General features: G+C 33.3%; 2 protein-coding genes across 4 annotated transcripts in view; one reads left to right on the plus strand and one right to left on the minus strand.

Moving 5' to 3' along the window:
- Positions 1-49,266: 49,266 nt before the first annotated feature.
- LOC105766561 (carbon catabolite repressor protein 4 homolog 1) lies at positions 49,267-55,173 on the plus strand. Of its 3 annotated transcripts, none has more exons than XM_052629491.1 (12): positions 49,267-49,845; positions 51,512-52,265; positions 52,712-52,798; positions 52,882-52,965; positions 53,041-53,127; positions 53,231-53,317; positions 53,772-53,825; positions 53,922-54,013; positions 54,126-54,240; positions 54,429-54,573; positions 54,687-54,841; positions 54,916-55,173. In XM_052629491.1, the coding sequence occupies exons 1-11, from the start codon at positions 49,697-49,699 to the stop codon at positions 54,830-54,832; spliced, it is 1,800 nt and encodes a 599-aa protein (XP_052485451.1). In that variant the 5' UTR covers positions 49,267-49,696; the 3' UTR covers positions 54,833-54,841; positions 54,916-55,173. The 3 variants fall into 3 exon arrangements, with proteins under 3 accessions (XP_052485451.1, XP_012441508.1, XP_012441509.1); XM_012586054.2 differs by having other exon boundaries at positions 49,268-49,854; XM_012586055.2 differs by having other exon boundaries at positions 49,268-49,854; positions 54,927-55,173.
- A 13,225-nt stretch (positions 55,174-68,398) lies between these two features.
- The window catches only part of LOC105766560 (F-box protein At3g58530), a 5,047-nt gene continuing 1,356 nt past the window's right edge, over positions 68,399-72,089 (minus strand). The window contains exons 6-12 of the mRNA XM_012586052.2: positions 71,319-71,389; positions 70,916-71,002; positions 70,747-70,819; positions 70,596-70,663; positions 70,442-70,510; positions 69,934-70,039; positions 68,399-68,810 (exon numbers count right to left, since the gene is read on the minus strand). Of these exons, the coding sequence (XP_012441506.1) occupies positions 68,745-68,810; positions 69,934-70,039; positions 70,442-70,510; positions 70,596-70,663; positions 70,747-70,819; positions 70,916-71,002; positions 71,319-71,389 (540 nt within the window). The 3' untranslated portion in view covers positions 68,399-68,744. The remainder of the gene's footprint in view (positions 68,811-69,933; positions 70,040-70,441; positions 70,511-70,595; positions 70,664-70,746; positions 70,820-70,915; positions 71,003-71,318; positions 71,390-72,089) is intronic.

The following is a 72,089-nucleotide window of genomic DNA, read 5'->3' on the forward strand; positions in this document are numbered from 1 at the left end:
AAGTTACCAACCTTATCTGGTCTAAGTCTCGTAACTTAGGCGGTCTTCACCGGCGTAGTCTCCTAATCAATCCAGCTCGCCAAACCAAGGTGTGACAACTCCCCCACCCTTAAAAAAATTTCTTCCTCGAAATTTTGTACCTATGAAGATATACAAATATTGGTCTCTCATAGTGCTTTCTCTCTCTCATATAGTCTCTTCGACTTTGTGGTTCTCCCATAAGACTTTAACCAAAGGAATTTATTTATTCCTAAGCATCTTAATTTCCCTGTTTGGGATATACACAAGCTTTTCCACGTAAGCCAAAATTAGTTTTACCTCCAATGTCTTCAATTGAACCACATGATCTAGATTAGAGTGATATCTCCTCAACATTGACACATGAAATACGTCGTGGATCTTTAATAACTTTGGTGGAAGAGCTAAACGATATGTTATTGGCCCTATACGTCCCAGAATCTCATAGGGTCCGATGAATCTCGGGCCAAGTTTCCCTTTTAGTAAAAAATAAATAATCTTTTTCTAGGGTGAAACTTTTAGAAGCCTAACTTCTTTCTAAACTAGTACAGTCCCTAATTATTCACAATTCATAAAATTTATATGTAAATTTTAATTATTTACACATTGATCATTAAACTCAAAATTAACACAAATTCTTTTACAAAAACATCCTAATCAACATTCAAATATATACAACTACCATTAAAACTCAAGAACACCAAAATTCCATTACTAAGTAATCCCTAAAACTTTAACATTTTTACAATTTCATCCCGAGTTTAATAGTTTAAGCTACAACGAGTTCAAAAACATAAAAATTACTAAAACCGGGTGAGAGAAAAACTTACATGCACCAATTTGCTAACCAAAACTTCAAGCTCCAAAGATAGAGTTTCTTTTTTTCGATGGGAGAGAGTTGGGAAGATGATGATACGATTTTCTTTTTCTTTTGTTTTTTTCTTTAATTAAACTAATTACCAAATTAACTTTTTAATCTTAACAAAATTATTAACATAGCAGGTTCATAATTGTCCATTAACTAATCATAGGGTTTATTTATCAATCAAGTCCAATATTTTTGGTTTTCTTTAACAATCAAACACATTTAACTAATAGAAGCTACTTTAACATCTTTTACAATTTAGTCCTTTTTACTAAATTAACTAACTGGACATTAAAATTTCTTACCCAAATTTTAATACGACTCAAATATAACTATATAAACATTAAATAAACATAAAATACTAACTCACTTGTTAGAATTGTGGTCCCAAAACCACCATTTCTGATACCATTGAAAATTGAGATATTACATACTTCTCAGTTCAATTCATATATGAACATATTCAAAATCTTATGTCACACCCCAAAGGTGGCAGATCCAAAAGAAGGGTGTGTGTCACGCCCTATAATTTATTTATTTATTTGCGCTAGTTCATAACATAAGAGATTACATAGCCTAGTGGTTAAGTGTGTGAATTTATTTTAAGTGGTCCCAAGTTCAAGCCCCCATAATCTCACCATCCAACCCACATCTTGCCATACTTGGGAAGATTCTTTCTTTTATTGCAAGGTTAAAATTCCCCTTTTTATCCCTTTTTTCCCTCATATGATCCCCTTTCTATGCATTTGTCCCCTCAACATACCAAATTTCCTCCATTACCTTCCCTTGGTCGGCCATGCTCCTAGACATATCCATTTCACTTTTTATTTCTTTTCATTTTTCTCTCCTCCATTTTTCTCTTCTTTTTCTTCCATTTCACCTACTAAGTCACCATTTTCTTCTTATTTCTCCTCTAGTCCACACCACAAAAGACCACCGTACCTTCATCTCACCACTATATCTCCTCCGTCGTCCTCGCACCACCGCTACAGTCACCGTCGTCACACCGCCACCTTCGATCACCCCCGAAAATTCCAGATTTTCATCTTTTCTCTTTTTCTTTTCGTAATTGTTTTCTTTAACCTATCAAATTTGATTTTTTTTCATAAAAAGATTATCCCAAATTATATTCTTCTCTCTTTCTTTCTTTCTAACTTTTATTTTTATAATATGATTTTCTCTATTTAGTGATGAATCCTCTTCTCTAATCAATATTTTGTGGGAAGAGTTGAGCCATTTTCCTCCATTACTATGTAAGTATAGTCAAACTTCTGTTCTTGTTACACTCTCGTATATTATATACATACATACTTGATTAAAACAACACTAACCATTTTGATTTATGGGTTTCACTAAAGTGCAAATAAAAAATCCTGGATTCGTACCCCCACTTTTAGAACTGTGCGAATAAGTTAAAGGATTACGTAAGTATCTCAACGAATAAAATAATTAAAGGATTATTTATTTTAGTAACCCATTCTAATACATGTGAATGGTTTTAAACTTAGAGGCTTGGGAATAAAACTCTTCCGCTAGAAGTTGGAATCAGGATTATTGCGAACGAAATTGCAAAGGTGTGGGGATTTATTATTCTTAACAATGGTTGATATCATATTTAATCAAGATAAAGATTTATTTTAAATAAATAATTATTGTTTAAATAATTATCTGAAAAGTGATATTGGGCGAATACTTTAAATGTTCGTATGGATTGGTATAAATCCGTTGAAGGAGGATTTCAAGTAAGTGTTTCCAAAACTTCAGACCTGTGATCAAATATGGGTTTGGCTGGTTTTTCTGTTAAAAATGTTGATGTGTAATTTCCTTACATTCATGAAATGTGATATATGGCGATTTGGATAATACATGTATTGTAAGCATGATATTGCTATATTGATATTCTGATTCGTATATGATTATGAGTATTTTTATTATGATTCACATGTTAACCATGCTACTGTTCCACCTATGATTCGCATGTTAAGCATGTCACTGTGTTAAACAGAAAATAAATATGATTTACATGTAAAGCATGCCTACTGTAAAATCTATTCTGTATGTCATATCACATGTATGAGGTTGGGATAATGTGTACAAAGGAAGTATCTGGCAGTATATTTGCAATTTCTGGTGGCTTGACCATAATATTTTGTATCTGCAATTATCTGGTGGCTCGACCACAATATTCTCTTTTGGCAGCTGGACTGCATTATATAGTGGCTTGTCTACAATATTGGTGTGTTACTGGATGGATGATTTCTAGGGAACTCATTATGGTGTGTAGCGGAGATGGGTAGGATCTAGTTTTCAAAATATTTGCATTGATTTTGAAAAAAAAGTTGCATTGACATCGTCATTATGCATTCTGATAAATGTGATTCTGTAAACTGAATATTGTATGAATATGATTTGCTTAAACTGATGCTTTTATGTGTTAATTTCTGTTATTATGGATTGCAACCCACACTGGGTTTGTAAGCTCACCTATTTTTGTTCTAATCTTTTAGATAATAAGTGAGGTTAAGATGGGCTTGGTTTTTGAAGGTGCTCTCGGACATTTTCAGAAAAACTTATTTATTTGGTACTTGATATACTTTGGGATGTGTTTTTATTTCTGTGGACCTTGGCTTGAAACTTTCTTTTGGACTTTTGATTTTGGTTTTTGGATGGTTTTTTCATGATTTATGTTTTTAAATTATTACTTAAGAGGATTTACAAAAATGATAATTAAAATGGATTTTTCACAATAATGTTAAATTCATCTCAATGATAATGTTTTCAACCACAATACTTCAATTTCAAAACTCGGTGCTACTTACCCAACAACCTAGTAATTTATGAGATACATATATATATTAAACCTATGTTTTCAAAATGTCCAAAACGAGTTTTAGTATGTTAATTTTCTTTGCGATGTTGACATGCCATAAATCGGTGTAGTAGATTAAACTAGTTTTCACATTTAAAAAGCTCGAATACAGTCATTTTCGTTTTATTTTAGTTAAGTTTCTTTAGTTTTACTTAACTTGAATAAAATGTGCAAATTGAGTCTTTTATTGACCCTAAAGGCCGAAGGAGGCCTAAGGAAGAGCTAACGTGCCTTGTAAGTGTGCAGGAGACCATTAGAAGGCATTTTAGACCGATACTGGATGCTATGTCGTAACACAGAAAGCCCGATGTCGCAAAATAGAGAGCATAATTGAGAGAGTACGAAACTGCTTCGAGGTCACACAGAGATTGAGGGTGTCGCGACATACCCCTGAAGACATCTCAAGGAGGAGTATACTGCCACCTATGTCGTGACACAGGTCCTGGTGTGTTGTGTCATCGATTCTGGGATGGAAAATAAACACGAAACAGGGGTATTTTGGTCTGCAAAATCAAACTTAAAGCTCGGGAATGTCAGCTGACCTAGGGTTAAGAATGACAGCCACTTGAAAGCTATAAATAAACTTCTTTGGCACATGTTATAGACATTATTCCATTAGCTTAGAGTCTTTCTTTAGATTGAGTTTGTTTTTCTTGCTTTCTTACATTTTCTAGAGTTTATTTTATTTGTCTTTGTTTTATTTCAAGAGATCTGAATTGTGAATGAGATTAACTTCTATGGATTTGCATTTATTATCAATACCAATCAGACTTTTCTTAAACTCTTTACTTTAATTCATTCATTATGATTATTTCTTCCATTTATTCCATGTTGTTTATGAAAGCCATAAGGAACTAATCCCTCTGTGGGAGATTAACGAGTGGAGGTATGATTTGTCAATTGTTTTGTAGGGTCATTCAACGGATAAGTTGTTTGGGGAAGGAAGAACGTGAAACAAACCCTACACCTGACAACCTCAGGAAATCATCAAGGTGGGAATTAACCCAAACTTGGTATTGCCTATTCGTGAACACCTTCAGCCCAAGCCAGTCTGGATTGTGAAGTCGGAATATAAGTAGTTCTTGCTGACTTGTTATGTTAGTGGAAGATCAGAAGATCCTGCCAGGGTAGTGACTAGTTGATTGACGAGGAACTTGAAGCAAAGGTTGATAGGGCTTATTGAAACAAAATGGCATTTTTAAAAATAAAAACAATTATTAAAGAAATAGTGAAATGATTTTCTGCACTAACAACTTGGCCAATGTGATCTTCAAGATTCAGCCATGACGTTTAGGTTGGGTTTAGGGTAGATGTGAAGGTTATCTATTTTGGCGCGTTTTGGTACTTAGTTTGCCAATATATAAGCTTCGGGTGAACTAATGTTTGTCGCATAGAGTATCTGCCCGCAAGAGTATCTCAGGATTTATTCTCGTAGCATTTTTCAATTGAAGAAAGAGTATGACAAGCGAAGACTACACCTTGGAATGTTGGTTGAGCATGATGCGCCTACTAAGTATACGTTAAAGTTGTAAGGGGCTAAAGTGTTTGTAAGGCCACGCTATATATGAGTTATCATATAGGTAGGGTACGCCACGCTTGCTCAAAATATATACAAGATGGGTTCTGTAAAATGATTAGGTGAGAGTCAGTTAAATGGTTTGACCAGTCAAATAACATCAGCATCAAATTTTCTTTTATATTTTCTCTGATTTTTGTATAACATTAAAGGAAAAAATTTTGTATGCTTTTGAAACTTGTCTAGATCCATTAAGAGGTATTGTGGGATATATATGTGTTGAGAAGGGAACGTTTGGAAGGTTTTTCTTACTTCAATATTACTCTCTAGTTCTTCTTCTTAAACTTAAATGTTCTCTTCTTCTTTTTAAGTTGTAAGCTAAGGTTTTGAGTTAATCAATGGATATTCCACCTTCTGGTAAATCTAATAGCTCGGCATGTTAAGTTTTTGAAAGAGTAAGGATGTTAAGAAGATTATAAACAATAAGTTATGAATGGGAGGCCTTACATGGGATCATCTGTAGTTCAAATGATAATAGAATATTTGTAAATAATTTTTAATTATGGTTCCATGTTCTTTAAGCAATTGTTGCTGCTAGTTCAAAAAGAACGTTCAACTTTGGAAACTCTAAGCTACAATAGGTGGGTTTCAGGTGAGTCTTTACTTTGACTCATGTATGTTAATTTTAATTGTAAAGACACATGTTGATATCATTATGGATAACTGGTAAGTGAGTAAAACATCATAATGTTTTTGCATGTTCACAATTGAGGTAAATGAGTCACTATATGAATAGCATGATATGTGATGTAAATGCATGTTAACTGAGGTATGTGAATGAATCTGAGTAGGTTTATTTTGTGTGGGATGAACAAACATTCATTTGTGATGCCTCTAGGAAGGTAGGTACATTGCTAATCGGAAAGGCAGATCACGTTAACAAGTATACTCATGGTGTAGCCTCCGATGACATGTAAATAGGATTGGCAAAACATGACATGGGGATGTGTAAGTCCATAAGGCTGAGACCCATGGCATTTTATGTAAAAAAAACACTCATAGTGATGCCTCCAGTGAAACATGGACTGGGCTGGCAGATCAGGACATGAAGTTACATATAAGACCATATGGGAAAAACCCCATGGAAACCATTAAGATAGTCTGACGGGACAATAAACACGTAATTCTTTGTCACACCTTCGTGGCGTGTTCTGTAAGGCCTTTATGGCATATCTGATGAAACATGTGTGGCTTATTATATGTTATTTGTGTTACGTATTTTGCAATCCCCTTGTGGAAAATTCTGGTCAAATGCTTCGGTGTCGTGATGATTTGCCATGAAATACACTATTATTTACATCCTTTTTACACATAACATTAGCTTGTTTGATAGTTAAATCAAAGCATCTTAGTATATATTTAGGTTTTCATACATAAATTAGTAATTTATGATTTTTAGTAGTTTTTATTACATTTTATATATCTAAATAAGGTTATATGGTCTTGTAGGTCAAGTCGGGAACTAAAGATGCTTATTCGGGCCAAAACTGATGCCTATGTCGCAACCCCAAGAAACTGATGTCTCAACATCACAGACAGAAGCCAAAAATATGTTCTGGAGCAAAACTGCCCTTGATGTCGTGATATGGCCCTCTTATGTCACGACATACTCTCGAGGTTTGTTGTAACATTGCAAGTCTATGTTGCAACCAACCCCCTGTGCAACTCATAAACTCATGTACATCTTAATTACATTTTTTAGGGAAATTAGGAGTATATGTTCTAGTCAAACTCTAAGGACTTCAAGAATATTTAGGCACTTTAACATTCCAAGTTTACCCTATATAAATTCCATTGTAATAAGCTTAAACGCACAATTTTAAGGAGATAGAAAATATACTTAGGGTTTTTATTTCATTCTTAGTTTTTCCTTAGGGTATTTTATGTTCTTGTAATTGGAAGATCCTATTCCGAAGTGAGACTCTCGCGAGTGAAGATTGTTCCGAAGCTATGCTTTCATCGATAAATCCATGAGCGTCTCTTTTTCTTTATTCTATTCTTTACATCTCTTTCTTTAACATTGTTTAATTGAATACTTGTGTAATGATTAGAGTCAATTTATGTTTTATCCATATCTCACATGATCTCAACTATTCTAATCTTACTAATTGATTAAAGGATTAAGTTTCTTAACGGATCAACTATTTAGGAGAGGAATAATTTAAACCCTAAGCTTGGAAACCCTAAGAAATCATTTAGGTGGTAATTAACCCAAAATTGGTATGGCTTATCCATGAAAACCTTAACCCCGAATCGGTCTGGACTGTGAGGTCGAAAGATAAGGACTCGCTATTCTAGTGGATGTATCAGAATATCCTGCTAGGGTATCGACTAGTTGATTGGTTAGAACCCTACATCAATAATTAATTAGGTAAAATAATTGGATCTAAGCTAAAGGAACTCGAGTAGTCGAAACAAGGGATAGGAGAAGCCGATACATAAACTTAAGAGTATATTGAGATTTAATTCAATTTATTTAGTTTATTTGTATTATCATCATCTTGCTTCTATATTAACACTACTAATTTGTGAGTCAAGGAGATTAGTAATTATTTCCAGTAATTGGTTTGATAGCAGTTTTCCCTAAACTACAATCCCTTGGGTATGATCCTCGGAGTACTTACCTACTTCGCTGTAACTATATTACAACTTGACCCGTATACTTGTGGACACCACCTCAATTCCATATATTTTGTAGTAGTATTCACACTTTGGATGTTAGTACATCCGAAGGCGGTCAAGTTGTTGGCGTTGTTGTCGGGGATTGAGACTGTGATATTTTTTTATTGAAACAATTACTTACAAATAATATTATTCAAAGGATAAATGAGTTAGATACTGTGGTAATTTTATTAATTTATTATTTTAGCTTAATTTTTATTTTTCATCATTTTTATTATTTTATTATTTCCCTTGTTGATTAAGTAAATTTAATCATGAGTGCAATTAATGATGATTATAGTTGGTATGAAGGCAAAACGTGGGATAATTTGTACGATGACATGGAATCAAGTTGGTTAGATGTAGATTCGATGGATCAATGGAGTGTGTATAGCGAATATGGAAAAGAAGGGTATTCATATGATCCTCTGTATCAGTTAGATGATAAAAAGATTGATATGCTCGAATACCCAATAAAGTCTCTTTCTAATCCACCAGAGATATTGTCATGTGGAACAATTAAGTCTAACAAACCTTTAGCCAATAACATGGATGCACACATGGATAAATTTGATGACGACGATAGTGGGTCTGATTCAGATGAGTCATCCTTTTGTTATGATGAATGGCCAATAATGAAGGACAAATTTGGTTGAATGGAGCTTCGACAAACCAATGGAGTGATAACAATGAATATAATATGCCAGAATATCTGGACAAGTTACCTTATGATACGTATAGGAGTCATGACCACAAAGATAAAAGCAAGTATCCGGAGGAACCCATACGTGAGTCGAATAAACATCCATTCAAGTGTGATCAAACCTACCAAGCTAACAACAAAACATCCAACATTTTATCAAGAATGTCAAATAAGATGACACAAATGATGACAATGCTATGAGAGATATCAGAGGCATTATGTCTAAGGGAAGAGGTCATACAGGATGTTCTTAACTCTAACCATGATGACCACTATATTACCAACAATCATCCAGACTTAAATAATGGAAATAAATAAGAGTTTGGAATTAGGGACTATGTTGATGAACTAAACATACTCAAGGTGTCCCCGATCCAATTAATGTAGAAACAAATATAGCAATAGATGTAGCTGCTGACTTAAAAGTAAAAGTAACCACTAACATGGAGCGTAAACCGATTCTGAATGAAAGTGTAAAGTAGCCTATACACTTTCTAGATATAGCAAAGAAGCTACCAGGTGAAGAGATCGATGAGTTTGATTCATTCTCATCTGAAAAGGGCAACAAAATTAGAGTGACCAAAACTTCACACGACTTTGAGGGGAGGAAGCTCGAGGCAATAATACCCCAAAAATGATTTGGGGTTGGCTTGGATTTGGTACCAAATGACTTGTAATGTGGATGTCGCATCAGTCGAAGATAAGGAAACATTGTTGGAATGACCGAAAGGGTTGGTTCATATAAATCGACAAAGGAACAAATAATGAATCAATGTGTCGAGAACCAGCTAGAAGTTCTTCTATGGTGGCGACACAAATCGTCCCAATTTTTAAAGAACTTTTATTTCCTGCTTTAAATTTTGTTAGTTTTTTTTTATTTTATTGTTTGCTTAATTTGTTATTATTAATTTTAGTTGTGTTTGGGATTTTTCCATAACAGATGTAGATATCATGGAGTGACAGAACAAAAAAAATCGAAGAAATCAGAAACTGGGCTTGATGTGGCGACATTGTAGATAGTACACACCTTGCAACATTGAAGGCCCAAGTTCATCTGAATATTTGTAGAAGTTCTGCCATCCATTCTTGACACTTTGTCTTTTTCTTCTTATTTTTATTTTTATTTTCTTTATATTATATTTCATTATTTTTTCATTATTTTTTTTAGGTATTCTCTGTCCGCTTGAAGCACACAAACCCCGAGATTATCATAACAACAAGGATTCAACCTCCCCAGGGAAGTTTTCTTGTTTGCACTTTAATTATTTTACACTAAGGGCAATGTATGTTCCAAAGTGTAGGGGGAAGTACATAAGATTAATTTTTTGTGTGTTTTCGTTTGTGTGTTCACTTTGATTTAAATGATTATTTATTGACCAAAAAAATTTGTTTTTGTTTTTGTTTTTGTTGCATGGTGCTTGGATTATATTAATACTGTGAATAGCGGTTGAAGATAATAAAACATGTAATGGTTCTTGTCAAGCATGAAATTCTTTATTGATATAAGATAAATTGATTATTTTTAAGGGAAATTGATTAGGTTACCTAGTTAAATTGCATAATACATTAGAAGTGCCTAAGTAAGAATGTTTGACAATACCATATGAGATATAAGTCTTATAGATAGTCGTAGGGACATGAATGCTTGAATTGATTATTATTCATTTGTTTTAATTCGAAGCATGAAAGAAATTGTGTATGGTGGGATGTTTAGGGATGACCTAAGGTATTGTTTGAATAGTTAGTTCTCAAATGACTATACCTTAATGATATGAATCCCTGGTCTCCTTATTTGTGCCTGATAACTCCTTTTTGATGAACCTACAAAAGTTGAAACACAAAGACCACACATAAATTGAAAACTTGAATTCTTCCCTATCCTTGGTCCTTTAATACATTACGAAATAGATGTCAGGCCATAGATATTAAGGATTTAGGTAGATACATTATGGTGGACTAAAAAAAAGAGTGAAAAAGGAAGAAAAAATGTGATACCGTGATTATAGGTCGGGAAAAAATGTGTGAAAAAAGAAAAAAATCCATAAAAATTCAAAAGAAGAACGAGAAAAAAAGTAAAAAATAAAGACAAAAGCATTGTGACCGAGAAAAAAAGTAAAAGGTCAAGTGAGAAAAGAAAAAGTCACAAAAGTAGAGAAAACTCAGTTATCAATGCACCAAAACCCGTTAAGCCAACCATAGTTGCCAGTATTAGATTGTATCTTCCTACATGGAGAAATAAGGTAGGTAAGAGATGGAGACAAAAGGCGATGAGCTTGGATAGGACATTAAAGGGGAAGAGAGGGAAAAATGTCATGTGCCTAAGTATTTCTAGTGTTTGAACCGTTTTGAGCCATGTCTTTCTTTGAACTCATAATGTCCTAAGCCTCAGAATGTTACAAGCCTAGAAGACCAATGTGACTTAAGCGTTCTCTGTGCATAATCTTCCAGAATTGCTAACAATTATACTTAATGAATATTTTTTATTCACATGATTGTGTCTGCTACATATCTGTTTGATTTATGTTTATGGTGGTATTGTTAAATATTTGGTCATGAGAATTACTCTTAGTTTGTTTGTAATGTAAATTTGTAAACTAATCCTAATTTCCTTCAAAAAGTTTCAAGGCATCAAACTATCAAGATTAAGTTACATGTGCGATAAGAATTGTTATCCCTTTAACATTTGACAACCATGTTCATGGTAGTAATAAAATCCAAAGGACGTCTTATTATTGCATGTTATGTGTTTAGATTTGGTTTGCTTGAGGACAAGCAAAAAAGTTAAGTGTGGGGGAGTTTAGGTGTGAGATTCTTATTTACATTCATCTTCACTAACTTTCGCTTGTTTGAAGAAAGAAAATAAGTCATTTTCATATTTTTTATTTTTTTATATGTGTTTGGTTGCTTCAGGACAAGAAACAAGTTAAGTGTGGGGGAGTGATTTGCCATGATATACACTATTATTTACATCCTTTTTACACATAACATTAGCTAGTTTAATAGTTAAATCAAAGCATCTTAGTATATATTTAAGTTTTCATATTTAAATTAGTAATTTATGCTTTCTAGTAGTTTTTATTACATTTTATATATCTAAATAAGGTTACATGGTCTTGTAGGTCAAGTCGGGAGCTAAAGATGCTTATTCAAGCCAAAAGTGATGCCTATGTCGCGACACCAAGACACTGATGTCTCAACATCACAGACAGAAGTCAAAAACAAGTTCTGGAGCAAAACTGCCATCGACGTCACGACACAACCCTCCTATGCCGCGACATACTCTCGAGGTTGGTTGCAACATCGTAGGTCTATGTTGCAACCAACCCCCTATGCAACCCAAAAACTCATGCACGTCTTAATTACATTTTTAGGGAAATTAGGAGTATCTGTCCAAGTCGAAATCTAAGGACTTCAAGAATATTTTAGGCACTCTAATATTTCGAGTTTACCCTTTATAAATTCCATTGTAATCAGTTTAAACACAGTTTTAGGGAGACAGAAAATATACTTAGGGTTTTAATTTCATTCTTAGTTTTTCGTTAGGGTATTTTATGTTCTTGTAATCGGAAGATCCTATTCCGAAGTGAGACTCTCATGAGTGGAGATTATTCCGGAGCCATGCTTTCATCGATAAATCGATGAACATCTCTTTTCCTTTATTCTATTATTTTTATCTCTTTCTTTAACATTGTTTAATTGAATGTTTGTGTAACGATTAGAGTCAATTTATGCTTTATCCATATCTCGTATGATTTCAACTGTTCTAATCTTATTAATTGATTGAAGGATTAAGTTTCCTAGCAGTCAGTTATTTGGAGAGGAAAAACTTAAACTCTACGCTTGGAAACCCTAGGAAGTCCTTTAGGTGGCAATTAACCCAAAATTGGCCTAGACTGTGAAGTCTAAAGATAAGGACTTGCTATTCTAGTGGATGTATCAGAATGTCCTACTAGGTTATCGACTAGTTGATTTATTAGACACCTATATTAATAATTAATTAGGTAAAACAATTGGATCTAAGCAAAAGGAACTCGCTTAGTCGAAACAACGGATAGGAGAAGCCGATACATGAACTTAAGAGTGTATTTAGATTTAATTCAATTTATTTAGTTTATCAGTATTATCATCATCTTGCTTCTATGTTAGCACTACTAATTCGTGACTTAAGTAGATTAGAAATTATTTCCAATAATTGGCTTGATATTAGTTTTCCCCAAACTACAATCCCTTAGGTACGATCCTCGAAAAGTACTTACCTACTTTGTTTTAACTATATTACAACCTGAGCTATATACTTGTGGACACCGCCTCAATTCCATATATTTTGTAGCAGTATTCACACTCTAGATGTTAGTACTTCCGAAGGTAGTCACGTGATCTGGGTAAACTTGGAGACTTCTCTACTAACTAATGTGATGATAGATAATTGGTAAGTTTGATGATCTCTCTCTACTTAGTTAGTCTTATGGTAGAATATGAATATGATCTAAGTAAAAATTCTGAAAGAGTCTCCAACAACGTTATCTTAAGGGTGAATTCGTAATATTAGTCTATCAGTTCAAGAAATTTGGTGTATTCATAACTATGAACAAGTAAGTGTTCTACAATCTCATGTTTGTCAACACTATGTATTGAAGATATTAAAATGCTATGGTATCTGCCAATCTGAGGGCTTCATGCTATATAAAGGTTATCTAATGCTTAAGTTTCTCACCAAATTTGGCGTTCTCATGACATGTGATAAGTCATCTCGAATTCTTCTAGATGATTTAGAACGTTTCATCATCAGTGTAGGTTTTGATTTAGGGTTGATGCAAGATGTGATTTGATTGGTAATCTGATAGTTCTCATGATATTCTTCTGAGGAGTAAATTCATTTTCCAAGTAAGGAAATAACTTTTGTATTGAGTGTCAAAGTTTGGAATCACTTTGCGCTGTGAAAAGATTCAATGTAATTATTAATTAATTTCTTTTATGTTAAGTAATAGTACAAAAGAAGAAAGAAGTATATTTTAGAATAGATCACGCCAGATGTATAAACTTCTGTTAAGTGTTTTTGCATTGTAACATCTGATATCCGGATCCAATGATTTGGGTCGGGTAGAGGGTGTTACATCTCAAGCATGATATTAATTCATTTTGGTATAAGTTATCAAGATTATTATTAATAGCCCCTATTAACCTAACTGAAACTCGGACAGATACACAGATCATCCAACCAACATATCAAACTAGCATTTAAGTGCATTAACAGAAAAATCGAGTAAGGTACATATTGGCGCACGAAGCACATCCTGTCGTACAAAGCGCATATTGGCACACGAAGTGCATCCTGGCATGTAAGCGCATATACCAATACATAATCCAATCTTATGGCATGCCAATTATATCTTACATAGCCCAATTACATTATTCAAAATTCATCGTCAATCTATCATGTAACAGAGCGTATTTCATCTCAATTTCTTACCAATTATCATTTATTAATTAAATCATACTACTTTCTATTCTATTCAATTTAGTCTTTATTTCGATATTCAATCTCAACCATAGCAAATTAATCGAAATATTTAATATTACCACAAAAGAATCATCCCACTAACTCATCAGTCAATAAGCATGCATACATAATTGAATATTTCTACCTAAATCATAGAAATACAAATGAAGGTTTTGGGCATCACTCGTCAATGATTTTCGTTTTTTCTTTCCCTTTCGATTTTTCAGTGTTGTCCTTAACTACGAATAATCAAAAAATGTACTACGGTATTATTTTCCAACTAAATCATAATCAAATATCAAATTTCACATATTTTTCAATTTAGTCCCTTCAACTAGGATAAGAGAACTTTCAATTTAGGGTCTCGAATTAGAATCTAATTTCACCATGACTCATTATGGACGTTCTATTTTCTAACCCTGCCAACAATTTGATTGGTTGTTTAACGTCACATCAATAATTTGCAAGCATACACTGTTGATGCAAGTATAGTAGATAGATATGAGTCTGTCGGATATCGATCCCACGAGGATGGTTGCCTTTTTCCTATCAATGTCAGTGCAATAAATAGATAGAAACGAGATAAATTGTGAGAGTAGTTGTCGAAACAATGACTTGAAAATAATAAGATAAAATATGATAATAATAAATGTGATTCCCAACATGAATATTCAACAGAATACTAAGTGCTCACAAGGTATAACAGGATAGGTGATTATCGATGCATTAAATTGTAATGAATATCTTACCAAGCTTAACTTCTATATTTAATCTAAGACTTAAACATGCACATTAGCCACACCTTCCGATGATGGCAATGGAACTCTATTAAGAACAAGTGGATTAAATTCCTCTAATCCTCAAGCAACTTTCGTTGTCATGCTTATTAGCTTGAACTGTCGCTGCGCTTTCTAGTGCCAATGACTGCAATAACACTTCCATGCTAAAAACATTCAAACCCAAAGATTAAACAGTAGAAACAAGATTGAATAAAATAACATTTAACCCAAAAATCCTGTATACTTCCGTACAAACATGAAATAGAAAGTAATCACCAGCGTTTAGAAAAGAAATATAAAAGAAACAAGTGGAGAGTACTATTCCTAGAAAATCTTAGCTTAATCTCTCAACTCCCTCTTGTGTTGCACTTAGGGCTCCTCGTCAAGAACTAATCTGTATCCCTTTCACGTCGGTTTACCAGTAGGATTCTTAAGTCGCCATAGCCGAAAAGCTTCAAAAGATAGGTTGAAAAAGATATACCCCCAAAAAGCCCTTCTTCTTTTTTCATGCGAATATTTATATTCTACTAAATAGCCCAGGTGTCATTTCATCAAAATCATGCTGCCTCTGTACGTACAAGTTGGTTGTATCAAACTGGCTAGCTCACACCTTTGTTTTCTTACTCGGATAGTTGTTAGGTACGGCGACAATTCTGGGCACAATCTGGAAATACTCATGCAGCGACATCAGTACCAAAACATGACAAAATTAAGGATAAATAGGATAAGATCCACTGAGTTATAAAATGCAATTTACTGAACTTAAAATTCTCAAATATGTGCTAAAGATAACTAAATGGGGACAAATTAACCAATAAGTAGGGAGAAAACATATGTTCTTTCTAGTACTATCACACTCCCAAGCTTAAGTTTTTACTTGTCCTCAAGTAAAATAGAAACTAGCGAGGCTACACAAGAATTCACTAAGGCAAATGATCATTCTAGTAACTTGAATCATCTAAAATCCTAATGAATGAGTCACATTCAGATGACAGAATATTGCATCGACAATACATTAGTAAGAATGAATAAGATTGCAACTTCATCAAAGCCAACATCATGCTTTAAATCCTAAATTCTATCTACTAATACATTTATTGGACAATATATGTCTCCCTTTTTTTTGTGAATAAGGGATATCATTACATTACTATACCTTTGTTCCTGAGAAGTAACGATAGAGTACAACAAACCCTCAGGAAGTACGTAATTGCGCCGACACATAGTCATGCAGCGACAGCCTTTGGCCAAATTCATTTTTCTAAAGCTTGCATTGGAGTGTTCCCTCTTTAACAATTCACAATACACCCATTTTGGAATGTCTCTTATTCATAACTATATATATATAAGGAGCTATAAAAGGCATATCCATTAAAGATTCAAGGAATGCTACTAGTCATTCATTACTAATACAACCTAAATCATTAATCAATGAATTGAAGATACATCATTCAGTCAAATTTATCCAACTCATTCATCGATAATTTACATGATTTAAGAATTAAGCATCGAATGTAACAAAAATTTTTAAACACATTTGCATTAACGACAAATAAACCTTGCATACTTTATTAAACTAAAATTATTTTTTTCGAAATGTGGGTGTATTTCCAAACCCCATATGCATTCCTCCAAACTTAAAGTTTGTATTGTCCCCAATGCACTAACATTAAAATGTAATGACAATGAAAATGCAGCAACAATGTGCACTAACAAAATAAAAATTACAGTTACATGCAATGCATGAATACTACAGCTAAAACTCAAAATAAACTAATTTGGTTTTCCTAGGCCATCAATGTGGTTGTACGATGTTTCTTCTTCCTCCTCTTTTTCTCCTCTTTCTTGCGCTTTTTGTCTTTGGAGCTTTCTCTTCTTTTCTTTGGGTTTTGCACGGCCCTTGGAGTGCTCTTCAGTTTTCAGTACTGCCCCGGCATCATCGGCTGCTTCTTGTGTAGGAGAGGGGTCACCTTGAGCGGTCTGGTGTAGACCACTATCGCTAATGAGTTGTGGTGCTTCTCACTGGTTACCTTTGTATCTTCCGCCGGTCTAGCTCCATCTCGCTCCAGATTATAGTAGCTGCACCCAAAAACTCAGATGCATTGACAATGTTCTCAGCAGCTTCTTTCTCAGTAATTTCTTCTTCAGCCTTCTCGTTCACAACTGCAACATGGGCTTCCTTCTCACCAACATCAACTTCCTCCTTAACAACATACGCCTCTTGACCAGCAATGAAGTCACCCTTGACCAAGCTATCAATCATTCACTTACATTCTTCAATGTCCCTTGAGTTTTCTTCTTTCTCATCATCAGTGACGTGCATAATGGGAGGGGATTCCACCAATTTGTCTCGGTCCCCTAAGTCATCTCCCTCGGATGAGGGTTCATAATCTCAGATGATCAGTGGGAACACTGAAAATTCTAGGAGTGGGGTCAGGCTTAACTCACTTAATGAGGTTACAATAGAGTTTTTATAGGCCTTGGTATATGTGTAGAAAAATTTTGTGATCTATCCATATCCTCTATTGTAACGACAAGCCTAATCTACTTATTGCTGAAGGAATTGGCCAACTTCTCGATATCTTGCATTTTGCGCAACAATGATATCTTTCCAGTCAGGTTTGTTTTCTTGGTTTCTGTCTTGGTTTTGCCCTTCCTTGTCTTGCTGGTATTTTCCCCCTTCATTGTCAGTGTATCTTTACCACGAGTCATTCTTTCAATAGAGGCTTCATTTACCGGACCCTTATCCTCTAAGACCTCTTCATGATCACGGGGCACGATCCCTTTCAAGTGGCACAGTAGAATCACCAATGATGGGAAAACTAGAATTCTAGTCTATCTTATAGTTTCAGTCAAAAGCAATTATGTTTTAGAATTCGACAGCAATTGGCAAAAGTATCTGTCGTTAGTCGAATTTGCATATAATAACAGTTATCAGTCAAGCATGAAGATGGCATCGTACGAAGCTCTATATGTTCATAAATGTAGAACTCCATTGTCTTGAATTAAGCTCAGTGAGAAAAAGATACATGGAGTTGATCTGATCCGTGAAACCGAAGAAAAAGTGAAAGTGATCCGAGATAGTTTGAAAGTAGCTTCTGATTGCCCGAAATCCTATGCGAATCTTAAACGTAAAGAAATAGAATTTCAAGTTGGCAACCAGGTATTCTTGAAAGTTTCACCTTAGACAAAAATACTCCGGTTTGGCCGTAAAGGAAAATCGAGTCCATGATTTATTGGGACATATATGATCACTGAAAGAATCGGACCTGTTACGTACTGATTGGCACTACCACCAAAACTAGAAAAGATTCATAATGTCTTTCATGTATCTATGTTACAACGGTATCGATCAGACCATTTACATGTTATTTCTCCGATAGATGTTGAAATTCAGCCTAACATGACTTACAGTGGAGAACCAATCAGAATTCTGGCATGTGAGAAGAAAGATTTGAGAAATAAAAAGGTAGACTTAGTAAAAGTCCTCTGGCAATGACTCGGAATAGAAGAAGCTACCTGGGAACTTGAGGAAATAATGAAAAAACAATACCCGAGCCTCTTTATTAGTAATATTTTTGAGGACGATAATTTCTTAAGGAGGAGAGTTGTAACAGCCCGTTTTTATTGAAATCGGAACAGTGGTTTCGGGATCATAAATCTAATTCTGGGAAAAAAATTATTTTTAAATTATTTCATGGTTTGCATTATGATTGAAATATCGTATGAAAATTTTGTAAAGAAATTTTATCAGTTACATGTCTAAACTGATAAAAAGGACCAAATTGCAAAAAATGCAAAAGTTGAATTCTAGTAGCTAAAGGGATCAAATAGCTATGGTATTCAAAATTAGAGGTCCTTATATTTAAAATAGACCATTAAGAAGAGTTAGTAGATATGTATGGTGATTCATCATTGGAAAATTAAATAAAGAAAAGGATGAAATTGAAAAGATGAAATAATTAAAGATGATAAATAATAAAATAAAATAAAATATCATCATATTATCATCTTTCCCAAATTAAAAGCATGGAAACCCTATCTATGGAGACTTGAAGAATGACAAGCTTATTTGGCTTAATTAGGTGAGTATTCTTGTACCATTTTTAATAATTTTCATATTTTCGAGATCGTAATAGCTTAATGTAACTATCTCGGGGATTAATTTTTAAAGTTATCAAAGTGTTAGGTTTTTTTCCATGGATGAGTATGCATGAATTATGAAGTTTTATGGTAGAAAATGAAAGGTTGTTGATAGATAAACAACTTTTGTAAAGAGAATTTTGATAAAATTATTATTTTGGGACTAAATTTTAAATATGTAAAATTAATGGAAAATTTATTATTTTTATGAAATACATGGGCTGGTAATGTTATATGTAAAAATTGGCTTGGCTTGAAATAAGGATTAAATTGCATGAATTTCATTGTCCTTTAAAGATACGGGGTTACTGTTTTCCGGCTGATTTGATGTTATTACCATTTGATGAATTTGATGTGATTTTGGGTATGGATTGGTTGGCTCAACATGATGTCGTGGTAAATTATAAGCAAAATCATATTGTGTTGAAATGTCAGGATGGTGAAATACTTTTTATTGAATCAGATAAAATGGATGGGTTGTCTAATGTGATATCAGCCATGTCAGAATAGAAATATGTCAGAAAAGGTTATGATGCTTTCATTGCTTATGTGTTGGATACTAAAGCATCAGAATCAAAGATTAAATTAGTACTAGTAGTCTGTGAGTATCCTGATGTGTCTCCAGAAGAGTTACCCGGATTACTACCGGTCAGAGAAGTGGAATTTTCTATAGATCTTATTCCGGGAACAATGCCGATATTAATAGCACCTTACAGAATGGCTCTGACAGAATTAAAAGAGTTGAAAGCATAGTTGCAAGAGTTGACTGATAGAGGTTTTGCTCGACCCAGCTTTTCACCCTAGGGTGCACTGTTTCTGTTTGTTCAAAAGAAGGATGGATTATTGAGATTATGTATCGATTACAGACAACTCAAAAAAGTAACAATTAAGAATAAGTATTCATTGCCTCGTATTGAGTACTTGTTTGATCAGTTGAAAGGTGCTACAGTGTTTTCAAAGATTGATCTTTGTTCTAGCTACTATCAGTTACGAGTGAAAGACTCGGATATAACGAAAACAACATCCAAAACCAGGTACGGGCATTATGAATTTCTTGTAATGCAGTTTGGTTTAACAACTGCATCTGCGGTATCTATGGATTTAATGAATAGAACTTTCAGACCGTATCTAGATAAATTTGTGGTGGTATTTATTCATGATATTCTGGTATATTCTCGAGATGAAACTGTGCGTGCTGATCATTTGAGAATTGTTCAGCAAACTCTACGTGAGAAACAACTGTATGCTAAATTTAGCAAATGTGAATTTTGGCTTTGGGAATTTGGTTTTCTAGGACATATAGTATCGACTGAAGGTATTAGAGCTGACCCGAATAAAATTTCAACAATTTTTAACTGGAAACCACTGAAAAATGTATCTAAAGTTAAAAGTTTTCTGGGATTAGTTGGTTACTATCGGAGATTCGTGAAAAGGTTCTCGATGATAGCTTCTTCGATGACACGACTATTGCAAAAAGATATGAAATTTGAATGGACCGAAAAATGTTAGCAAAGTTTTGACCGGTTGAAAACCCTATTAACTGAAGCACCAGTTCTAGTTCAGCCTGAACCGGGTAAGGAATTTGGGATTTATAGTGATGCATCATTCAACGGTTTAGGTTGTGTTTTGATGCAAGAAGGTAAAGTGATAGCCTATGCTTCCAGACAGCTAAAACCACATGAAAAGAATTACCTGATACATGATTTAGAATTGGCAGCTATTGTTTTTACGCTGAAATTTTGGTGACACTATTTATTCAGTGAAAAGTGTCATATATTCACTGATCAAAAAAGCTTAAAGTATTTGATGTCGCAAAAAGATTTGAACCTGAGACAACGTAGGTGGCTTGAACAGTTGAAAGATTACGATTTGGTTATCGATTATCATCCAGGAAAAGCAAATGTGGTTGCAGATGCTCTGAGTAGAAAGTCTTTGTTTGCTCTACGAGCAATGAATACCCGATTGTCACTGTCTGATGATGGTTCAATCTTAGCTGAGCTAAAACCTAAACCGATGTTTCTATAGCAGATCTCTGAAGCCCAGAAAAATGATGATAAATTATAAGTTAAACGAGTACAATGTGAGTCGACTTCCGATTTAGAATTTCAAATTGGACCCGATGATTGTCTGTTATTCCGAGGTAGAGTTTGTGTACCAAAGAATTCGGAGCTTGTATAGAAAGTTTTGCACGAATGTACAATGACCTGAAACAGATGTACTGGTGGCCGGGAATGAAACGTGATATTTCTAAATTTGTATCTAGATGTTTGATATGTCAGCAAATAGACCATTAAGAAGAGTTAGTAGATAATTATGATGATTCATCATTGGAAAATTAAATAAAAAAAGGATGAAATTGGAACGATGAAATAATTAAAGATGATAAATAATAAAATAAAACAAAATATCATCATATTATCATCTTTCCCAAATTAAAAACATGGAAACCCTAGCTATGAAGACTTAAAGAAAGGCAAGCTTATCTGGCTTAATTAGGTGAGTATCCTTGTCCCGTTTTTAATAATTTTCATGTTTCCAAGATCGTAATAGCTTAATCTAGCTATCTTGGGGATTAATTTGTCAAGTTATCAAAGTGTTAGGGTTTTTCCATGGATGAGTATGCATGAATTATGATGTTTTATGGTAGAAAATGAAAGGTTGTTGATAGATAAACAACTTTTAATAGATAAACAACTTTTATGAAATTAATGGAAAAATTCTAATTTTTATGAAATACATGGGCTAGTAATGTTATATGTAAAAATCGGCTAGGCTTGAAATAAGGATTAAATTGCATGAATTTCATTTTCCCAGCCTAGGGACAAAATTGTAATTTATCAAAAGTATAGGGGCAAAATGGTAATTTTGCCTAAGATGTGAATTTGATTGAATTGAATATGAATTGTATTAAATTGAGCTAAATTCACTCGTATAGATCCAGATAGACCAAATATGAAGTTAGATCATGGAAAAAAAGTGTCGGATTAGTAGATTTTGCGTACACGAATACTTGTCGAGGTAAGTTCATGTAACTAAATTGTATAATTATATGTTTGAATTGAATGTTATGTATGTGTGTTGTGTAATTAACATGTATGAAAATTAGTCACATATCCGATAATGTCCGTCAAATATTAAGTTTCGTTTGAATAAATGAAATTCGATGGATATAGGGTTCCAGAATTGGTTGTGGTCTTGCATGTGTTGCAGACACACCACAGCTCGAAAGAGCATCCTGTTATTAGCTCTCATGAGCATTCCGATATTTGGCTCTCACGAGCTTCCCGTTATATGGTTCTTGTGAGCTTCCTATTAATAGCTCTTTGGAGAATTCTGTTTGGTTGTGATCCTGCATGTGTTGTGAACACACCGTAGCTCTTATGAGCGTCCCGATATATGGCTCTTCGGAGCTTCACAATTAAAGGCTCTTTTATGAGCTTCCCAATTAATGGCTCTCCGAAGCTTTCCAATATTGGCTCGCTTGAACTTTCCGTTATACAGCTCTAATGGGCTTCCCGTTACATGGCTCACATGAGCTTCCCGTTATATGGCTCGAGAGAAAGCTTCCCATGTATTTGCCCGTATGAGTATTCCCGAATATAAATTGACGAATTATAGATTTGTGTACTTCGTGTGTACTACTTGTGAATCCATCGATATTTTAAATAATTCAACGGGCAAAGTTCTGACATGAGATAGCATGAGATCAAAATGAACTATACTAGTATATGTAACGTGTAGGTTTGTGCAAGTATACACAGTCGTTATCAAGTAATAAGTAAGTATCGAGTTATCGTCTCCACAGGGATTGTATTTGTGCTAAGTCACTTAATTTGTAAAATTATATTAACAATTTGGTAAATAAAAACACAATATAGTTGAGAAGTGGTGATTAAAATATATTAAACTAAATGCAATGATCCCTAATGCAAATTTTCTTAAGTATGCAAACTATATGAATGAAATAGATTTTAGTAAAATTAAACACAATTTGCAACAATTATAACATAAATAAACTAGGACAATTACTTTAATTAAACTCACTTTATTATCAACATGCTTAATAACATTGGAAAAACATTCCATGGCAACTCGAAATTTCATGAGTTTGGAAACCACATTAGGTCCTTTCAGAATCCTTTACTTAGTAAATACGCATCTTACTGATCCTTATTTACTAAGGGTTTCTTAGCATTCGTGTGAGGTTTGAAACAATTTAATCACACAAATCTAAAACCTATGCAGATAACAGAGCTTGGTCAGAGTTGTTATGCAACCTTCAATTTAATCGTGTCAGGATCTAAATTGAGCATGCACATTTCAATTATGTGTCCATTAGTCATCGTCTGGTCAGGATCGCTCAGCTAATCCAGGTGCATTTCAATTACGTATGAACAAAATACAGACTTGATTTTAATTGAAAATATGATCGATTGAGGCACAAACATTACAAGCATGAATCAAATAAATATTATTTAATCAAAGCAATCATCCTAGCTTAAATAAAATTAAGCTAACATTGTTGTAAACAAGAACAAAGAACACATAGCAAGATTAAACCCAATTCAGAGTGGCTGTCACCTAAGACTTTGACTGACGAGGCTCCTTCGTTCCTTTGCTTTGCTCCTTTGCTGATGGATCTCCAAGGTGGCCGACCAAGGGTTCTTTAAGAGGCTTAATTGCTAAAATCTCTATGAAGAGATTATGCTAGGCGTGGGAATGGAAAATGCTAAGAGAATTTGGAGAAAAGAGAGAATGATGAATGATGAGAATGAATAAGGAATGATTGAGGGATAATGAATGAAGGAATAGTAGGGTCTTATTTATAGGTGAGGAGAAGGGGATAGTTTGCTAAAAATAGTGGATGTTAACCTCTTCAAATCTCCTCAAATTGTGTTTGGCCATGCTTAGTGGCTTTTGACTTGATTTTTTGCTTTATTTTAAGTAATTTTGGATGCTACACAACTTAGGACTGAGACTCGGTCAATCGTAAATATTCGGGAAAATCTCTAATTTCTTCAACACTGCAAGGACCTTGTGTAATTAAACCAAAGAATGGTTTAAATGGACAGCCATGTGTAATCGAATATTGGGTTGACTTGGTCTCCAATTTGGACGGTTTTGTAATCCAGCAAAGCTATCAGACCTATCCAAAATAAATCAACAAGTTAGAGGACCAAAGAATAAAATGTATCCAATTTAATTGAATAATTAAAACCCAAATTATTAATGAAATATATTAAAATGAATTATTAAATATAATTTTATATTTTATTATTTAATTTAATCATGAATGGCCCACTTTATGTCTTAAAAATATAATATATTCAAATTAATATAAAATAAGCCATTTATGGCATGAAAACTATATAATAAAGCATAAAATCACATTTTAATAATTTCTATGTCCTAATTTTATATTTTCACATATTTCATTAATTTATTAAACAATTACTTAGTTTTAACAACAGATTTAAGTAAAATGTGATAAATTACACAAGATGGGGAAAGTTTATGAACATGAAAATTTGATGTTTGATGAGCTCATACATGTTTCTAGAAATTCATGTGAAATACAAGACTAACATGTTTGATGAGGATATGTGTATAGGCTATTGGCAAAATTGCTTTGGATGTATTTTGTATGCTTACCTTAAATGTAAATGAATGGTAAGTTAAGTTCCCGTTATATGAAATTACTAGGCTTTAAAGCTTACTCTATTTTATTTTCCTCTGTTCTATAGTAATTCGGAAGCTCGTTGGGTTGAAAGATTGGCGGAGATATCATCACACTATCCATCGGCTCATTTTGGTACATATAGAAAACTAATTTTGGTTATAATGGCATGTATAGGGTAAATTGGTCAATGTTGCCTTAATAGCATTTTGTTGTAAATAGCCATTGGAATGGCTTGTGATGAATATGTTTTGATGAGTTTACATATGGATTTAATATGTTTGAAATGGTTAAATGATATTAAATATTTGTATTTGATCTGTAAATTTTGGTAATGCTTCGTAACCTTGTTTCGGTGACGGATATGGGTTACGGGTGTTACATTTCTTGTTATCAGAGCTACTTTAGCCAATTCTTGGACTAACGTAGTGTATACGAGTCTAGCTATACATGCCATTCTATAATCGGTTCTCGATGATAGCTTCACTGATGACATGACTATTGCAAAAAGATGTGAAATTTGAATGGACTGACAAATGTCAGCAAATTTTTGACCGGTTGAAAGCCCTGTTGATTGAAGCACTAGTTCTAGTTCAACCTATATCGGGTAAGGAATTTGGGATTTATAGTGATGCATCATTGAAAGGTTTAGGCTGTGTTTTGATGCAAGAAGGTAAAGTGATAGCCTATGCTTCCAGACAACTAAAACCACATGAAAAGAATTACCCGATACATGATTTAGAATTGGCAGCTATTATTTTTGCGTTGAAAATTTGGCGACACTATTTATTCGGTGAAAAGTGTCATATATTCACTGATCATAAAAGCTTAAATTATTTGATGTCACAAAAATATTTGAATTTGAGACAACATAGGTGGCTTGAACTATTGAAATATTATGATCTGGTTATCGATTATCTTCTAGGAAAAACAAATGTGGTTGCGGATGCTCTGAGTAGAAAGTCTTTGTTTGCTCTACGAGCAAGGAATACCCGATTGTTATTATCTGATGATGGTTCAATCTTAGCTAAGCTAAAACCTAAACTGATGTTTCTACAGCAGATCTCTGAAGCCCAGAAAAATGATGATTCTACAAGCTAAACAAGTACACTATGAGTTGACTTTCGATTCAGAATTTTAGTATGGACTCGATGATTGTATGTTATTCCGAGGTAGAGTATGTGTACCGAAGAATTCAGAGCTTGTATAGAAATTTTTGCAAGAAGCTCATAATGGTACTATGATCGTTCATCCAATGAGTAATAAAATGTACAATGATCTGAAACAGATATACTAGTGGTCGAGAAAGAAACGTGATATTTCTGAATTTATATCTCGATGTTTGATATGTAGCAAGTTAAAGCTAAACATCAGGTACCTTTAGGATTATTACAGCCAGTGACAATACAAGAACGGAAATGGGAAAGAGTTACTATAGACTTTCTATAGGGGTTACCCCTATCTCCGAAAAAGAAAAATGCCATTTGGGTAATCGTCGACCATTTAACGAAGTCTGCACATTTCATTCTGGTACGTATGGATTTCTCCCTGGATAGATTAGCAGAGTTGTATGTTTTAGAAATTGTCAGACTATATGGAGTGCCAGTCTCTATTATTTCAGATAGAGATCCACGGTTCACATCCCAATTCTAAAACAAGTTACAAGAAGCTCTAGGTACGCAATCATATTTCAATACTGCATTCCATCCTCAAACAGATGGTCAATCCGAATGTGTGATACAGATTCTAGAAGATATGTTTCGGTGTTGTATTTTAGAATTCGAAGGCAATTGGGAAAAGTATCTATCGTTACTCGAATTTACATATAATAACAATTATCAGTCAAGCATAAAGATGGCACCGTACGAAGCTCTTTATGGTTGTAAATGTAGAACTCCATTATATTCGACCGAGCTCAGTGAGAAAAAGATACATGGAGTTGATCTGATCCGTGAAACCGAAGAAAAAGTGAAAGTGATCCAAGATAGTTTGAAAGAAGCTTCTGATCACTAGAAATCCTATGCGGATCTTAAATGAAAAGAAATAGAATTTCAAGCTGGCGACAAGATATTCTTGAAAATTTAACCTTGGAAGAAAATACTTCAGTTTGGCCGTAAAGCAAAACTGAGTCCACAATTTATTAGGCGATATAAGATCACTGAAAGAATCGGACCTGTTACGTACCTATTGGCACTACCACCAAAACTAGAAAAGATTCATAATGTCTTTCATGTATCTATGTTACAACAGTATTGGTCAGACCCTTCACATGTTATTTCTCTAATAGATGTTAAAAAGTTTAACAGTTTTACAGATTGATACATGGGCTAGCTAAATCAAGCTTCATGACCTCAAACTTACGAAAATTAAAGAAAAATGGCTACGGACTTACTTGAAATTAAGGGTCGAATATGAAACTAGGTTGAAAGCTTTTTCCTTTCTTATCAAATAGTGGATGGTGGTTCTTAGGTAAGAAGGTGATGACCTTGTCATATTATTTCCATTTAATAAAATTATATAGTTTGATTAATTTTAATTAAACTTAGTTAATTTACATAATCATAATTAATTAAACCATAATCCTTAATTAACATAGGCTAATGATATTAAACATCACATCCCACTATCATCCACTGAAAATTTGTCTATTAGCCATTTTAGTCATTTGGATGATTACTATTTAAGTCCCCAAGCCTTAATCAAATTAAAAATTTATAACAATTAAACTTTTACGATTAAGTCCCTAAGCCAAAATTACTCACAATTTTGGTTGAATCGCTTAACCAAATTTCAATTCATCTATACAATAACTCCATAAATATCATTATTTATGGACTCGATTTACGAAAATAAGGTCCGAAACCATATTTTTTGACAGCACTAGAAATTGGGTCGTTAAACTTAGTGAGAAACCACATTCATTTCTTGATGTATCCCATTTTTACTAACTTTATCATTTCTATCCATTTTTGTTCATTTGATTCTATATGCAATTCATTTTTTGTTTCAACGAGCTAGTGGAGGGACCGATTGGACATAAATTGTTAGGGCTCAAGTCATTTATAATTAAGCTTCATCTTTTCACCTATTAATTATAAATTCATTTAGTCATGAAGTCATTCCATTATAGTATCCGACTAAGCTCTCCCCAATTATATACCATTACGAAATCTACTTGATCAGTGCTTGTCCAATGACCTTATCATAAGTGTGTTACACTCATAGGATATACTTTATCTCTTTTGTATAAATTCATTCTCTCAATATTATCATATTTTATCTCATGGTAACCATTACATCTTCCTTCGTGAAAACTCAATTACTATCAAATATTAATTAAGTCATTCATCACAAAGACAAATGACTCATGTCCATGTTTACTTGTCACCTATCATGTAATGTCAATGAGATGATATCATTTACCTATTTCTTAGGCTATGAATTCCCCTATTGTGAATGATGCTACATATTACAGAAGTTGTATACTTAATGCAATAGCTTTTGGTTCCTTATCTATTTGAACTCAAGTTGTAACTTACATCAAAGTATAAGAGTCACACATACATAGTCCATCATCCACTCAGGATTAAGGTATGTCAGACTATAAACGTCACAAGTGACTAAATCCATAAACAGATTCAAGATTTATTCTACTTGGGTCATCTCTAATGTACTGTCGTTCTAGTCGGTCACATTTATGTCTCTATCTTATGGGAGTCATCCGCTTCGTTGCTCAAGACAAAGCATATCCCCTATCCACTTATTTTTCATTAAGGTCTATAAATTAAGTAAGATTTCGAAGTTAATTAAAATAGAAGGTAAATTCAGTGGGCTCTACTGAAAATTTGGAAATTTTATTGGATTAATGGAAATTAGTTGGGTCTCAATTTTTGGTTCAGTTAAGTTGGAACCGATTGGTTCCTTAGTGGGGAACAAAATGATTAATAATGATAGACTTATTCGGGACTTTTGTTACCATACGTGAAAGGGGTTATATATATGTATAATGAGGATTATTCTGCATGCAGAATTCTTTTCATTTCTTTTTTATTTTCTTCTTTTTTACATCATCTTCTTTAATTACCCCAAAGAAGAGAAAGTTGAAGAAAGCTCGGCATGGGGCAATGATCGGGAGGGTTGAGTCTGGAAAGTAGAGAATTCAATAAGCTAGTAAGCTTTTTAATTTCTTTGTATTTGTGAATTTAAGAAAAAAATAAGTAAGGATTTTTGAAATATTTGAAAAGCTTGTACATGATACTAGATTCTGGGTTTTTTTTTTTAATTTTGAATACCTTCAGTTTAATTGGTGTATGGTTTGTCATGCTTAGCTGCCATGACGAAGGAAGCTTTGGAATTTGGAAAAGCTAAGCTGGAAAGGACGAAGAATAGTAGGTGGGCTTCTATATTCAACCATTTGAATGTTGCTCTAGTTTGTTCTGGTCGCTGTGCTACTTGTATGTTCTATACTGAGTCCTGATCTGTCGTAATTCGATGTAGCAGATTAACTAGTTTGCACACTTTATTAGCCTAAACATAAGCACTTTAGTTCAGTTTTAATTATGTTTTCGTAAGTTTAGTTTAATTTAGTAAAGTGTGTAATTTAGTCTTTTATTGACCTTAGGGGCTAAATGAGGCCTAAGGGTGAGCTAATATACTCTATGTGCGTGTAGGAGACCACTAGAAGGCGTAATAACTCGATATTGGTCGTTGTGTTGTAACATAGAGCAGTGGATGTCGCAATAGAGGCAGTAGAATAGTAGAATTCTAAGACAGACTTTGGTGTCGCAACACAGCCAGAGGATATCGTGACATACCCTTGAATATGAGCATACTGCCCTCGATGTCATGACACAGGACTTGTTGTGCCGCGACATCACTTCTGTACGAGAAAAAATTACGAGCCAGGGGCATTTTGTTTCGCATAATCAAATACTAGGCAAGGACGACCACCACTCTAAAGTCTATAAATAGACTCATTTAACACATTTTATGGATAGCTTTCGTATTGTATATTTTTTTCTTTAGATTTAGTCTTTAGTTTTTCTCTTTTCTTATGCTTTAGTTTTTCTATCAAGTTTATATTGTTTATTAGATCCATGAGAAACTAATCCTCCTATGGGGGATTAGTAAGTGGAGGTATGATTAATTAACTTTTTTGTAAGGTTCTCTTAACGAATCAGCTGTTCAGGAAAGGAAGAACCTAAACCCTAGGCCTAACAACCCTAGGAAGTCACTAAGGTGGGAATTAACACAAATTTGGTATGGCCTATCCGTGAACACCTTAACCATGAAACCAGTTTGGACTGTGAGGTCAAGAGATAATTAGTTCTTGCCGACATATTATTCAAGTAGAAGATCGGAAGATCCTGCTGGGATATCGACTAGTTGGTTGCACGAGAAAACCTGAAGTGACAATTGATTATGACTACCGAAGCGAGCTAGTCACCCATGACCAACTTTGATATATTTTACTCTTTGATTTCTCGTGTTCTATTTATCTCTTTACTTTCTTTTATTATTAGTATAGATCACCAAAACCTTTCTTTTTATTCTTCGTAATATAATCGAATTAAAGTATTAATTAGATCTATTCATGCTTAGGTTAGAATTAGTTTAGTCCTCGCCTCCCTTGTATACTATCCTCATAGTACTTACATACTCCGTTGTAACTATATTACAACCTGACCCGCATACTTGCGGATACTAGCTTTTATACCTTTTGTGTAGGATTCCTACTTAGGAAGTTGGTACGTCTGGAGGAAGTCAAGTTGTTGGCGCTGTTGCTGAGGAGACAACGTTGCTAATTTAAATTTAATTTCTGGATATGGATAGAATAATTAAAATTTTGATTTATTATATAAATGAATTTTAAATCTTAAAATACTAACATTTTTTTAATTCTTTTTTAATATAGGAAGCATGATGCAAGCATTATGAACATTTTTTTATACGAACTGGTTGCGGTCTAATATTACCCATACCATTATTTATAATTCGCATTTTGAGTTAAATCTTTCCTTACTAACATGTATTTCTGATAATGTCACATTTAATGATCCTAAGATAAAAGACCCAGTAGCCTTTCTACGGCAATTTGAATATATATGCAACACTGTTACTTATGTTAGAGTTCCGTCAGACACTATCAAATTATTACTAATCCCTTTTGCATTGAATGGGAAAGCGAAAGCTTGGTTAGATGCACTCCCACCCAATAATATTACTAAATGGACTGATTTTGTGCAGTTATTCCTCCATTAAGTCTTGTCTATGACTCAAGTACTCAGTATTTATGAAAAACTATTTCAATTTAAACAACATATTGCTGAAACATTAGGACAAGCCTGGGAAATATATAAACTGATTATTAGATCAGTATTGGGATAAGGCATACATTTTATGGTTGAAATCCAACACTTTTATGACGGTTTAGATAGCCAAAAGAGGCGAAAGTTTGATATTATGACTAGGGGAAGCATCTAGAAAAAAAGGAAAGGAAGACAGGGAAATCTTAGAAAGATTCAGTGAAAATGAATTTGACTGGGGAAAACGTCAATAATTAGAAGTTGAGGAGTTGGAAAAGAACAAAAAAATGAGTAAAAGTGCAATAAACTGGAAACCATTACAACAAATTTGAAGGATCATGAATATGAATCAGAAGAAGAAAAATGGGATGATACTGAACGGGAAAATGTTTAGATAGCTCTTCAATTAGATTGGTGGCATCAAAATAAGGGGCAACCAGAACAAATTATTCGAAGCACAAAAAATGATGCATTCCATTATTAAGCCTTCTGAGATAGAATTAAAACCTTTATCGGAACACTTAAAATACGAATATTTAGGTAAGTAAAATACATTACCGGTGATTATAGCTACCAGGCTAAGTTCAAAACAAGAAAGGGCTTTATTAAGTGTTTTAAAAACACACAGAAAAGCCATAAGATGGACAATCGCTGACATTAAGGGAATCAATCTTGTGTTAGGTCAAAATAAGATTAGATTAGAAGAAGGAAAAAAACCTACAGTGGATGCACAATGCCAGTTTAATCCAGCTACAAAGGAAGTGGTAAAAAAGGAATTGCTTAAATGGTTAGATGCATATATTTTTTATGCTATTTCTGATAGTGAAATGCTTGTCGTTGTGTTTGCTTGTGAAAAATTCTAGTTCTATTTGATAGCAAATAGAGTTTATGTTTACACTGATCTTTCAGCATTAAAATATGTCATGAAGAAAAAGGATACAAAAGCTAGATTAATGATATGGGTATTACTGCTTCAATAGTTCGATTTATGGATAATGGACAGAAAGGAACAAAAAATCAAATTGCGGACCATCTATCTGAAATAGAGAATGACCCAGAACAACTGAATTTTAAAGAAATAAAAAAGACTTTTGTTGAAGAACAGTTGTTTAGAGTAGCATCCACAAAACAAGGTTCAGAAATAATGGCACTCTGTGGTATGCTGATTATGTAAACTATATCGCTAAGGGCATTTTTCCACCATAAATATCATGACAACAAAAGAAAAGGATCATGCACGAAGCGAAAAATTATATTTGGGAAGACATGTATGTCTTTTGGCAGTGTGCAGATCAATTGGTAAGATGTGTAGTACAGGAGGAAGTAGTCGATTGTCTACAAGGATGTTATACATCCCCATGTAGGGGACATTTTGGTGGAAAAATAATTGCCCAAAAAGAACTACAATCAGGATTTTATTGGCTGACAATGAATAAAGATGCTTATAAATTCCTTCAAAGATGTGACAGATGCCAAAGAACCGAGAGTATATCAAGAAGAGAAGAATTGATGCAAATTGGATACTTGAAGTAGAGGTATTCGGTGTTTGAGGAATTCGCTTTATAGGACAGTTCCCAAGTTCTTTTGGGAACCAATATATTCTGCTAGCTATATTGATTGTCTCTAAACAGTGGTGAGATTTTGAAGGAACAATATTTTTTTTCTAGATTTGGGACACCTCGTGCATTGGTAAGTGATGAAGTATCACATTTTTATGGTAAACAGTTTGAAGATGCCCGGGCCAAATATAGTGTAAGACATCAATAACAATAGTGTATCGTTCTCAGGCTAATGGCTAAGTAGAGGTACCCATAAGAGAAATTAAAAGCATTTTAGAAAAGACCGTAAACTCGAGTTCAAAAGATTAGGCAACAAGATTAGATGATGAATTATGGGTTTATAGAATAGCGTACAAAACTCTGCTAGGTATGTCTCCTTACAAATTAGTTTACGGAAAAAAATGCCTCCTACTGATTGAATTAGAAATGAAAACATACTTGGTAATCAAAGAATTGAATTTAGATCCAGATCTAGTCAAGAAAGAAAGATTATTTCAATTACAGGAACAAGAAGAATTTTGTTTCTTGGCATATGAAAATATGAAATTAACATGTTGATTAAGTGTGTAGGACATCATTTCATGCTAAAAAGTCAGTGGGCTGCCTTCAATGTTGCAACACCAAGCCTGGATGTCGCAATACCCACCCCAATGGGCTCAAAGGACCATTCTACCTTCAGTGTCATAACACCAGCCACACGATGTCGTGAAACCCAACCTAAACATGCAAAAAGAGTATACTGCCTTTGATCTCAGGACACCAACCTGAAGATGTTGCGACACCGTCGCGACAAGGCCACTTAAATTGTCAAAGGTCTTTCTGTTCGTACAGCTACAATCCATTATGATTAGTCACTTGTATTAGGTCTAAATGAGTCACCTAACATTACTTCTATAAATATTATTGCTCAGGAAGTGATTGTTCTTTCCTTAATTTTTAGTTTAGTTTTTAGATTATGGTTTTATTGTTAGGGTTCTAGTTGTTCAAACTTATGTTATTTTCAATTTTAGCTTAATTCTTTTATTCAATTACTTGTGTTTTCTATTCTAGATCACAATTCACTCAACTTCTGTCATGGGATTTTTAGTTCTTATGCACAACTGAAATATCTAGATTTTTAATTCTTATCTTGCAGGTTAAGAAGATTAGAAGCTCCATAACAAGCAATCTTTCTAGAATCATGGAAGCAATCATAATCGAGAAAAAAAGGGTTTGCATAAAGAGATGGATTTACAGAAATATGGTTCGATGTGTTTACAACCAGAAGGTTGGGATTTTCTTCCGGCACCTTGTTACGGCCTTGTGCAAAAAGGAAAAGGTTCATATGACCGCGATAGAGCAATTTATGAAGCTAACAATGATTCTAATTGGAGACACTATCTATACACAGTTCACAAAGCTTCAAAGAAAGCAAATCAATGAGTGGAACCAATGACGCAAACAAAATATAGACGTAGCACAATCCCTAAAAATAAAGGGTAAAGTAAAGGCTCGACAAAGCCAAGATGAAAGTAACATTCCCAACTCAGAATAGATTATACGGTGGTTGCAGCAGATGGGGCCAATTGGCCAAGATTATGCGAGGAGGCAAGATTTGTGAGTACCCAAGCCTCCATTGAATAAACATGCCCCGATGCAATTCAACAACCAATCTGATGAGGAAAAAAGTGAGGAAGATGATGATGATGAGGAGGGGGAGGGGGAGGAGGAGGAGGAGGAAGAAGAAAAAAAGAAGAACAAGAGATGGAGGAAGATTCCCCTACTGCCTATAATTATGATGAGGCATTCCAATCAGAAAGACCCTCTGTAAAAGGTATGCATATCCACAACCTAACCCACCCAGCCTACTTATCAAGCGGAAGAGCATCTAAACAGGTTGCTGGAAGAGATAAGGGGAAGGCACGCATGGAAGAATGGTTAGAAATCGATTCCAAAAATAATTTAACTTTATTTTTATTTTTGGGAGGCTTGTAAATAGTTTTAAACATGGATAATTTTAATTTTTCTTTAGAGTAGGAATTTTTTTTTATTATGAACAAATAGAAAAAAAAATATTTTTTTGTGTAGGAACCGCATACGAGGAGGGACTACAATATTGAGCTAAAATGAAAGAGAGGAGAACGACCTAACATACCTCGTGGCACTTTCACGAAGAAACAGGTAGTATCTTTCTCTTACTTATATGGGACGCACATTGGGGAAAAAGTGTAGGGGGTAACATAGAAAATTTTAATAATTTTCTTTACTATTTTTAGTATTTTTAGTTAGTTTTCACTTAATTTTTTATGTTTTGTGTGTGATTTGTGCTTGAGTTTGTAGAAATACAAGTGATTGGTTAGAAACAACTAAATAGGATTGATTGTATACACTGTAAATTTGGCATGACAGTAACAGATTCTAAAATGTTTAATTTTTAAACTAGTAAGTTCAATATATTACACTGTGAATAAGAAAAAGTAATTGACTATACCACATGATGAATGAACACATAGAGAGGCATGCATGTTTTGTTGAACGGTAGGTAGTTAGCACTTTATAACTTAGTTCATTAAATCCATGAATATTGAGGTGCCTAGGTGCCTACGGATGACCTAAGGCATTATTTGGTAAACCCTAGAGCCAAAAAGCCAACTAGATACATGTATACCCTAGTACCGTGACTTGCACCTAAACCCACTTCTTGTATAAACCTTCATAAGAAACCTTACTGAAAATAATTTTTATTTCTCTCTTTTTTGGTCCCTAAACCCACTTAGACATTGGGCTATTCATATTGAGGGATAGGTAGATACATTAAGGAGGTTTCCAAAATAAAAATCAGAGTGAAAAGTAAGAAACAATATGATATAGTAAGTATAAGATTCTTGCAAGAAAAAGTGCCTAAAATTATAATAGTGAAAGAACAAAAGCATAATGAGGGTTAAAAGCAAAGCGAGTGATATAAAAGCATAAAATGGATTAAAAGCGGTGTGAGTGAAAATGAGCAAAATAAAGTGATTAAATCAAAATCACAAAAAATGTAGGAAAATATCATTCATGTTGCATGAGAAACTCGCTAAGCTGACTGCAGTTGCCTATATCATATCGTGTCTTACATAAGGAAAGAAAAGGAAGGTGAGAGAAGGGGATAAAAAGAAGTGAGCTTAAATCCATATTAAGGGGTGTATAGAATACAATATGATGTGCCAAACTATTTTCATGCTTGAACCATTTTGTAGTGCCTTATCCTTGAAATTTGAGCCAACCTTAAGCCTCAGAATGTTACAAGCCGAAAAGTCCTATGTGACTTAGGCGACTCTGTTTATGAATGAAAATTAAACTAAGCATGTAAAATGATAGTTACTTGTATTCCCCAAAAATAAATGTGATACTTGTGTAGTTATTTTGATGGAGTAATGTATTTAACGGTCTTTTCACTTGCTCACCTTGTAATTTAATGAACTAACCTGCTTGAAGTTCAAAATTGAGAGTTAGTTATATATCATGTTGAAGTTGCATGTTAACAAAATTTCATATTAACTATGTTTCGAACTAACAGCTTATATGATACATTCTCAAGTGCCGTCTCTTTAATTGTCTTTGCTTTTGACATGTTTTGTTTTCTTAAAGACAAACAATGAGTTAAGTACGAGGGTGTTTGATATGCCACAATTCGTTGTGGTGAATCAATATCTTTTTGAAAATTAATGAGCTTATTTTTAAGCATTTTAGTATTATGTTAGTTAGATTTTTGTTTTAGTAAAAAGTTAATAAAATGAGAAATTTAGAGTGTTTTATGACCTTTTAGGCCAATCCGAGCCTAAAGGAAGACTAACATACTGATTAAATGTGCAAAACATCACTTCAGGCCGAAAAGTCAGTGAATTGCCTTCGATGTTGCAACACAAATCCTAGATGTCGGAACACCCACTCCAATGGACTCAAAAGATCATTCTGTCTTCGATGTCACAACACCAACCACACAATATCGTGACACCCAACCTTAATGTGCAAAAAGAGTATACTGCCTTCAATGTCGCGACACCACTACGATGATGTAACAGCCCACCCGGTGAAGTCTTTTTATCTGATTATTGTTTGGCTTATAATTGGTAAAATAAGGGTAGATAAGAGTAAGTGTTTGTTATGGTTAAGTATAGAGTGGTGATTGTTACACCGATTGGCGAACTTTTAGCTTTGGCGAGATCTGTGGTTTAATGGACTCTTCTATTAAGTATACGCCACCCCAGATGCTTTGGTGAACTAGTCAAGTTCCCATTTGATTAGATTTTTTATTATTTTAGTAAGGTAATCAATTAGTTAACTTGAGATTTAGTTAGAATGGAACTAAGCTACTGTAGATGAAAAGACTTAAATTATTATAAGCGCACTTAATCACGAGAATCAAAAGTGTTAGTGGAATTATCTGATCTTCCACTAAACCTTGTCTCCGTGCTTAAGTATATAAGAATAGCGGTGGCTTCTCTAAAAATCTTTACGTGTTCTTTATTTTCTTTTTTCTTTTTGATTTTATTTGGACTCTTTAAAAACTTAAGTCCAGAAAACCTCTCCAAAGTTGAGTTCATTGTATTCAGCTAACTTATACGTTTGTAACAGCTCAATAGTAATTATTGATGAATCCTAGGTTATCCTCAAAGTTATTTACATTTTTTTAGTTCTGCAAGCATAAGTATTAGAATGGTGTGTAAGGAAGGAAATTTCCTGATTCTAGATTAAGTGTTAATGATTCTTGCATGCATGTTTAGATTTGATAGATTGGTGATCTGATATGCTTAATTATCCTCATTTTTAGCTCAAAAAGCTACTGAAGGTCTAAGTGATAAAGGCAAAAGACCTACTTTATAGACTTTACTATAATTTATGGTGAGTTCCTTCTTATTTCCATGTGTTGTAGCCTTCTTTATTTTATAGTTGTATAAGGTAAGTATTCTTTCTTTGTAAAGGATGAAAAGTGTATGCGTGTGAATAATTGTTATTCAGAGTCATTAGTCTAAGTTTAATATGTCTGTGATATGAAGTACGGGTTGTTTTTCATGTTTAAGCCACTACCAACTACTTTTGATATGAACTGATATGTGAAGATAGAGATGAAAAGATATGTTTGTGTAGCCTCTGATAGGGCAAGTATATTGCAAACTGGATTTGCAGTACATAATAAAACATTCTATACTGAGTGAAAATGATATGAAAAGATATGCTAAAGAATGTATATGAATGAGACCGTATGTTATGTATCTGGCTTTGAAATTTAGGTACGCGATTGGCATAAAAATGGATTCTCTGAGTTATGTTGAGTTGGCGTACAGTATTCGTCTATGTGATACGCCATTGACGTACTGAATCTATCTGAGTTCTATATGCACCATTGGACGTACTCTATGTTAATGTGTGAAATATTTTTTAAAGGTTCAGTTGTACAGTTGGCATGCTTAAGACCTCTTTGGAACTCACCCCGTTACCTTTTCCTTCTCAAGCTTGTTGATTGAAGGAAGACTTTTCTGAAGGACTACGCCAGAGCGTTGTTGTTTCTGTCAGATAATTGTTTTGCTAGTACTATGTATGACACATGGGGGTGACATCTAAGTGTATTTTGAGCAAAAAATGTACAAATAACTTATCTCTATTAAGACTTTGTTTTTATGAAATCTTAATGATATTTCATGCTTTGGATATTAAGTATTATATGTTGTTTAATAAAGTTATTATACTTAAGTTTATACACTATAAGATTTAAACATTATATTTAATCCAACAATGGTTTAATTTAAACATTGAATTTTTACAAAGTTTTCTTCAGAACTGGTTTTGAATTTAAGATGATTTCTAAGTAGTGACACGTCATACTTGGATCTTTCTAAAGGATTGGGTTTGGCGTCTTATAGATGAGGCAACTTAAAATGTCAAGAGTGTTTTTATTCATACAACTACAATCAGTTATGATTAGTCACTTGTATTAGGACTAAATGAGTCATCTAACACGACTTCTATAAATATTATTGCTCCAGAACTGATTGGGGACCTCTTTCCTTAATTTTTAGTTTAGTTTTTGGATTAAGGTTTTATTGTTATGGTTTTTATTGTTCAAACTTAAGTTATTTTCAATTTCACCTTAAATCTTTCTTTAATTACTTGTGTTTTCTATTCTAGATCGCAATTTGCTCAACATCTGTCACGGGATTTTCAGTTCTTATGCACAACCGACATATTTGGATCCAATTTCTCTTTTCTCTCTTTTGTGTTTTGATGTTTACTTTAATGTATGAATTCAAATTATGGATTTTCGCATTTAGATCCATGGGTAACTAGACCTAGGAAGATTAACGAGTGGACGAGGGATTAACTAACGAACATTTTAGGGTTTCTCTTAGAATTAGCTTGATCTAGTTGAGTGAAATTACACCCTAGGATGACGACCCTTGGAAGTCATTTAGGTAGATAGGCCAGAAGGATAAATCTATTGTGCATCTTTCAATTTGCCTCTGTTTGAATTGTGAGTTCGAAAGCTAAGTAGTTCCTACCGACTAGTTAATTTAATTAGAAGCTAGAAGGTAATATCTAGGTTAATTACTAGTTATTAATTAAAACCCTAAATCGGTAGTTAATTATGAACAATAAAATGAGTTAGTGTTTTGTTTGCTTAATTGAGTGATTTTCGATTGTTTATTTTTTTTCTTGTTTCCCATGTTATTTTCTAATATATTTTTAGCTTTGATGCTTCGTACTATGATTTTGCTTGAGTACTATTTAGACTTGTTAGTGTAGAAGTTAATTACTAGTTTAATCAAGCCTCCCTTGGATACGATCCTTGAAATATTTCGTATTCCATTATAAAAAACTATATTACAACCTAACCTGTATACTTGCGGACACCACCTATTTCATATATTTAGTTGTAGTATTTACACTCTCGATGCTCACACGTTGTGAGGTAAGCAATAGTTAACAGGATTTAAGGTTTGAAACTAATTAATTAGATTAAATCGAATGAACTTAAGCCCTAGAATTGATGCCTCTAGGTAGTGATATAGGTAGACGAGATCGAAAGGAGATTCTAATTAGAACCAAGTTAATTTGTCCCTTTTTAGATCCGTTAAGTTAAAAGATAAGTGGACAAAATTGATTAATTGATGTAATTATAGGTCGAAAGGTACTAATAGGTCGGTTAGTAATTAATCGGTAAAATCCCTAAGTTTAGGTTAATTACAACAATAGATATTAATCAAACTCTTGTTTTTCATTCTTGATTTCTGCTAGTTTCAATATTTATGCAATTAGGTCCTTTAGAAGTAATTAATTTTACACCTTTAATTTATATTTAGTCGTACTATATTAAGTAGATTAGTAGCTACTTAGACTTAGTTTTGCATGCTCCTTACTACTGTTTAATTTGATTTTTAGTCATACCTCCCTTGGGTACAATCCTCAGAAAACTCCAGTATTTCGTTGTAAATAAATATATGTTACAATTTGACATGTTCACTTGCAGTATACCGTATATATATATTTAATCTGCATTGGCTCTATATCCTCGGTACACGCACACTGGGGCACAATCACGCATGGAAGCATATACCAATTGATCTATGGGAAGCTGTCTTTTAGGAAAGCCTTGTTAACTTTGGTGAAGTCTACATACATTTACCATCTATTTTTGGATTAGGATACCATTACTACATTGGAGACCCAATTCGAGTATGTAACTTCTCGAATGAAACCTACAGCTAATAGCTTATTTACTTCTTCTCTAGTAGTTGTGACATTCTTGTTGGAGAATTTTCATTTCTTCTACTTCACTGGTCGGGCACTCGGATCCACTCCTAAGGGGTGTTGAATGACGGATAGGCGAATTCTTGGCATATTCATCACCTTCCAAAAAAAGACGTCTCGACACTCTGTCTTAGGCACTTCAAATTTTCTTTCTCTTCAAGGGGAAGGTCGAGGCGGTCTAGGTGATTTTCTCGAGCTCCTCTTAGTATAAGTGGATAGGCTCTGATGTTTCTATTGGTTGCGCATTGGGGAGTTGGGTCTCAAGTCTAGCCTCAAGGTCTTCCAAATCGATTCCCTTTTTCTCAATGACATTAACTCCCGTAAAAGGGTGGGAGTATGATGTACAACAAGCTAAAAGGGGAGATAGGGAGCTTCAATCTTTTCTAGCTGTCCCACATGTGCGCGTGCACAAAAAACAAACAAATTTATAAAACAATTTAAAAGTGTGGTTTTAACTGCAAGCATAAAGTGTTAGTTGTAATATTTATAGTGTCAATGGAACACTAAAGCATTTTAAGGATCGAACCCAAGGGATCGTCGGAAAATGTTTTTGTCAATTTAATTACAAGTTAATCAATTACTAATCAAATCAAGTCAAAAAAAATTAGTGCAAATTCAAATAAAACAATGTTTAAGCTATATCTAAATTAACAAATAAAAATACTATCTTTCTTCCTTTTACTGAAATTAATGCAAATGTTCATTGAATGGACATAATCAAATATTAATTTTTTTGTATTTTATAACTCTTAAGCTACATTTGGTAGGAGCATTATTTTTATGCATTATTTAATATATGGGTTAGCAATAAACTAATTCAATTGGTAAAAGTATAATAAAAGCGTTATTTAGAATTTAGAAGTAATGAGTTTTGTTTTAGGTTTTAAATGGGTTTATATATTTAGCTTATATGTTCAAAATATATTGGGTTGTTTTTTAAATTTTTAAATGGTCTTCTTTTTGGACTTTTCTGTGTCCAATGGAATAAACCAAATTGATGTGGTTCAATGACACTGTCTAATCGAAACCGAATTGAACTATAAAAAAAACTTAATTTGAACCAAACCAAATTATCGGTTCAATTAGGTTTCTCAGTTTGATCATTTTTTTGCTCAACCCTAAGAATGAAGATACGTGCGTACTATAAAAGGATTTCCTGCAGGGATAGAAGAAAGAGTCTAAGTAGAGTTCAAACTAGGAGAAGCGCCTGAACTAGGCAAGATGGGTATGTTAGATGGAGGAGGGAGTTGATACGATTGGCTGGATCATTGGTCTGGTTGGTAGGGTCAACTGGGATACCATTCTGGGATTGTGAAGCCAAGTTGTCCATGTTCACAACACAAATGTTGATACAGTGATGCAACAATGAGGATGTATAGGTGATACAACAAGGAAGAGCTATAGAGGAGAGGGTGGTGATTGTTATGGAGGTCAATTCACCCAGTCAGGGTAGAGAATCGGAGGTTGTAAAGAGTGGAGGTGAAGGGAAGGCTAAGGTCGAGAGCTTAAGGTAAGTTGGCAGAGTATAGGCTTGGTATCTTTGGAGAGTCGACCTTTTTCTCATTGTTCCTAGAGGTATTTATAGGGGACAGTCCCGTGTAAGGTGATGCTAACGTGTTGGACTTGCCATCTAGTCATCATTATGGAACGTGTAGGGCGGATGTCTTTGATGGGACAATCCTGTCATTCTTTCGAACTTGATGGTATACAGCAGTTGAGCATTCGCAACGAAAGACTGAAGGTTTAAGTAGTGGATGGCTTGCTCTTGTTCAGATGGTTGTGCCGAAAGGTAGGACTTGCGGATGACTTCCCATTTCGGTGCCAACTGACTTGCTATTTGAGTGTCCCAATAGTAGGCAAATGTAGTGTATTTTATTAAATGATAATACATAATAAAAATACATTTATCCTTATTTAGTTAAAATACTAAATTAACCTTATATAATTATTTAAAATATCAAACTAGTGTTATGGGCCGCAGTTCAATGCCCGTGACCATTACACAAAATGCATCCCATGAAAGTCTATCGTTTAGATGGGAATCATTTGACCCACAAGATGATACGAGTCTCCAAGGCCCAACCCAAGAACGCGATGGGCTTAAATTACCACAAGGCCCAATAACGAGAGCAAAGGCCCGAAAAATGCGTTCCAAACTAAATGAGACCATTCAAGAGTTTGTTAGCAAGGCCTTAGATGCGTACGCGAAAGAACAAGAAAATCAAGATTCACTTTCTTGTTTTCAAGAAAATCAAGAAACCGAATCTTAGCCTAATTTTGCTGTTTGGAGCGATTTCAAGAATCGAGAAAATTAAGATTTCAAATCTTGGAAATCTTGGTCCAAGAAACCGAATCTTGCAGCCAAAGCGCATTGGATCTCCGTTACGAGCGTCAACGACCCAATTTTGGTAGAAGATGGATCACGATCCCAAATTCTTGAAGGCGAAGCCCAATAAGCAAATTCCAGCCCAATCAAGAAATCCATACATACTTAGTTGAAAATCAGGCCAAAAATGTCAAAGGGCCCAATTTGTAGAACTTTTTAATTGTTAATTTAATTTTTAGGCTCTAGGAATAGGATATGTTAAATTCGGCCCAAAACAGCCCATTTAAAGTGTTTGGCCGAAATTCTCTTATTATTTTATTAATTAGGGTTAATTTTTAAGTTTTCTAATAAGATTAGGATTAGTTTTTGGCCTATATAAGTGATGGTCGGCCACCCCTTGTACTCATTACTCAATACATTAAAATTTCAGTTTTGATAAAGTGCAGAATTTTCTTTGGGGTTTTCTCCAAGAATTCTCTCTTAAGCTTTCTTTAGAAGTTGTTTTAGCAATCTTGTAATTGTGGGAGCCATCTTCAACCTTCTTCTTGCCATTGATATTCTTTGGAGGGGAGATTAGAGCCGTTTGAAAGGATTTGTGAAGTCTTTAAGGATTTCAAGGATACTTAGGACTTTTCTTTAATTCGTGCTGTTCAATTTATTTTCTTTAATTCTGCTTATGCTGATTCTTCGTCTAATTCTTTTGCTGTTCTTGTTTGTGTTTCAGCCTTGATTAAACTCCAAGAACTCTTCGTTTAATTGATCTCTTATTGGCAGCTCTTAAATCAATTCAAGTTTTCCCCAATTTCTAGGGTTTTGCCGATTGCTATTTCCACGTGTTGGGTGAAATTCGGCTGCTGGAATTTGGGCATTCTTGGCCGAATCAATTTGTTGGCCGATTCGTATTCTTTCTATACTTCCAATTTCGTTTGAGTCATCTATTCTATTTCTTTGTTTCTTGCTGATCTTTTAATTGAATTTGGGGATTTAAATTCAAATCTGATTTGGTTTAATCTTAATCTTTGTTTGTGTTTTCAGATCTGTTCGTCTAGGGCCTTTCATAGGAGTTTCTCGTGTCTTGGCAACTCGATCTTGGTCCGCGCGCAACCCCATATCACAAGAGCTGGCCCGATTCAAAGAGCTATTAAGGAAGTCTGTCCATTTGAAGCCTGAGTGGCCCAATGATGCGGATATGGAAAGTTAGGCCACCTTGGCCAATAGGGAAACTAATCTTAGAAAATTGAAGGGAATCGTATATGATAAGATTTGATTTGATTTGATTTGATATTTTAAATCTTGTAATCCCTTGATTGTAGAAATAGACTTCATATCACCCATCAATATAACTTGATCTAGACTGTCGGTTTTGGGGAGCTTAACTATAAATAGAGAGTCTCCCATCATTTGCAAACCATCCATTTGTATTTACTCAAACACCTCTCGTGACTTGTTTTTTGTGGTTATTCTGTTCATTAAGCCTTCTTTTGATTTGTGTTGCTTCCGTTATATAAATTAATGCCTTGGAGGAATTCTTGGTGAATCCTCAATTGCTTGGTGGTTAGGCTGACTTAGGCGTGTTTGAAACGAAAGGACCGCCTAAGGCTGTACGGATTGCGAGAATAAAGTTCTAGCCTCGTGAGACTAGCTCTATGTAGAAATAAAAAAAAAACTAAACTAAAAAGTTAATTTTAACTCTATTTATTCTAATGGCTCTTAAAGGAGTTGGTTGTATTTTATATATAAATTCACAAACTTCTCCTATTATAGAACTTATAACTATGTCATTCAAACTTATTTCACTTAATATTTCTTAATTAAGTTCTTGGCTCACTAGTTTTACTACTACTAACATTAACATTCACTTATTATGTTTACTTACCATCAATCATTTACATTTATCACTCCCTTATTACTCATATCACTCAACACTTATTACAAGCACTTATTACATTTCACTTTTGTTTCACTTTTAATCAGATGTATTCATTATTATTTCTTATTAATTAACTTTAACATTTCACATTTAATAAACATTAGTAAAATACACTCGGGTACTTGAGATTCCAACCAAACACTATACACTTGTTGCACTAAAGGTGCAACCCAACCATCACACAAAATACTAGGATCTTCAATATGCACTTACGTGCTATGCCATAAGGCATAAACTGCTATCTTCACACTAACATTGTGTTCAACATAAGTGCGCACACTATTCCCTATGGCATGCCAATTGTACCCTCATTATTTCACTAAGGTTACAAGGGTAATTTGCTTATAAGATTATTTATTTCATTACAGAATCCATATCACACATCATTTCCATACAACAATTCTTATACACACATATTCTCATTTTGTATTAAACACTTATTATTACTTGTTAACCAAGTTCACCTAGGACTACTTAGGAAGCCATTCAATGTCACTTTATGCACTTTCACTATTTCACATATCACTTAGGTAATTTATATCACCAAAACATATTCAAGCAGGTATATACATTTATATAAATTGCAATATCCTTTTCTCAATGAGGCTTTATAGCCATCACTTGACAATATCACTAATAACACTTAACATATAATCATTTTATCCCCACTTTTAGACATTTCACATTTTCTACTTTAAGACATTACAAGACATTATTAACCTTATCGATAGTTTAACTTTTACCATTTACCATTATTTCACTTCGTTGTATTGAATTAGCATATTGTATTTTTGGAATTCAGTCACTTATCACTTCTTATTATCACTCTCTTTCTCTCTCTACATATATCATAGTATTTAATGTTCTCTCGACACTTTCTAAATTTTATTATTACTAGATTAAACCAAATTTTACCTTACCAACACTTTCAAACTATTAACCATTTTTATCAATAATTATTAACTCATTATTTATTTCAAATTATTAGCAATGGATTTCAATAATTGCACTCACATTTCACTTCACTAATCCAAAAGTACTTACTTCTTTCCATGTGTAAAAGATAAAACCAAATATTAGCTTCCTAATACCTTAAATTTTCTTCCAACCAAACTTGAAAACTTCATTTCCATCAATTCATCGTTTTCTCATATTAAAAATATAACAAAAATTAGCATATAATATTTCCAAGCTTTCTCGTAAAAATCAAACTCAAATATCATATCAAAGAATATGAAAAACATCATTATTTATGTTATTGAAGATTTTCTCAATATCTTCTATTTTCTCTCTCAAAACTCATAAAACCTAGACTAAAAATTATATGATTGATGATGAAAATGAGGTTAGAAGGTAATTTTATAAATGACTACAACAAAATCTCAAAACGGGTGAAGATATTTTTGATAAAAAAAAAATGAAGGAGAAAGTAAGGGAGAGAGAGCTCCCATGAAAGGCATGGTTGGCCGCTCCTTAGCTGAAATCCTTTTTCAATTAAAAAAAAAGGCATCCAAGTGGGCTAAAAGCCCAAGTCCAACTTTTAAACCTGACATTTCATAAATTGTGGCTCATGTTGTAACTCATGGCCCATATGATACAAATGAATTTCATAATATTTCTACCATAAAATATCCTTTTATGATAAACTTATCATTTTGTTCTGTATAATTTCATCACAATAATAGGTAATTATCAAAACCAAATCTAATAATCACTTATAATCTTATGAATGTGAAAATTACATATTTTTCTATTTATAGTTTATAACTTAGTTCATATATTTTTCGATGTTTCCAATTTAGTCTCAAAAGTTATTTTTCACTATAAACTCATACTTATTTCAATTTATACTTATTTTAATTCATCAATAATAATTCTCTTTTCTCATTTTGATCATATTTGTATTTTAATCCTTAAATTTTCAAAATTTACAATTTAATATTTTTTCATATTTTCACTTCAAAAATTCTTTTCATAATTTTCTACCCAATTATCAAATTTGCTTTCATATGATTCCTATATATGACTGATTTTCAAATTTTCTCTCAATTATTTGTATCTTCTACAAGAATAGTGCTATGTGTCAAATTGAAATTTTGAGAAGTTACAATTCAACACATGATTTTTCAAATAATTATAAAAATATAAAAATATTTAAAATATATATAAAGAATTATAAGAATTTATAAAATTATTAAAATTCATAAAAATAAAAATAGTAAAAGCAATGTCTATGATGAACTTGGACAATAATTGTTTGGGCTAGAATGAATTTAGAATAACCATTTGTCCATATTATTAAATAATTATAAAATTATTTTAAAAATATTAAGAATTATATTTTAATGCTTTTTATAATTTTATAATTATTTAAAAAGCCAAATTCAAAATAAACATGTATGTGTTTTTTTAAAATAATAATTAAAAATTTATTTAACTTTTAGAAATTTTTATTTTTTAAATATTTGCTAACATAACAACAATGCCATATCAATATGAGGTACATGTGGCATACCAGTGTCGTTGTTTGGTTACTTTGTCAGCCACATCATTATTAACAATAAAAATTGTTGAAATTTTAATAAAAAGTCCAATTTATCTAATCTATAATAACTAATTTGTTAGTTTTACCTAATAATTAATTAAAAGTTTATTGATAAAACTTATGATTCGGTAAATTGTAGTATTTTTATCAATCAAGCAATGAATTATCATTCAGATGAAATTTGGTTCAAATCAGCAAAATAAATGGACAAGAGAAAATAAATTTTATTTGCCGGTCATGTTATTATTATTGGGATTTTTATTTATATATATTTTTATATTTTTTGAAACTTTTTATTTTGTAATTATTGAATGAGATAAGTCTCAAAATTATATATAAATTTTGATTTAATGTGTAGTTATATACATGAATTTTAATTTGCGATCATGTTATTATACACGTGAAACTCTAATTGTTGTTCAAATGTATACTTGAAACTTTAATTTTGATTTAATTATACATATTTAAAGAAATAAATACATCAATTTATTTTTATATTAGATAAATATAATTAATTATGCATGCAATATATAAACATAAAATGATGTTATATCAATAATTGTGTTAATAATTTACAAGAATTGGATCAAATCAAAATTTTATGTATAATTGCACAAAATCAAAGTTCATGTATACAATTATACATTAAACTATAGTTTATGTATAGCTTTGGGATTTATCCTTATTGAATAGATGGTATAACTAGTTAAATTGGTTGAATTGACAATTGATAATGCTGTTGATTTAATCACCAATCGAATTCTTTTAAAATTAGTTGAATTAAATTAAATTACTTTTGTTGATTGAGTCTTAGCTAGGCTGGCATCGTCATTATTGTTGGTACAAGAGAATGTGAGTTCAAGCACATTGAAGCACACTTATCTTCCTATTTAAGAGTGGGGATTAAAGATGGCAAAAAAATTTGAATTTGACAGGTTTCGGCCCAACCTGATCCATGAGGGTCGGATTTTTTTTTTTTTTGAAAAATAGGAGGATTCAAATGGGTGAAACTATAAAAATAGTCGTGTCGAGATTGGATTTGAGGTAAATCCGCTTTGCCTTGCCCTGAGATATTTACAAAAAATTGCCCCTAATATATACATATACTAAATATTTGCTTTCAATAAATACATATATAAAAAAATAAATATATTAATATTTAAGTCTAAATTAAAAAAAATTATTCTTATCTGCTTCTAAATAAAAAAATAAAATAATTAAATTAATTTCAGGTTGGATCGAGATGGAGTTAGGAATTTTATTAAATTTTGAGTTCGGGTTTAGGGTGAGTTTTTTCTTAAGACTCAGGATCGGGGCAAATTGGTCAAACTTCGGGTTTGGGTTGAGATAGGCAAAAATTCATCCTGCCTCACACCGTTGTCATCCCTTATTGGGGTGGGGTTACGTAGAAGTGTCCACGGGCTAGGTCGAGACCCGGCTCCAAAAAACTCTTCAAGTCCAGACTCATTTTTGGCCAAGCTTGGTCTACCCAAAAAGGCCATTTCACTATTCAAAAAATAATAAAATAGTAAAAATTATATTTTAATTGATATTTTATATACTTTTATAATTAAATTTAAATTTAAAAATAATTTTCATTGTTGAAATTGAACTAAGCCAGGTCGATCGAAGGTGTGAAAATTTTTGTTTAAACTTGACCCTAGTTAAGTGAGATTTATCGGACCCTTGGACAAGTCTAGACTATGAGTAGTTTTTGAATAAATTTAAATTAATTTGAAAATTGAATACCAAAAGTACACCACACAAAAAAACCTAAACCGATTATCTTACCATATAAATTAATTAAATCGATTGGATTTACTTAGCACAATCAATTTTATGGACTTTTTCACCCTCAACTTTCCTTTAGATGAATAGACATGTGTTGCCATAATTTTAATTTTTTTAAGAATAAATATTAAAGTTAAAATTACCTCAATTTTATATGGATATATCGCTGGAAAGATTACAAATGTTTTAATTTTTATCCTTGAAAAAATTTATTTCTCTCTATAAATAATAAACAGATATTATAAATAAAGACTTTCCTTTTTCACGTCCTCTGTAAAACCCTAACTATCATTCGATCTCCTCATTTCCCCCCTTTCTTTCTCTGTATCTCTTCTTCGATTCATTCCTTCAATCATTCTCTATTTCAAAACCCTAAATACCGTTACAAGATCTGTTCTTGGTTCTTGCATGTTTATATTTGGGATTAATCAACAAGTCTTCTAGGGTTTGTTTAATCGGAAAAAAAAAGGAAAAAAAAAAGAGGACGATTGTCAAGGCTGGCGGGTTTTCGGGTCAAGTAAATGGCGGATCCGCCTGGATTCCGCCTCGATAAGATTGCGCATCATTTCGAGGTCATTTCTTGCTCTGCTGCTCTTGTTAGTGTAGGATTGGATTTGATAGGTTTACCAAGTGGTGACCGTTGCGAACTGTGACCGACCAAGGAAGCCCGAGAAGTTAAAGCATGCTGAGCGTGCTACGTGTGCACCTCCCTTCTGATATACCAATTGTTGGCTGCGAGCTCACGCCTTACGTGCTCTTACGCCGACCTGACAAGACCGTTACAACCGATGATGTGCCTGAGTCGGCCCCTCTTGATGGCCACTTCTTGAGGTATAAGTGGTAAGTGTTTTTAAATCCGTCGAAGAATCTTTCTTTTAGGTTTTTTATTGGTTGGTGGCGGGGGTTATACCAATGGCTAGGCTAATTTCATTTAACTTTTCAAGTGGTATGAACTTTTTTATGGCTAATTAACAACTAAACTCTTTATTATTTATTTATTTATTATTTCTTGGTTTATGTATTTTGGTTAGTTGTCATGTTGGCCAAGTGGATTTTGAGCTAGTTCTTTTGGTTTGTTATTATTTGATTGCTTTTTACTAAATGTGTGAACTGCTTTTTGTAGGTGGCAAGTGTTTGCATTATAAGACAATTTCTTAGATTTTATGTTTCATTCTTTTTTCTTTTTTTACTTTTTGGTGTTTTGGTCTTTGTGTAGTTCTCATTTTGGTCAATGGGGGTTTGAGTTTGGTTTTTGGGTTTGATATATATGACTGTTTGTAGTAAATACAGTATATGTAAAATTGTCTGAGTTTTTCCGTAAGGGATGCGTGGAATTGAGGTCTATAAGTTGGGGTTTTCGACCTGTGCATTTGGAGATAGTGTGGTTGCTTTTTACTGGATTGCAATTTGTTTTTGTTACTCCGTGTTCTGGATTATCTTGTTCGTTTAGTGATGTGTTTATTTTTTAAATTCTTGAAAGATCAAGAAGTAGTTTCTTGATTCTGATTATGGCATTGAGTTTCATGCCATTTTGTTTGGTTTTACTTGGATTTAGTTTTCGCTGCTTGAGTCAAGATTGTTGCAATTGAGCTCTGTCTCTTTATGCGTCATAGACAAAACTAGGTTCAATGAGCTAGAATCTTCCATCGAAGGCAATAATTTGTTTCCTTTGTTTTCATTCTTGTGGCCACCTAGCACCACTACTCCTATGAAAGCTTGTAAGAACGTTTCAACTTAGACTGAGAGTAACTACACTTAATATTTGATCATAGGAAGAAAGAATTACCAGAAAGGTACTCCTAAGGCATTTAATGTGCTACTGGTAATTATCAAGCTTCTGCTATTTAAAGTAACTTGGGGTTGAACAAGTAAGTCTAGTTTTATTTCAAAAATCACCAGAAACTCCTGAAAAGGTAATAGAAACTTGAAATTTATAATGGTTGCCTCATCACAAAAGATCCTAGAACTTTAAGCTTTGGTTTTGGTTTCGGTTTCAGTTACATTTAGTAATATAATAAAGATGTTTAGTAAAATATGAAGTTGATTTTATTGATTGTTCAGTCCTTGTATGGTATTTAGGTCAACTTTATACTTATGTTTTGTCATCACTTACATGTAGCAATATAATAAGCTTAAATTTATTGATTATTCCGTCCTTGGATGGTATTTAGGTCTTTTCATTTTAAGACAAACTTTAACCACTATCAAATACAATCTTTATTATTGATTGATAAATGCTTTAGGTGCGTTGTAGTTTACCTAAACTTTGAGACAGTGATATTACATTCTTATTGTGATTGCTGGATTCTTATATTGGAGAATGCATTTTTTTACCTTATCTTGTGCCCCTATTGCAAGTGTTCGCTAGAATTTGTTGTCTGCTTGTGGGATTTGCTGGGTGTTTATGTATTAAGTTGATTGTTTCGAAAAGTTGATTGTTTCGAAATTCTCTGTTCATTTTACCTGTCTAATTTTTCTCCCCGTGTTTGTTTTGCAGGTGTCGCATACAAAGTGATAAAAAAGTTGCTGTGTGTAGTGTACATCCCTCTGAGCAAGCCACACTGCAGTGCCTTGGTTGTGTTAAGGCTAAAATACCTGTTGCTAAAAGTTATCATTGCTCTCCAAAGTGCTTCTCAGATGCGTGGCAGCATCACCGTGTTCTGCATGACCGTGCTGCAAGTGCTGTAAATGAAAATGGAAATGAGGAGGAAGAGATATTTGGTCGTTACAATTCCTCAGGTTCTGGAGTTATAAATGCTAGCTTAACAGGTTCGGCATCAAGCACTAGCTTGACAAATGGTTCAACACCTCTGTATCCTGCTGCAGTCACACAGAGGAGTGGTGGTGAAACCTGGTTTGAAGTTGGACGCTCTAAAACATATACACCAACAGCTGATGATATTGGCCATGTTCTCAAGTTTGAGTGTGTTATTGTAGATGCTGAGACGAAACAACCTGTTGGACATCCCAATACTATTTTGACATCTCGTGTTATTCCGGCACCTTCCCCTAGTCCTAGGCGCTTGATCCCTGTAAGCGGAGCTGATATGTTGGGAAATCTACAGTCAGATGGTCGTGTTTCATCCTCTGGAAGTTTTACTGTCCTCTCTTACAACATCTTGTCTGACTCGTATGCAAGCAGTGAGTTATACAGTTATTGCCCTTCATGGGCTCTTTCTTGGCCATATCGCAGGCAGAATTTGTTGCGGGAAATTGTTGGTTATCGTGCAGACATTGTTTGTCTTCAGGAGGTAATACTCAGTTATATTTTGATGGTAGTTTGTTTCAGAAGTTTAATTTTGCTCTGAGACGCAGCTTTGGAGTTTAGTGAATGACAAATAGTTGCTATGCTCGATATTTACTATATTTTGGATTGGAGATGTCTGACCTGCATTTTCATCTGTCTTGACTTAGATTTGGGTTTATGCTCGATTTTATTCCCTTTTTTAGATGATAAACATACAGACACTTACTAGTGATGCTGGAAGGAAATCGTTTTACCCTCCCTATACCTTTTTTAAGAATAAAGGTTTGAGTTTTAAAAACTGAGAAGAGTTCTTAGTTAAACGATAAGCAATGTTTTTGAATGCTAGAACTTCTAAGTCGGTAGGTTAATCTAATCATCAGCTAGAAATTGCCTTCATCTTTTGGGCATCTAGGTGACATGTCTCAGTATCAACTGTTCTCATCTTTGCAGGTGCAAAATGACCATTTTGAGGAATTTTTTGCCCCTGAGCTGGACAAACATGGATATCAAGCTTTATACAAGAGAAAGACGAATGAGGTTGCTTAAGAGCTACATGATCCTCGTTTCACTGGTTTATGATGTTACTCTTTATTGTATAATTTATGTTGTTCATAATGCAGGTTTACAGTGGAAATATCCATACAATTGATGGTTGTGCCACATTTTTCCGTAGAGATAGATTTTCCCATGTCAAAAAATATGAGGTTTGGAAGTATTTTTATGTGGAGTATGAATTTATACATGCATTTGTTGTGCTAAAGTAAATCATGTCTTTGCAGGTTGAATTTAATAAGGCTGCTCAGTCGTTGACTGAGGTTGCCGTTCAAACTACCCAGAAGAAAGCTGCTTTAAATCGTTTGGTTAAGGTAATAAATACTTGCAACTAATTTTAATCTATATCCTTTCTCTTATGGTAAATATTTCTCTAATGCTAATGCTAATAATACGATAAAAACTCTTTGTTTGCAGGATAATGTTGCACTAATTGTGGTTTTGGAAGCAAAGTTCAGTAATCAGGGAGCTGACAATCTTGGGAAGCGGCAGCTTCTTTGTGTGGTAAGGATTGTTAATTTTGTTCTTCTTTATTGTATATCTCTAGCCTTCTCTATTATTGTCTGCTGTAATGTGCATGATTTTTCTTTAGTGCCTTATTTATGATAAAAATATGAATCATATTGTTAGTGGTAATTGTTAATATGCACAATCACATTCTAGCAATTAGAATTACCAGAATCTATGGAACTTCCCCCTATCTCATTATAACTAACCAACTCCTGATTGGGATAAGATATTTGATTATTAGGTTGTTGGCATTTTGATTCTTTTAGAACCCAAAATTGTTTCAGAACGACATGGAAATGTTGAGCATGCTTATTCCTTCTAGCATTTGGGCTATTCTTTAGATTCATGAAAGTAGACTCGATTAAATGATGATATTCTTTGCAACTCTTTCATAATTTCTAGGTGCTTCGTGTAACAATTTCCTACTGTTCCTGGTTTTGGAATACAGGCAAACACACATGTAAATGTTCCACAAGAGCTAAAGGATGTCAAAATCTGGCAGGTTCTAATTCTTCTCTTATTTTTACAGTTACTTGCATATTCCTATAATGCAAAGGTTTACTCAGTTTGGTTCCCTTTGTTTTAAATGTTAAATTAGGTGCATACGCTCTTAAAGGGATTGGAGAAAATAGCTGCAAGTGCAGACATTCCAATGTTGGTGTGTGGGGATTTTAATTCTATTCCTGGGAGGTAAAATCATTATCCTTAACATGATGTTAGATTATTTAGTGCTTCTTCAGATCCATTATATATGCGTTAGGCTACTTTAGCAACATTTAATGCACTGTTTAATTTTCTGCAGTGCACCCCATTCACTTCTTGCTATGGGAAAGGTAGATCCAATGCATGCAGATTTATTGGTAGATCCTCTTGCCATTTTGCGACCTCACAGCAAGTTGACTCATCAGTTACCACTGGTAAACTCTCTTATATTCAGGAACTGCTTCCAGATTTTGCTCATGTTTTTAGCCTTACTGTCACTGTTAGTGATGTTTCGATATTAGTTTTAAGAGAACTAATGAAACAACCTTCAGTTGAAAAAGGGTGGCAGGGTTATAAAACTTACCACAGATTCTGCTTTGACATTCTAAAGTTTTTCAAACAGGTTAGTGCTTACTCATCTTTTTTAAGAGGTGTTGGTCTGGGTCTGGAGCAACAGAGGAGAAGAATGGACCCCACAACCAATGAACCTTTATTCACAAATTGCACGAGAGATTTTATTGGCACTCTAGACTACATACTTTACACGGGTCGGTTTATCTTACCTGAATCAATTGATTGTATACAAATTTCTATTTTTGTGTAATTAATTTGTATGTAGTGATTGCAGCTGTTTATGACCCAGTTTTTTTTGTGGTTTCAGCGGATTCGTTGACAGTTGAGTCATTATTGGAACTCTTGGATGAGGATAGCTTGAGAAAAGATACAGCACTTCCTTCTCCAGAGTGGTCCTCTGATCATATAGCTCTGTTAGCTGAATTTCGGTGTGTGCCTAGGCCTAGACGCTGACACTTTAAGGTATGCAGTTATGATATTTAATGATACACAATATATGCCAACTGAGCCGGTGATTCGTAAACCAATACATGCAGTGTATGTGCAGAACATGAAATTGCCGGAGGTGTAGTGAAAGATTGTTGGTTGTTTAGGTGTTGGAAGATGGGGCGAGAGAAGAGCAGCTGATGGATAGATATAAAAGGTAAAATTGTAAGAATGGGTAGATCATGCCTCCGCATTTGTTTTTCAAGGCATCTCATTGAGGGATCCTTGCTGTGATCTGCTGCTTTGTAATATGTTGTCACACAGCTCTGTTTCATAGAAAAATCATTGTTATGCCTTTTTCATTTTCATATATTTTTTCCCCTTTCAATAGAAATATGATGGGTCCAGCGGCCAGTATAATCAATGAACTGTACTTCTAAGTTCTTCCATTTTGGGGTCTCGGGGAAATGAAAGCTGGTACTCTGATAATTGCAAAAAAAAAAAAAAAAAGATTTGATTATCTAGAAAAGGAGATTGCAAATGTTAAAATTTGATATTTGAACGTCAGATTGGTTGATCTTCATTTTCTAAGATTAAGGTGTTTCCATCATCATTTTAAGTTGAAGATAGAGTTTAAAATTTTAGGTCATACAAGTGTTTTGAATAAATTTTACAGAACCAGAAATTAAACTATTGCTATAAGGGGTTGTTTGTAGGGTTTAAATCATTTTCTATAAGTAAATTGAAAATTAGAATATATCTAGTATTCAGAAAATATTAGGTTCAAGTTAAAAATTAGATCCGTTTAAAATATGGGTTGGGTTGGGCTTGAACATTTAAGATTTGAGTATGATTTGGTCCCTTTTTAAATTTATAATATTATATGTTATGTAATGTAGGACACATTAAAAAAAGGTAAATTTTTATTAAATGTATAATATTACTCTAATGTAAATATTGAAATAATATCAAGGTGATTATATATATAATTTTTAAATACTAAAAGAATATAATAATAAATTTTAAGATCTAAAAGATAATACGAGTGCGTCTAAAATGAGTTTGGGTTGGTCTTTTATAAATATGGACAGGTTTGAATAAAATTTTAGGTTCATATGGCAAGAGTCTTGTGGTGTAGGCATGAGAGTTTGAGTTCGATCTCAAGCAATTTATTCTCCTCTCCTAATTATAAAAAAAATATTATATTGATATTTTGATTTGTGAAGAGAGGCTTTTTTTTTATAAAAATAATATTAAAAAGTTAATTAATTATAAAAATGAGTTGGGGACATTAATTACGAAAATGTATTGTTTATTACAGTGCTGGTGTCACTTGACACACTGGCAGCACCACCTCACTTTTTAGCCAATCATATAATAATCATGTTTTTTTTAATAATTTTTTATTGGTACTGCCACTATGTCAGGCGACACCGGTATGTATATAAAACCACTCGTGAAAATATGAGTATATAATAAGGTGGGACAAAAAATATTTGTTTATTGGTGCCACCTGACCTACTTGAATTTTTAAAAAATCCATCAGAAAAAAATGCAATTGAATTGTAAAAAGTGATTTATGTCAGATGTTATTGTCGGTGTGTCAGGCGGCATTGATTTGAAAAGTTGGGTTGTGCAACGCTATCAGGCAGCACCTCTCCCCCATATAAACCCCTAACCTTGACCAAGTCCATGTGTTTAAGAGAAAAAAAAAAAGGAGGAAAAAGAATTGTGTTTAACATAAGGGAAGATAACAAAAAAAAAATTGTTTAGTAATACGGGAGAGGAAAAAATTGGTTTAACAAATCAAGAAAGAAAAATGAGTTCTTAGAAATCAAGATTAAAGATCAACATATTTTCTTTTTATTTTAGACTTTAAAAATCAAGTTCGAGTTTATAAGATTAGTTTGTAATTATTTTATGTAATTATAATATATTGTATTTTATATTGATAATCGTAATATGATATGCAAGTTATATTGTTTGATATAAAGTAATTTTGTTGTTATAAAATGATTTGAATTGTTTTAATAGTAACTAATATTTTTTATTTTTAATTTATTTTACAGATTTAGTATCGAAGATGAATAATTAATTCTTCATATATGTTCATTTTCATGGGGTAATTTTACAAACAACAGTTAATTGTATATTTGAATCTCACCATCAAATAGGAATGAGGTTTAACAAAAATGTAAAAGTCGATGATATGAAACAAAAGATTGGTGTGAAGATTGCTTAATGTTGGGGGAGGAGGATGTCCAAACTATTTTATAAATTTCCAATTTCGTCAAATTCATGCAAATATACAGAAATGAAACATGATGACATATGGAGACTATGATCACACTTTATTGTTTGCTTAGGAACTTTAAACTATTTGAGTTGTTCACTAAATTAGCAGATGTTGAGCCCGTTCAAAATGTCACTTATTAAATAAACAATATGGAGTTCAAAACCCATATACGGAGGTTCCAAGAGCATCTATCGATAGGCGATCGTTTGTACACAATTTTGACTTTGATCTGAATCTTGGGTGGGTAGAACCGTGTGATTATGGAGTGACAACGACAGGGGTTAAGAATCCACATAATGCTCTGACTGTGTATGACAACCCTAATTTGGGTCCCCGTTTACAGACACATATGTTAGTGATTGTAGATGGTGAAGAAGGACTTGACAATGATGGTCATTCTAATCACTAGGGTGAAGATTTTAGTGACCCCGATCTTGATAAGATCTTAGATGATATCAATGACAAAGGCGCGGACGATGATGATAATGTATACACCCCTTCCCTTGGGAACCTAACTCATGGCATTGTCATACGCAATGACCTTGGGGCCCACATGTTGAGTTCCCTAAATACCCAAATATAATACCTTCTCATAGGCTGGTGACATATTTTGAATCAGAAGAGTTGTTCGTAGGTCAACAATTTGCAAACAAGGAGGAATGTGTATTTGCCATCAAGCGGTGTAGCATGGAAGTTTCGATGGACTACAAAGTCACTGTATTTAAACTGACATTATATCTTGGAGAGTGTTGGAGGGCTGCAGCAAGTTGCAACTGGAGGGTACAAGCTGCATTCATCCAGAGATCGCAACTATGGGAGATTCGAAAATTTGTAGGGCCTTATACATGCATTGTTGCATAGATAACGCATGACCATCGGGAACTTGATGCGAAAACACTCTGTAGCTGCATCATACCACTAGTCAAAGACATGCCCACCATTCTTGTATTGGTCCTGATTTTCGACATGCAATCCCAATTTCAATACAAAATGTAATACAGGAAAGCATGGTGGGCTAAATAGATGGCGATTGAGCAGTTGTACGGAAATTGAGATATGTTGTACAATGAACTTCAAGGGTGGTTAGCCGCGATGCAGGAGCATATGCCAGGGACTCAATCCCCGTTGTACTACTCAACGATTGAAAATTTCAACACCGGTGCGTTAATGCACCACATGAGTGAATGATTGTAAGCCGACGGGAAATGACAACCGGAATGTTTGACGCCACATATAACACCCACACGAATTGTAAAATTAAAATGTGATTATAGTGACATGAGTAAACTAACATAACTAAAGTAAGTACATGACATGAATATAGTTTTATTTTGAAAAAAAATTACCTCCTCCCTAGCACATGCCTCAATCATCTATCTGTAGTCAATGAGGTTTTTGGATTTTTCGATCCTTGGACAAGTAAACCATCTGAAAAGAAAACAAACTTGTTGGATAATATTTTCATAAAAAATAATTCTTGATCCAAGTTTTATTTTTTTTTTCACCTATTTACAAGTGGGAACACAGGTTGCTGGTGACTCATTGAGCTAGAAATAAAATACTGTATAGCCCTCAAGATTGCAGCAGTATTAAACACCCGCCTATATCTTGTGTATCTTGTTTTGCTGCCCGATAAAGGTCACGATATAATGTTGCTAATACTGCTAAACCACAACTGTATAAACGGGCAACTTGCAAATCAACCAATAGAAGTATGTACATCATGTGGACTTTATTATTATTTGTGACCAACATGAGTACCCCCTTTATCAGCTGCAGTATATATGCCAGAGCATTGCACATCTTCTCCCACTCAGTGGCATTACTTGATAAGGTTTTGAAATTTTGCTTTAACCAAGAAAATTTCAAACATGTAATCTTAGCTTCACCATCACTTGGCAATCGTCCAAGCAACTGATGGTAGAGCGTTGTAGGTTCAAACACTTTACTTGAACCCGTGATCGCATCAATGTCAACTAGGAGCCCGAGTTGCAATACGACATCTTCTAAGGTGATGGTGCACTCCCTACATGACAAATGAAATGTGTAGGTCTTCGGGCGCCACCGCTAAACTAAAGCAGATATTAAGTTAGCCCTCAACTTAAACATCCTAATCAATGCCACTATTCCAAATCTGACGGCATCCAAGTAGGGAAAAAGACGTTCGTCCGGCTGGTAGCTCGGACCATGAACATCCACCCTTAATACGTGATACTCACCCAGTCCATAATAAATTAACGTATTAGTAAAATATGCCAATTAAAAAAATAATGACGTGCAACTTTATAAATATAAAGTAACAATTTTTTTAACCGGCACATTAATAATCATGGTTGTGTAATCAGTTGCTCTGATCAAAGAACCCATTTCGATATTTGCACAAACAAGATTAAATAAACATATCATTTTAAAACATAAACGCTTCTACATAATAATATTTACCACAACCCATTTTCATTAATAATTTTAATTTTTTATATTCAAATGAAATATTCACATAATAACAATTTTAATAACAAACTAGACAAAAAAATAAAATAAAAGTAACCTATATTTTTCAATTGAAATTTAAGTATCTTTATTAAAAAAATATAAATATAAACACAAACCAACATTTTTTCTCCCCAAAACTCAAACACAAACAAATATTTTTACTAACTAAGATATAATCTAAATATTAGTAAAATATTATAATATACAAAATATTATTACAAACATAAAAAACATACGTTAAAACTATCATAATCTATTCCTACAACTTAAACGCAAATATAATCTTTACAAACAAAAATATAATCTTAAATATTAAATCTAAAATTAACAAAATTTAAAATATAAACATATATATATAATATAAAATTATTATAACAAAAAATAAAAAAAACATACCTTAACACTCTAACACTTTCTCCCTAAAGCTCCATTAGAAACACACTTTTCCTTCCAAAATTCCAACATTCAAAAAAAAAAAAAAAGAGTAAACAATTTTTTTTTGTTTTTCTTCCTCAGTTTCGAACTGAGATAAGGGACCAACGGTTTAAGTAGTAAAAAAGAGAAAGGAAAAAAAATGAAAGTTGATAAAAATAGCTTCTGGGGGGGGGGGGAGGAGAGCCATGACTGATTGGTCACGTCGGTGGTAGAGTTATTCAAGAGGTGTCGCTTGACACACTGGCGACAATAAAAAAAGTTATTTTTTTCGTTTCAAAATTTTTTCTAATAGGCTTTATTTTTTAAAAAAAAAAATCAAGTAGTATCGCTTGACACATCGGCAACACCAATAAAATAATATTTTTTTTCATTTTTTCCCCACTGGGTATGCACATATTTTCATGAGTATTTTTATAAATATATATTGGTACCACCTGACACAATGACAACACCAATAAATTTTTTTTAATAACTTGATGATTGTAGCATGATTGGGCAAAAAGTGAGGTGATACCGTCTGACACACCAATGACACCGAAGAACACTAACAAACACCCTATCGTCGTAATTAATTTATTCCCTAACTTATTTTTATAATTAATTAATTTTTTAATATTATTTTTATAAAAAAACCGGGAAGAGTCTGAAATATTTTTCCAATTAATATTTTAGTTAAAAATATTATTACGAATTTTTGACAGAACTTTTAAAATTTATAAGTGATACCAGTATAATTTATGAAGAGAAGTTGGAATTTTTTTATATGGATTTTTTTAAAAAATTGGCTTTTTAAAAATACAATATTAGTATTTTAAAGAAAATTTTAGAATTTTCTAATACTATAATATTTTGTTGTTTTTGAATGTTCATTTAATAATATTTTAAAAATAAACAATTTGTTTATTTTAAAATAGTCAACTCAATCGTTGCTTATTCAAAACATTTTGGTTATCTTGAAAGGAGCTAAATCTCTCTCATAATCTCATGATACAACATTTACCTTTTAAGTTAATTTATATATAAAAAATTAAATTACCTATAGAGGAACTATTTTCTAGAGAATGACTTATGCTTTTCAAAATGATAAGTTATTCTACAGGAAAAATGACTTATTTTACGTTAACCTGTAAGTCATTTTCTGTTGACCAAATTATTTTCTGTGAAACAAATACTATCAAAATACAGAAAATATTTTTCGTAAAATCTTTTACATGTAAACAAACAGACCCTTAAAGAGTTTAAAAATAGCACAAACTGGGGTTGGAACTTGAAGCAATAAAGAATACATGATATAACAATTTTAGGTAAACTATAAAAATGGTAACTAAATTATTTCATTTGTTCTATTTTGGTCATTAAACTATTATTTTTCTGATTTAGTCATTAAATTTTTCAAATAAAATATTTTGATCACTCAAAGCTAATTTGGGTTTTTGGTCTAATAACAAATTTAGCCCCGATGTTTACATGTTATATCAATTTGATCCTAAATATAAAATATTCAACAAATTTAGCACTCAATGTTTACAAAACTTGTCATTTTAGTTTGAATTCTAAAAGTTCAATAAATTTAGTCCTCAAAATTTACAAAATTTGTCAATTTAGTTCGATTCTAAAAAATTAATAAATTATTTTTGGTCATTTACAAAATTAATAATTTAAGCTTCTTAATCCAGAAATATTTGCTTTAGGTTTCAAAATTTTATATTTTATCCTACAATATAAAATTTCTAACATCGTCTTTGGCATAAATTGTTTCTATACACCCTGTTTACCAGCCCAAAACATGAAAAAGAGAAGAAAGGAATGAAAAGAACATTGTATAGTAATGATATTTAAAACATTACAATTGATGAAGCAAAGTTGATTACAAATCTTTGGTAGAGGCTGCAAATACTAGCCAACCAAGTTATAATAAAAAAAAATCACCAAACAACAAAAATTCAATACTTGAAATAGAGAAAAAAAAGTGAGCTCAAGTTGTCATTTCTAGTTTCAAAACAAAAGATAAAATTTAGTTATAGATAAAGTTATATGAATATTTTAGAATTCAAACTAAAATGAAAATTTTTGTAAATATTGAAGGAGTAAATTTGTTATTAGACAATAAAAAAGCTCAAATCAAGTTTGAGTGACCAAAATATTTGATTTCGAAAAATTTAATAATTAAATAAAAAATTAATAGTTCAGTGACGAAAATCGAATGCAAGGCAATAATTTAGTGACCTTCTTAGAGTTTACCCGTTTCTTTATTTCTCTCAAAATGCAGTAGCTAGTGCCTAAAAGACTTCGCAAGCCCGATAAATCATTTCTGAATTAAGCATCTAGCACCAATTAGTAATTCAAATTTTGTCACTTTTTTTATAATATTAGTGACTGTTTTGTTATTTTTTAAAAGTTGAGTGATTGAAATGAAACTTAGGTGACTGTTTTGTTAGCTACCCCAAAGTTGAGTGACTGTTGGTGTAATTTACCCTAAATTTATTTGGTTAAATTCTGCTAGTAGTCCTTATACTTTACAAAACATGTAGTTTTAGTCCATATATTTTAATTTAATCATTTTTAATTAATGTATTTTTAAAATTTAAAATTTCAATCCTCATCAAATGGTAATCATTAAATTCAACTTAGGCTATTTCTAAAATCTAATGCAACAAACATAATATCATGTGTAATGCCAGCTATTTCTAAAATCTAATGCAACAAACATAATATCATGTGTAATGCCACGTAAACTTGTTATTTTCATATATTACTTACTAAAAGTCTAATTAATGAATTACTAATTGCCGCTTGTGTCAAAATTGAAATTTTAAAATTCGAAAGATAAAAGGATTTATAATGATCTAATTGAAAAATATGAAGTAAATTTACAATTGTATGCATAGTACAAAACTAATAATTTGATTTAATCAAACAATTTAACTGCTACTATTTGGTTCAGAATTGAAATATAATTGTAAGATTAGATATGGTAATCTTGAAAGCGTTCATATTATTGAAAAAGGAAACATGAAAGAGACAATTACAATATGCATCAAAGTTATTCTATTATTGATGAACACTGAAATGATAAAACAAAGCATAAATGCCTATATTTATAGGCTTACAAAGAAACTACCTCAACACAAAAATAGCTAACAACTTATTCAATTAAATTGAAAATCTGGAACTACAAAGATTCTACCAAGATACTTGGTCAACTAAACTCACTACTTTGAATTAATTCTCAACACTGTCACTTAATTCAAAGTTGCAGACACCAAGTAGACTTCTAAAATAGATGAACTTCTCCTTTGATAAAGGCTTTGTTAACACATTTGCTAACTGCTCTTGGGTGCTGTAATACTCTAAAGATATCTCCTTTTTTGCTACCAAATCACGAATGAAATGATAATGAATATCAATGTGCTTTGTTCTACTATGAAATGTTGGATTCTTTGTCATGGAGATAGTTTATTTGTTGTCACAAAATATCTCTGTTGCACATTTATGCTTTTGTTGAAGATCAGCTAACACTCTCCTTAGCCAAATAGCTTGACAAGCTGCTATAGTTGCTGTTGCATACTTAGCCTCTGAGGTTGACAATGCTGTTGTAGCTTGCTTCTTAAAACTCCAAGTGATCACCCCTGAACCTAGAGTGAAAACATTTGCTGATACATTTTTTCTATCATCTAAAGAACTTGCCCAATCACTGTGAACCCACACAATCTGAAATTTGAAGTTTTTGAGTACCAAATGCCATACTCCAAAGTTCCAGCATTGTATCGCAAGACTAGTTTTGCTGCTCCATAATGAACCTTTGAAGATTGTTGCATAAACCTAGAAATAACACCAATAGGAAATGCAATATTGGGCCTAGTGTGAGTCAAATAAATTAAACCTCCAACCAAGCTTCTGAACCTCCTTGCATCTGCATTTCTTCTCCACCTTCTAGCTGAAATTTCTCATTGATATTCATGGGTGTAGCTGCAGGCTTGCAATTAAGCATGCCAAAATTACTGAGAAGATCCTTGGCATATTTTCTTTGTGAGATAAAAATTTCATCTTCAGCTTGATGAACTTCAAGACTAAGGAAATAATGCAATAAACCCATATTTGACATCTCGAATTCATTCATCATTTTAGACTTAAAGTCATCAATAAGAAAGTTAGAGGAACTAGTATAAATGATATCATCAACGTAAGACAAACAATAATGAAATCATTTTTACCTTCTATTTTCACATACAAGGTGGACTCATTCTCACTTCTCATGTACCCTTTCTTCTGAAGATACCCATCAATCTTGTTGTATCATGCTCGAGGGGCCTGCTTCAATCCGTACAATGACTTTTTCAACTTGTACACCTTTGTTTCATTGCCCTTCTCTATGAAACCTTTTGGTTGTGCTACATAAACCTCCTCTTGCAAGTCTCCATTGAGGAAGGCTGGTTTGACATCAAATTGATAAACAGGCCATTGCAATTGTGCAGCCAATGTTAGAACAAGCCTCACCGTTTCGAATTGAGCTACCGGAGAGAAGGTTTCTTTGAAATCAACACCATATTGTTATGCATAACCTTTCGCCACAAGACAAGCTTTGTGCTTTTGGATGCTTCCATCTACACCAAAGTTTTTCTTGAACACCCACTTCAAACCAATTGCATTTTTTTCTTTCGATAAGTCGACCATGTCCCAAGTTCCATTCTTTTCAATAGAAACAGGAGAGAAGGTTTCTTCGAAATCAACACCATATTGCTATGCATAACCTTTCGCCACAAGACGAGCTTTGTGCTTTTGGATGCTTCCATCTGCACCAAATTTTGTCTTAAACACCCATTTCAAACCAATTGTAATTCTGTCTTCTGGCAAGTCGACCATCTCCCAATTTCTATTCTTTTCGATGGATTTCATCTCCTTCATCATCACCTTTTGTCATTCTTCCTTATCAGCAGCTTCTTCATAATACAGAGGATCTGAAACAGTTAGAGCAAATTGACAGGATGTATAAGTGTCATCAGTATATTTCGGGTTCAGCTTTCCGACCATTGTTGATCTCCTTAGTGGAATTGGTTCTTCAGAAGACTTTTAAAGTGTTATAGATGTTGCTGGTGCCGACTCTTATTTTTCATCTGGAGAATCTTCAATGGGAAAAGAAATCTCCTGTTGTACCTGCTCTACAGTCATATTCCAGCATGCATTTTCATCAAACACTACATCTCTTCTACTTGAAAATTTTCCACTATGAGGGTTATACAATCTATATGCTTTGGATTAAGTACAATAACCAATAAAAATACATTTTTCAGATTCTTCATCAAGTTTTTTACGAGCATGAGATTTTACAAAGCATAAGCAACACACCCAAAAATTCTTAAATGACTTACATTGGGTTTCCTACCACACCAAGCTTCATATGGAGTTTTGTTCATGATAACCCTTGTTGGCGAGAGATTCAGTAGATAGGCTGATGTTGCCACAGCTTCTGCCTAAAACTGATTTGAGAGTCCTTTTGCTTGTAACATGCTTCTCGCCATTTCCACAACAGTTTGGTTCTTCTGCTCAGCGACACCGTTCTGCTCTGGAATGTAGGGAAATTGTTAACTCCCTACGGATGCCGTTGTCTTCACAAAATAGATTGAACTCTTTGGACATGAACTCTCCTCCTCGATCCGTGTGAAGAACTTTGATATGGCAGTCGCTTTGGTTCTCCACCATAGCCTTGAATTTTTGGAACTTTTCCTAAGTTTTTGACTTGTTTTCTAGAAAATACACCCAACTCATGCGGCTATAATCATCAGTGAACAATAAGAAGTAACGGCTCCCATCCAAGGACTCGGTTTGCATAGGACCACATAGATCAGCATGAATTAATTCTAAACATTCAGTAGCTCTCCATGCTTTTCCAACAGGAAATGGCTTCCTAGTTTGCTTTCCATAAATGCACCCCTCACATAAATCAAGAGAGCCAATTTTTGGTAGTCCAAGAACCATACTTTTATCACTTAGCAATTTTAGGCCTTTAATATTGAGATGTCCATACCTCAAATGCCATAGCTTCGAGTCATCCTTTGCACTTGCAGCAAGAACAAAGTTCTCCATGTTTGAAACATCCAACGGAAACATCTTGTTTGGAGTCATGTGGACATGGACTTGTTTGCTTGACTTTTTGTTTTTGATGATACATGCATCATCATCAAATATGACAGAATATCCACCAGCCATTAGTTGTCCAACACTCAATAAATTGTATCTTAAATCAGGAACAAATTGAACATTGTCCAAAATTTTTCCTTCTCCATGGCTAGTAAAAAATTTCACCGTGCCTTTTCCTTCAACTTGCATCTCCCTTTTGTTCCCAAGCTGCACCTTTATCTTTTGTGACTCATCAAGCACCTTGAACAAGGATTTGGTGCTTGTCATATGATTCGAATAGCCGCTGTCCACAAACCACAAATCACTTGGCTTATGGTTAGCATCAATACAAGCCATAAAAAGCTTGTTTTCCTCATCACTTTCTGCTGCAAAGTTAATTTTTTGATCCTTATACCAACAATTAGCTTTTATATGCCCATATCTGTTGCAATGATAACATTGTATGCCATATTTTATGCTACCTTGCTCATTGTATTGCCTCTGTCCATTATTCCTTCCTCTGCCTCTACCATAACCCACGACCACCACAAAATCCTCCTTTTCCTCAATTATTGTTTGTTGAACTGTCATTCTCGCTTTGATTTGTGAATGTCTCCTTCACTTGAAATGCCTGCTCTTCGCTCTTTTTTGCTGATTTGCTAATTTTCGCCTCATGAGATTAAAGGGACCCCATCAGTTCATCAACGAAGAGAACTGGCAGATCTTTGGATTCTTCTATAGCAGCCACAACATGATCAAATTTTATTGTCAAGCTTCGGAAAACTTGTGCTACAATTATCTCATTTGAAATTTTTTCGCCGTAAGAGTGCAATTGGCTGACTATTGTGCTTGTTCGTGACAAAAAATCAGCAACTGATTCACCATTCTTCATCATCAAGGTTTCAAAATCACATCGTAGTGATTGCAATTTCACCATTATAACCTTTGAATCACCTTGATACTCTTCCTGCAAAATTGACCATGCTTCATTCAATGTGGTTACTGCAGCAATTCGTGAGAAAATAGAGTCATGAACCGCTTGCTGGATAATGAACAATTCCTTAGCATCGTTTTTCTTGGTTGCTTTCAATCTCTTTTCTTCTTCTTCTTCATCAGGTTCAAGTATGTCAGCGAACCCGTACTCCACCAAGTCCCATAGCTTTTTTGATCTGAGTAATGTCTTCACCTTGATGCTCCACCACTCACATTTCTCACCATTGAAAATGGGTATGAGTGGTTGAGAGGAAGAAAAATCAGCTGATGCCATTCCAAGAACACACATCTCTTCTCTTGTGTTTCCCAAATACCCAAAAAGGTATTTCTCTCAAATACCCAGTGGATCCAAACCTAACTTTCACTCAATTGCCTAAAAGATTGAACCTTGCTCCGATGCCAAATTTATCGAAGAAGGAAATGTGAAAGAGACAATTACAATATGCATGAAAGTTATTCTATTATTGATGAACACTGAAATGATAAAACAAAGCATCAATGCCTTTATTTATAGGCTTACAAAGAAACTACCTCAACACAAAAATAGCTAATAACTTATTCAATTAAACTGAAAATCTGGAACTAACAAAGATTTTACTGAGATAATTGGTCAACTAAGCAACCCACTACTTTGAATTAATTCTCAACACATATATGAGTTGCAAATCGAATGATGATTCATAACAAATCACTAAAGAAATGGATTATAAGACATTGAGTACTATTATAGATTTGCGAATTGACACATTATGAAAATGTGTTTGAGATAATAATGATGCTATGTTTTGAATCTCAATGATGAAATTAGATATGATAGTATAAAGCCTTGCAGATATATTGAGATAATCATATAAATTTTATTATAAAGTATTCAGTAATGAATTAGAGACAATGATCCATATTATACATTTGATATACACGTATATACATTTCATAATAAGTTTACTTTATTTGTCATTGTTTATTTTCATGCGCAATGATGAGTAGGTCTCATGGATACAAAAGTTTGATAACTCATTTCAAAAGTACAAAATTAAAATTGAACAAATTGGAAAATATATAAATTAAAACTGATCAAATTAAAGTACAAGGACTAATTTTATAACTTTCACAAAGTACAATGACTAATAAAATAATTTAACCAATAAATTTAAGTATGTTTATGGGAATGTTAGATTCTCCCAAATCGCAAAATATATATAACAAGACTTGAGTTGTGCCCTGGGGGAATATATGCAACGCAAATAACAACTGAGCCATTAAAACTGTAAACAAAAGTATTTCCATTGATGAGTACTGTCAAATGTGAATCACAGGCAGTCAGATACAATTCATGTAGAAATTAAAATGCAGCAACAGACTTGGGTAAAGGTTCAGAAAATTTGTCATTTTTCCTTTCCTATTCCTAAATTCAATTGAGGCCTCACTCCAGTAAAAGCAGTTCTACTGTCATCATTATAATTAATTTACATGTCTACAACAAGGCAATGCGATTAATTCTCTATTTAATACCAGAGGCCTATGCTACATAATCCCCCCCTCCCCCCCTTTGAAGAATGCATCATCATTTTGATGTTACTCTTGCAAACTTAGCATACCATCAGATCAGCTATGCACTTTGAAGCATCTCAGATATGGGAACAACTTAAGTAAATCATCGCGGCTCCGTCTCTGCAACCAATATCAACATACATTTAGCAAAAGAATTTGACAGAAATTATTAGCAAACTTTGTAGTTTACGTAGGAAGGAAATGTTGCAGCTTCTCAAAAGTGCCATCATGTACAAATAGCTATCTACTGTGGGGTTTGAGTACTGCAGGCATGGACACACATTTGAGCACCCCGTAATATAGTAGTTTCCAATAGTGCATGTTCTGTTGTGCCTTCACATTTGAGCAATACCATTCCAAATGGGGTATATTTTTATGTTACTCAGATACGGTTGGAGTATCAGATACTGGTATATGTCCAACACAGATATGTCCAATTTTTGCTAAGTTTTTCATGTATGGGTCATATCCCCAACCTCATTTCCAGATATGTTTGACATGGGTACTTCCAAGAAAAATAAGTTAGAGCAACACGGGTATATTCATCTACCTAAGAGTGTGTTTGAATGAGAGGTTTGGAAGAGGATTTTAATTTCTATCAAGATTTTTAAATTTTCAAAAATGAATTTACTTGTTTGGATAAAAATAATGAAGAATTTCAAAATTTGTAAAAATATTCAAAAGGGGAATTGAATATGCGAATCACACCGGAAGTGGTGGTTTTCAAAGTTTCTCATAATCTTTTTTCCTTTAATACACATGGTCCAACTATAAAAAAACACTTAAACTTCAAAGTATCATCTTTATTTAATTCCAAATTTCCAATATACATCTTTTATATATATATTTTATATTATAAAAGATATTTATATATTTTACAAATCTAGTTATATCCATATTACATATGTTTTATATTATTTATAATATCATTATTCTTCTTTATAATTATTTTCTTTTAGTTTATGAAATTCCAATAGCCCAAAATTTTCTAAAAAATATTTATTCAAACACAATAATTAGAAATACTAGCATTTTAAAGTGATTGCCGTTTTAAAAATCTTCAAAAATTTAAAATTCCTCGACCAAACACATCTTGAGAGTAGAACAATATCTAAAAGCAAGGGAGTTCATCTTTGATAGGATTACAACAATAAAGATTCTTGATTAGAAAATAACTGTAATAACTTTCCTATAAATAAGCAGAGGACAAACAGAATGCTTTATAGACAGAAAAGTTGTTTACCTTAATACCAATACATCCATTAACATCAAGAGTCGTCATCGTATTTGCGCACGACTTGGAAAGGGCCTCAAGGCACTTGTCAGTTACCCCAACTATCCCAAACAAACTGCAACACATCAGATAAAAACTTTTAATTGAGAAGAATTTATAGGCTAAAGGGCGACTTTCGGATCATCTACATATCAGCATCAGATGCTCATGTGCTTATAAATTTAACCATTCTCATATCTACATGCTTCCCTATAATTTATTCAGCCAAATGACAACAAAAAAGAGTATGGAGAAATGGCTTTTTCTCAGCTTGTCAACTTATTATATCGTAGAACTGATTATTTCATGCTATTATCAAAGAAAGTTGAAATTATTAGTAGGCATCTAATTTTAGTGACATTAAGAGGAGAGAGGTATCGCCATGCAGAGTTTAAAATAATAATGATAACAATATTTGCAGACACAAAATACTTGTAATGGTCCTTACAAATTAAACAATATTTCGCTCAAGATTTACCTGAGAAATTCAAGGGATGTGCAACTTTCAGCAATATCTATGACCCCTACATCAGTGACTCGTACACACCTATTAAAAGAAAGAAACAAGACCCCCTGGCTTTTACATTGTATCAGATTAGAATACAGATTTGTATAGGAGACGATTCACTAACCATGTTAAATTGAGAGACACAAGTTTCTTGCATTTAGCTATACAGGAAAGTCCGTCATCCGAGAGATTCTGGTGATCAAATATTTCATTAGTAGTATCCATTTCTACAAACTTCATTCTGTTGAAAAATTTTCAGAAACCTTAGTTTTTACCTGGGCACCACATAAATCTAGGAATTTTAGATGAGATAGAACAGATATCTTCTTGTAAGCTTCATCTGTGAAGCTGCACAAGCAATGAAATAAAGTGACACAAGTTAGGAATCTCAAGCCTGTAAAGAAAAATACCCAAAGACTACCGTGGGAGGACATTATAGCATACCTGGAGAGTGCGTAAAGATTTAAACTTTGGAGAAAGGAGCACTTGACAAATACTTGTTGCAAGCCACTATCTGTCATCTTGACACACCTGGAACCAGATAATAATAAGACACAAGCATCCCCAACAGGTATAAAAACAAGAAGTATTCCATAACAATCTTCAAAAACGAAGTGAAAACAACATCAACAGAGTGAAGTGTCAATTTCTTTTGTGAGAGTTGAACTCCCATGTTAACTACTGACATTTATCATCTAGTCCCTACATTAAAAAAACAATTGCTGAACTATAACTGAAAAAGTAGCAGCAGAGTATATAAGATATGTAAAAGCCGATATCACACCAGACATTAGTAAATAATAATGAACAACACCCAGTAAAAACTAAGCCAAGAAGATTAACATACCTCGTCAGATTCAAAGACTCCAGCTCGGGGTAATTGTCAGCTACTAATTGCAAACTTTTGTCTGATAAATGCTGTAATTGCCACATCAAAGTACTTCATTCAAAGAAAATAAAAAAAGGATACCATACATTGACTTGCACAACTGAATAGTGACAAGAATGTGCAAACCATAAACTATTTAAATGGATGAAACCAAATTGATAAAAGTTTCACAGTAAAGTAGTGAACCAAACCCCTTGCACAATAAACCAGGTAATATGCAAACTAACAACTTTTTTTTGGTGAAAACCAAGTTTGCAAATAATCATGTTTGGATATTCAAATCAACTAAAACAAAAACGCATTATTCTGCACCGACATTCAAATGGATGTATGCAATCTCTCTTCATTATCCACTCTAATATGATCCATAAAATCATAGGCCATGGTATCTTTAGTGCAGCCTCCAGTTGAATATGCTTTTTCCCCATTCTCTTGATACCCAGAACACCTAAATCTCCAATCACTCTTTCAATGAACAATAATGCAATTTTTCTCTTTTTGCATATAAATCATTTCATCCCTCAACTTTCCTAACTGCATCTTTTTCCCTCGGACCCCCATTGACACTTCAAATTCGTCCCAAAATCTATTTTAGGAAGACAAGGTTTCACAAACTTTATCCCTAGGAATTTCTCCAGTTCATTCAATAGAATCATCCTTAGTGTAACTTAAACCGACTGTATTGCAACCCTCAGGCAATAGGCCTTGTAGGACATACAAAACAAAGGT

The sequence above is a fragment of the Gossypium raimondii genome, chromosome 4 (genome assembly GCF_025698545.1).
Source record: "Gossypium raimondii isolate GPD5lz chromosome 4, ASM2569854v1, whole genome shotgun sequence".
Classification (NCBI taxonomy): domain Eukaryota; kingdom Viridiplantae; phylum Streptophyta; class Magnoliopsida; order Malvales; family Malvaceae; genus Gossypium; species Gossypium raimondii.

What these genes read in the sequence shown, in the direction of transcription:
- LOC105766561 (XM_012586054.2), top strand. Translation starts at nt 49,697, where the DNA reads ATGCTGAGCGTGCTACGTGTGCACCTCCCTTCTGATATACCAATTGTT. An exon ending in CACTTCTTGAGGTATAAGTG is followed by an intron (nt 49,855 to 51,511) that starts GTAAGTGTTTTT and finishes TTTGTTTTGCAG; the next exon opens with GTGTCGCATACAAAGTGATA. An exon ending in TTTAATTCTATTCCTGGGAG is followed by an intron (nt 54,014 to 54,125) that starts GTAAAATCATTA and finishes AATTTTCTGCAG; the next exon opens with TGCACCCCATTCACTTCTTG.